Here is a 72,089-nt window from a genome sequence, read left to right on the forward strand (position 1 = left end):
CCGATACAGTCATCAATGTACCGGAGGAAGAGGTGCGGTTTGGGGCCTGTGTAGGTACGGAAGAGGGACTGTTCCACGTAACCTACAAAGAGGCAGGCATAGCTGGGGCCCATGTGGGTGCCCATGGCCACCCCCTTAGTCTGTAGGAAGTGGGAGGAGTCAAAAGAGAAGTTGTTGAGGGTGAGGACGAGTTCAGCTAGGCGGATGAGAGCGTCGGTGGAGGGGGACTGGTCGGGCCTGCGGGACAGGAAGAAGCAGAGGGCTTTGATGCCATCTGCATGCGGAATGCAGGTGTACAGGGACTGGACGTCCATGGTGAATATGAGGTGTTGGGGGCCAGGGAATTGGAAGTCCTGGAGGAGGTGGAGGGCGTGGGTGGTGTCACGGACGTAGGTGGGGAGTTCCTGGACCAAAGGGGAGAAAATGGAGTCCAGATAGGTGGAGATGAGTTCGGTGGGGCAGGAACATGCTGAGACGATGGGTCGACCAGGGCAGGCAGGTTTGTGGATTTTGGGAAGGAGATAGAAACGGGCCGTGCGGGGTTGGGGAACAATGAGGTTGGAGGATGTGGGTGGGAGGTCCCCTGAGGTGATGAGGTCGTGAATGGTGTTGGAGATGATGGTTTGGTCATGTGGGTGTGGGGTCATGATCGAGGGGGCGGTAGGAGGTGGTGTCGGAGAGTTGGCGTCTGGCCTCGGCGATGTAGAGGTCAGTGCGCCATACTACCACTGCGCCACCCTTGTCTGCGGGTTTGATGGTGAGGTTGGGGTTGGAGCGGAGGGAGCGGAGGGCTGCCCGTTCTGCGGGGGAGAGGTTGGAGTGGGTGAGAGGGGTGGAGAGGTTGAGGCAGTTAACGTCTCGATGGCAGTTGGAGATGAAGAGGTCGAGGGAGGGTAGGAGGCCTGGGGGTGGTGTCCAGGAGGAGGACTTGTGTTGGAAGCGGGTGAAGGGGTCAGTGGAAGGAGGGTTAGGTTCCCGGTTGAAGAAGTAGGCATGGAGGCGAAGACGGCGGAAAAACTGCTCTACGTCCAACCGTGACTGGTATCATTGGTCTGTGCTACCTCACGTTCACACTCTCTCTAATTCTGCACCACCCTTCAGCACAGCTCATGTAATACCATTCTCACCAAAGCATTCAATGTCTGTCTTCACTTGCTCTCGCCTACTTGAGGGCCCAAGGCTATTAATCCTCTATGTTCTCTGTGCCTCTTGCTCTCACCCAGGAGACCTCACCTCCCTTCCCAAACATACATGAGCACTAACAAATGCACCAGCTCATTTCATCTCACTCAATCACTCCCTTTGTTTCATTCCAGGAAAAACAGCCCACCGTAGGGCAGAAAGAGCCAACACAGGTAGTGAGGTGTCTAACGTTTGACTTCTCACAACCTATGAGGGCAGTGTCCTGACCATGATCATCCTGAGCAGCCAACTGATTGCATCCAAGCCCCTCGAGTGATATCAGACAATGCCCTGGAGTTACCTCGATCTGCTGCCTGGAACTGCCTCCCTTGACTACAGACCATTCCCCTCAGAACCTGAAGAACGACCATGTGGTTGGAGGCAATGCAACGCGTTCTGTGCTTCTGCAGCTGGCACATGCTGCAGGTGTGAGATCAACATATCACGGTGCTGAACGGCAACACACCCACTCCTTTGATTGATGACTGTTGACAAACATGACAAGCTGTCTGGCTTTGTCTCGATGCCAAAAGGTTAATCAACATACTAGTGTTATGAGTCTGAGAGATGTGGCGGAGGGGGCAACCCATAAAAAGACAAAGCAAATGAAGACAAGGCAGAGGAGCTGTTAGCATTCATGCAGGGACAAAATGAGAGTGGAGAGCTCAAGCAAGGTGTCCTGATGTGTAACGTGACCCAATACACGAATGGGTGCCTGTCCCTGCATATAAAAGTGCCCTGGCAGTAGCACTGCAATGAGGGGGGCTGCTGCAATCCAAAATGCAGCAATGAAGTACAGAAGAGTACTGAAAGCAGATCTGAGATGTGCCATGATGTGCTGAGGCTGGAACATGCCACATGTCAAAACTGTGGACATGGGGTGCTACTGATGGGTGTGGCTGCAGATGCTGGTGACTACTGCCCAAGCTGGAGGTCCAGAGGAGCATTGAGCAATGTGCAAGCATCACACACCCACTCAGAATTTCATTTCGCTAATTCTGAGCGTCTAGTTTCTGTCTGGCAGGTACAAAAATGGAATAAGTATTAATGAGGGCGGTACTCAGAAATAATGCATGCCGTTCAGTGCTCCCTCGCGAGAATTTCAGCTCAATGTCTACAATTTCACTGGAAAATGCAACATTTTGGTTTTGACACCCTGAAGCACCTTGAGCCGCTATCAATATGAAGGGTACGTACCTAATGAAGAATGTCAAAATTTACAGTCGCAATAACGATTTAATATTGGAACACACCTCATGCAAACAAAGCTCAATTTTATATAAATGGAAAATTGGAGGTGATTTGGGGTGGATAGAAGGACACCGGAGGTTTAACCCTGGACGTTCATCTCCAAATCCTAGAATTATATCCAGCTTGGACTGAAAGAAAATAAAAATCTCTCCGCTTGCAAGGATTCCCCAATATACTGTCACAGTCTTAATACATTTCCAAGTGAAGTGCATCACATTATTCCGAAATGGAGTTGACTAAACAATCTGACTGAGATAAGCTGAACGACAATTAGTCTGGAAAATACCACAATGGCAAAGTTAATGCTCTTCAAGATACTGGCTAGATTAAAAAGTCTCAGTTACGAGATAGACTGGTATGCTGGATTTGTGTTTCTTGTAGCAGAGGAAGCTGAGGTGGGGGTTGGGATCTGATTGAGGCAGAAAAAATTATGACAGGCCCTGGCAGAATACATTGTGAGAATCCTTTCCCCATGGCACATGTGTCTAAGACCAGATGGCACAAGTTTAAGGTGAGGATTAAATGCTTTGGAGGAAGTCTGAGGAAAAGCTTTTTCATCAGCAAAGTGGACATATGGAGCACGCTGCCTGAGAGGGTAGTTGAGGCAGGTATTCTCAACATTTAAAAAGCATCTGGAATGAGCATTTAAAATGCTAGGTCAAAGTAGGCTATGGACCAAGTGTAGATAAATGAGATTAGTGTAGTTTGGTGTTTGTTGGGAGGCATAGACATGGTGTTTCTATGCTGTATGACTCTACGAGATTGAGGGTCACATAAAAACTTATTCTGCATCTGGCTGTTTATTCCTTGACATTAACTGGATGATGTTCATATTGTGTACTTTATACACGTCTTTCTCCAGCACTAACATTTGTCACCGTGAAGAGCATTACAATCAGAGTGTCAAGATGTCTCCATGATCCTGTACAGATCTGACCAAATGGAATCAAAAGTATATGGTCGGCACAACATCGTGGGCTGAAGGGCCTGTTCTGTGCTGTACTGTTCTACGTTCTATGTTCTATATCAGTTTCAATTTTATGATTTAAAACAAAAGTCGCTAAAACTTTCAACTACTTTATCACTTGCACTGAAATGAAATTAGAACATACTGAAACCTTATGTCAACAATACTAGGAGTGATTTTAATCAGTTGACAATCTTCACATTTACTTAACTGATCAAAATCCAAAATGTAGGATGCAGTTTAATGCACCTTAGGACAATCTAAACATACTACATTCAAGTGTAAATCATACATACGTATCAAAGACGTTCAGCAGCCAGTTCAGACACATGTTGACACAGAGTGACACATGGACCTAGTCTTTGTGATTTTGTTCCAAACCATCATAAATGGACGTTAAACAGTTGATTACTTCAGTTACATTTAGAAGTTGCTCGTTTTGTGTCAATTTGTGTCGATCAAAGACGTGTTGTGCTGTGTGCAACTCCAACAGATCCACTACAAAGGAGGAAGAAAACTAACTTCGATTACAGTTTCAACTTATTGAGCTATCAAATAAAATTAATTCCTTTATTGGGCCGACAAATAAATACAATGATTAAGAAAAGTGCTCTGGAATGATGGAAACAGGCCATTTCCTTCTCAAATGCAATATGTCAAATCTAACTAGGGAACCGTCAGTGATAATGTATGGTTTAGAAGGGGTGGACGCTAGGAAGTTGTTTCCGTTAGGCGGGGAGACTAGGACCCGTGGGCACAGCCTTAAAATTAGAGGGGGTAAATTTAAAACTGAAATGAGATGACACGTCTTCAGCCAGAGAGTGGTGGGCTTGTGAATACATTGCCGCAGAGTGCAGTGGAGGCCGGGACGTTGGATGCCTTCCAGGCAGAGATCAACAAATTCTTGATCTCCAAAGGAGTCAAGGGCTACAGGGAGAGTTGAGGGAAGTGGTGTTGAAATGCCCATCAGCCATGATTTAAATGGCGGAGTGGACTTGATTGGCCGAATGGCCTTACTTCTACTCCTATCTTATGATGCTGGTCATACTCTGTCGTTTGATTCAGTAATTTCTGCAGAACAATGGTGGAGGAACAGCAGCTTTATAAGTTATGAAGCCCTCCTTTATATTTATGAAGCAGGACTCAGAACAGTTTAAACTAAAACATCAGTCTCTTTCAACCGACGTGCATTCTCATTGCACCCAAATCCAAAGTACAATCGAATTGGCTCTTTAATCGTTTCAAATAGTGGATCTTACAACCCCTATTTAACTTCTGGTAATCAGCATTCTTTTAAATCACACTCGGTCGCAGCTATTAAGTGTGTTAATCACATATTCTTGTAAATTTTAAAAAGGTCTCTGTCTGCCTGACTGTCTCTGTCTGCATCTGCCTCTGCCTGCATCTGTCTCTGCCTGCATCTGTCTCTGCCTGCATCTGTCTCTGCCTGCATCTGTCTCTAACTGCATCTGTCTCTAACTGCATCTGTCTCTAACTGCATCTGTCTCTAACTGCATCTGTCTCTGCCTGACTGTCTCTGCCTGATTCTGTCTCTGCCTGATTCTGTCTCTGCCTGCATCTGTCTCTGCCTGCATCTGTCTCTGCCTGCATCTGTCTCTGCCTGCATCTGACTCTGCCTGCATCTGACTCTGCCTGCATCTGCCTCTGCCTCCATCTGCCTCTGCCTCCATCTGTCTCTGCCTGCATCTGTCTCTGCCTGCATCTGTCTCTGTCTTCCTGTATCTGTCTGACAGTCTGCCTGTGTCTGACTGCCTGTCTCTGTCTATCTGCCTGTCTCTGTCTATCTGCCTGTCTCTGTCTATCTGCCTGTCTCTGTCTATCTGCCTGTCTCTGTGTGTCTGTCTGCCTGCCTCCGTCTGCTTCTGTCTGCCTGCCTGTCTCTGTCTGACTGTCTCTGCCGGTTTGTCTGTCTCTGCCTGCCTGACTGTCTCTGTCTGTTTGTCTGCCTGCTTGTGTCTGACTGACTCTGCTGGCCTCTGTCTGTCTCCACCTGCTTGCCTCCGTCTGTTTCTGTCTGCCTGCCTGTCTCTGCCTACCTTTGCCGGTCTGCCTGTCTCTGCCTGCCTGTCTGCCTGTCTGCCTGTCTCTGCCTGCCTGTCTGCCTGTCTGCCTGTCTCTGCCTGCCTGTCTGTCTGCCTGCCTGTGCCTGACTGTCTCTGCCCGTCTGGCTGACTGTCCGCCTGCTTGTGCCTGACTGTCTCTGCCAGCCTCTGTCTGTCTCTGCCTGCCAGTCTCCCTGTCTCTGCCTGCCTGTGGGAGGGTGCGAGAGAGCGGGAGGGTGCGAGAGAGCGGGAGGGTGCGAGAGAGCGGGAGGGTGCGAGAGAGCGGGAGGGTGCGAGAGAGCGGGAGGGTGCGAGAGAGCGGGAGGGTGCGAGAGAGCGGGAGGGTGCGAGAGAGCGGGAGGGTGCGAGAGAGCGGGAGGGTGCGAGAGAGCGGGAGGGTGCGAGAGAGCGGGAGGGTGCGAGAGAGGGGGAGGGTGCGAGAGAGGGGGAGGGTGCGAGAGAGGGGGAGGGTTCGAGAGAGGGGGAGGGTGCGAGAGAGGGGGAGGGTGCGAGAGAGCGGGAGGGTGCGAGAGAGCGGGAGGGTGCGAGAGAGCGGGAGGGTGCGAGAGAGCGGGAGGGTGCGAGAGAGCGGGAGGGTGCGAGAGAGCGGGAGGGTGCGAGAGAGCGGGAGGGTGCGAGAGAGCGGGAGGGTGCGAGAGAGCGGGAGGGTGCGAGAGAGCGGGAGGGTGCGAGAGAGCGGGAGGGTGCGAGAGAGCGGGAGGGTGCGAGAGAGCGGGAGGGTGCGAGAGAGGGGGAGGGTGCGAGAGAGGGGGAGGGTGCGAGAGAGGGGGAGGGTGCGAGAGAGGGGGAGGGTGCGAGAGAGGGGGAGGGTGCGAGAGAGGAGGAGGAGGGTGGCGGGGGAAAGAAGGAGGAGGGTGGGGGGGGAAGGAGGAGGTGGCTGGGGGGAAAGGAGGACGGGGCTGGGGGGGAATGGAGGAGGGGGTGGGGGGGAAAGGGGGTGGGGGGAAAAGGGGTGGGGGGAAAGGGGGCGGGGGGAAAGGGGGCGGGGGGAAAGGGGGCGGGGGGAAAGGGGGCGGGGGAAAGGGGGCGGGGGGAAAGGGGGCGGGGGGAAAGGGGGCGGGGGGAAAGGGGGCGGGGGGAAAGGGGGCGGGGGAAAGGGGGCGGGGGAAAGGGGGCGGGGGAAAGGGGGCGGGGGAAAGGGGGCGGGGGAAAGGGGGCGGGGGAAAGGGGGCGGGGGAAAGGGGGCGGGGGAAAGGGGGCGGGGGAAAGGGGAAAGGGGCGGGGGCGAAAGGGGCGGGGGCGAAAGGGGCGGGGGCGAAAGGGGCGGGGGCGAAAGGGGCGGGGGGGAAAGGGGCGGGGGGGAACGGGGCGGGGGGGAACGGGGCGGGGGGGAACGGGGCGGGGGGGAACGGGGCGGGGGGGAACGGGGCGGGGGGGAACGGGGCGGGGGGGAACGGGGCGGGGGGGAACGGGGCGGGGGGGAACGGGGCGGGGGGGAACGGGCGGGGGGGAACGGGCGGGGGGGAACGGGCGGGGGGGAACGGGCGGGGGGGAACGGGCGGGGGGGAACGGGCGGGGGGGAACGGGCGGGGGGGAACGGGCGGGGGGAAAGGGGCGGGGGAGCAAAGGAGCAGGGGGTCGGGGAGGAAAGGAGCAGGGGGTGGGGGAGGAAAGGAGCAGGGGGTGGGGGAGGAAAGGAGCAGGGGGTGGGGGAGGAAAGGAGCAGGGGGTGGGGGAGGAAAGGAGCAGGGGGTGGGGGAGGAAAGGAGCAGGGGGTGGGGGGTAAAGAAGGAGGAGGGTGGGAGAAGAGGAGGAGGAGGGTGGGAGAAGAGGAGGAGGGTGGAGGGAAAAGGAGGAGGAGGGAGGTGGGAGGAGGAGGAGGAGGGTGGAGGGGGTGTACTTTTAAACTCCAATTTTCCTTCGGTATTATTGGAGAGGTGAGCCTTTTTGCAAGCACGGAAAGTCTCCACCAGTTTATGCTAAAACTTGAGGAACTCTAAGTTTCACAAATATGTTCCTATTAAACACTCATTCCTATTGAAGCAGTATTAAGCTAAATTTGTTCAACTAGACAGCAGAAATGGTCAATATTTTAAAAGCAAGTAAGTACTTTGAAGAGGAGTCACTCTTCGAACTAAATTCCATCTTGGTGTGTGAGAGTCCATAGGTTCCTCACGCTCACCGAACCATTCAAACTGTCATGCAATTACTGAAACACACAGACAAAAAACATGAATGTTCACAGTCACCAAGATTTTGACAGTGATTTGGAATTTGTATTCAATACCTGCTGGGGGAAATCTGTTCCAATCTGGATCGTACTCACTTATCGCCATCCCACCTACCTTCCCCAGCACCTCCTCCCTCTCCACGCTATTTGTTTCTGAGCTCCCTTCCACCCTCCATTTTGGAGGAAGGGTCCTAACCCAAACCCTCAACTTTCTTGAGCTTCTGATGCTGCCTGCCCTGTTGTGTTCCTCCAGCTCTACAATGTGTTATCTCAGACACGAACATTGGCAGTTCTGACTATCTGAATAGCTCATTCTCACCTTGTAACAAGTGATTTATATTCATTTTCTTTTCAGATTACACATGTACATGTATATACATAAATATACATGTGACACTTTTATGCCTGAACCACTAACCTAGAGGATATTTTAAAATATTCTCTTCAAATCTGCATGCAAGAGTAATCATCAAGGTCATAATTTTCATTTTAGGAATCACTTCAACATTCAAAGTACTCAGTCAGTGTCCCATTTCCTTGACCAGTCAATTTGTTGCGAATATTTCTTGCAAGAGGAAACTCTAACAGCAATTATATTTTATCATCAAGTTCTTCATTGCATCACCAATATTTCCTTGTCTGTTTGAAACGTAAGATAATGAAATAATCATGGACAGATTGGCCAACAATGTAATTTCACGTGTGTTATGGCAACTGAAAATCACCACCATTGAAGAGTGTTCTTTCAAATGTTGTTATCATACAAGAGCACTTTTGGAGATGCAGTGATGAATTTAATATATGCTTAATTAATTCCAAAGTATAACTTTACAATTAAAAAGAAGCGAAGAATCTCTTTACATCGTCATGCTTGTCAGATTGCTACCAGTCAATGGAAATCGTTCAGAACAATTATTTATTTCCAGATCAAAAGGAAGGGTGCACATTTCATTTTTACATCTCATCCAAGAGAGAAAAAAAAACACCTTTACCAATGCATTGTCAAACAACAAGACTCACTAAAAATGTCATTTGGCACATTGAATTTCCTCCACCATTCGGTGAAATCATGGTTGGTCTCATTGCATTTATTATTATACAACATTTCCACCAAAGCCTCCTTATACCTCATACATTCCAATCCAAGTAACATCCTGGTAAATCTCTGTTTCTGTGTCATGCCTGGTCTTTCTAATATTTTTGAGTCATCTACTAATTTAGCCACAGCACATTCACCTCTTTCCTCCAAGTCATTAATAAACAAGCTCAAGAGCTGTGGTTCCTTCAGCGCTACCTCATTTCTTACTGACAAGCCAACCCTGACATCTCTGTCCATTCGCCTGTTCTTTCTAGAGGGCATGTATCATTGGATATTTAGTTGCCAAAACGTATCCCCTAACAACCACCTCTCTGTGACACCCAGAACAATGTATCTGTCAATTTCAATCGGCACCACAAACTCATTCACTTTGTTTCATACACTCCCTGCAATTAAATACAAGACCTTCAGTCTGGCATTTCCAGGGTGGACACTCTTCTTGTTTGCTGCACCTGAAAGGAGACTCCTGACCATTTCCATACTTTTTGTCCTATTACTTGCTCTGGAAACTTTGCTGAGCACTTACCAGCTTCTAACTTTTTCCATCATTTTCCATGCAACTGAACTCACCCACTCCACACTTTTTACTTTAATGCCCTACCCCGAGACCTAGCTATGTCTTTTGCCAGGACACTTGTCCCAAAATGATTCTGGTCGAGTCTGTACCACCGGAACAACTTCCTCCTTCCCCAAAGCGATGCCAATGTCCCATGAATTCAAACACATTTCTGCCATGCCACCATTTGAACAATGCATTTACATCTTTAATTTTGTTCACACCGTGCCAAATTGCTCAGATAAGAATCCAGAGATTATAACCTTTCGGGTTCTGCTTTCTCACCTCAGTGCTCATAATCCCTCAGCAGAACCTCTTTCCTCTTTCTTCCATATCAATGGTACATGTGTGTACCACGATAGCTGGATTTCTACTCCTCCCACTTCAAGTTCCTTTGTTGCTGAGATGGAATACCCTGAACCTGGGCACCAGGCAGGCAACACTACTTTCGAGACTCTCGATCCTAGTCACAACGAACAGTGTTCATTCCCCTAACTATACTGCCTCTGATTATAACTACATAGAACATAGAAAAGCACAGCATAGTGCAGGCCCTTCAGCCCACGATGTTGTGCCGTGGAATATTCCTAATCCAAAAATAAAATAACCTAACCTACATTCCCCTCAATTCACTGCTGTCCACGTGCATGTCCAGGAGTTGCTTAAATGTCACTACCGACTCCGCTTCCACGACTACCACTGGTAAACTATTCCATGCGCTCACAACTCTCTGGGTGAAGAACCTCCCTCTGACGTCTCCTCTATACCTTCCTCCGACCACCTTCAAACTATGACCCCTCGAGGCAGGCAAACCTGGCCTGGGGAAAAGTCTCTGCCTATCGACTCTATCCATGCCTCTCATTATCTTGTGATCAGGTCACCTCTCTTCCTCCTTCTCTCCAGAGAGCAAAGTCCAAGCTCAGTCAACCTCTCCTCGTAAGACAAGCCCTCCAGTCCAGGCAGCTCCTGGAAAGCCTCCTTTGCATCCTCTCCAAAGCCTCCACATCTTTCCTATAACAGGACGACCAGAACTGGACACAATAATCCAAGTGTGGTCTCACCAGGGTTTTGTACAGCTGCAGCATAACCTCGCGGCTCTTAAACTCGATCCCCCTGTTAATGAAAGCCAAAACACCATATGCCTTCTTAACAACCTGATCCACTTGTGTGGCAACTTTGAGGGAGCTATGCACTTGAACACCAAGATCCCACTGTTTCTCCACAGCGCCGAGAATCCTGCCTTTAATCCTATATTCAGCATTTAAGTTCAACCTTCCAAAATGCATCACTTCGCATTTATCCAGGTTGAACTCCATCTGCCATTTGTCAGCCCACCTCTGCATACTGTCAATGTCTCGCTGAAGCCTGCAATCGCCCTCAATACTATCAACGGCACCTCCAACCTTTGTGTCATCAGCAAACATACTAACCCACCCCTCAACCTCCTCGTCCAAGTCATTCATACAAACTACAATCAGCAGAGGCCCAAGAACAGAGCCTTGCGGGACACCACTCAGCACTGACCTCCAGGCAGAAGACTTACCATCTACAACCACTCTCTGCCTCCTGTCAGCCAACCAATTCTGAATCCAGACAGCCAAATCACCCTGTATCCCATACCTCCTGGCTTTATTAATGAGCCTGCCATGGGGAACCTGATCAAATACCTCGCTGAAGTCCATGTACACCACATCCACTGCTCGACCCTCGTCAACCTGTCTCGTGACTTCCTCAAAGAATGCAATAAGATTTGTAAGGCATGACCTGCCCCTCACAAAGCCATGCTGACTCCCTTTAATCATGCTAGGCTTTTCCAAATAGTCATCAATCCTATCCCTCAGAAATCTCTCCAAAATCTTGTTGACCACAGACCTAAGACTGACGACTGACTGGTCTGTAATTTTCAGGGATTTCCCTATTCCCTTTCTTGCAAAAAGGAACAACATTTGCCTCCTTCCAATCTTCCGATACGACTCCCATGGAGAATGAGCAAGCAAAGATCTTCGCCAGCGGCTTAGCAACCTCCTTTCTCGCTTCCCGGAGCAACCTAGGATAAATCTGATCTGGTCCTGGGGACTTATCAATCTTAATGTCGGCCAAAATTCCAGCACATCAACTTCCTCAATCTTGATCTGTTCAAGCCTGTTTTCCTGCTCCTCAAAGTTCTCATTCACAACTTTCCTTCGTGAAAACCAAGGCAAAAAACTCATTTAGGGCTTCCACTATCTGCTCAGACTCCACGCACAAGTTCCCTACGCTATCCCTGATCGGCCCTACCTTCTCCCTGATCATTCTCTTATTCCTCACCTATGAGTAAAATGCCTTCGGGTTCTCCCTAATCCTTCCTGCCAAGCCTTTTTCCTGCCCCCTTCTGGCCCTCCTCAGCCACTTTGGAGCTCCTTCCGAGCAAGCCTGTAATCCTCTAAAGCTGTGCTGGACCCTTGCTTCCTCCACCTTACGAACGCTGCCTTTTGCTTTTTGACAAGAAGCACCTCTGTACCCGTCATCCAAGGTTCTTTAATCTTACCCCTTCTTACCTGTCTCAGAGGAACAAATTTATACATCACTCGCAACAACTGCTCCTTAAACCGCCTCCACATGTCTGCTGTGCCCTTTCTGTGTAACAATTGGTCCCAATCTCTACTTCCCAACTCCTGTCTGATAGCGTCATAGTTTCCTTTTCCCCCGTTAAATATCTTCCCCTGGTAACTGCTCCTTTCCCTTTCCATGGCTATGGTAAATGTCAGGCTGTTGTGGTCACTGTCGCCAAAGTGTTCTCCCACCACGAGATCTGACACCTGTCCTGGCTCATTGCCGAGCACCAAATCCAAAATGGCCTCTCCCATCGTCGGCCTGTCCACATACTGAGTCAGGAAACCCTCCTGAACACACCTGACAAAAACGGCTCCATCCAAACCATCTGCACGAAGGAGGTTCCAATCTACATTGGGAAAGTTGAAGTCACTCATAACAACAACCCTGCTACGTTTGCACTTTTCAACAATAGGCCGGCCAGTGAGGTCTTCGATCTCCCTACTGTGATTTGGGGGTCTGTAGAACACCCCCAGTGAGGTGGCTGCTCCCTTGCTGTTCCTAACTTCCACCCATACTGACTCAGTCGATAACCCTTCCTCGGCAACCTCAGTCCATACCACCTCAATAGACGAGTCCTCCTCAAAAGTTCTTTCAGCCACCGTTATACTGTCATAGAACATAGATCATTACAGCACAGCACAGGTCCTTTGGCCCTCGATGTTGTGACGACCTGTCATACCGATCTGAAACCCATCTAACCTACACTATTCCATGTACGTCCATATGCTTATCCAATGATGACTTAAATGTACCTGAAGTTGGCAAATCTATTACCGTTGCATGCAAAGCATTCCATTCCCTTACTACTATTATAGTATATACTATTAGGCGCCCTATTATAGGAAAGATGTGGATGCTTTGGAGAGGGTTCAGAGGAGGTTTACCAGGATGCTGCCTGGACTGGAGGGCTTATCTTATGAAGAGAGGTTGACTGAGCTCGGTCTCTTTTCATTGGAGAAAAGGAGGAGGAGAGGGGACCTAATTGAGGTATACAAGATAATGAGAGGCATAGATAGAGTTGATAGCCAGAGACTATTTCCCAGAGCAGAAATGGCTAGCACGAGGGGTCATAGTTTTAAGCTGGTTGGTGGAAAGTATAGAGGGGATGTCAGAGGCAGGTTCTTTACGCAGAGAGTTGTGAGAGCATGGAATGCGTTGCCAGCAGCAGTTGTGGAAGCAAGGTCATTGGGGTCATTTAAGAGACTGCTGGACATGTATATGGTCACAGAAATTTGAGGGTGCATACATGAGGATCAATGGTCGGCACAACATTGTGGGCTGAAGGGCCTGTTCTGTGCTGTACTGTTCTATGTTCTATGTTCTACTCTCTGAGTAAAGAAACTACCTCTGACATCTGTCCTATATCTTTCACCCCTCAATTTAAAGCTGTGCCCCCTCGTGCTCGCCGTCACCATCCTAGGAAAAACACTCTCATATCCACCCTATCTAACCCTCTGATTATTTTATATGTTTCAATTGTCACCTCTCAACCTTCTTCTCTCTAACGAAAACATCCTCAGGTCCCTCAGCCTTTCCTCCATACCAGGCAACATCCTAGTAAATCTCATCTGCACCCTTTCCAAAGCTTCCACATCCTTCTTATAATGCAGCGACCAGAACTGTACACAATACTCCAAGTGCGGCCGCACCAGAGTTTTGTACAGCTTCACCATAAGCTCTTGGTTCCGGAACTCGATCCCTCTGTCAATAAAAGGTAAAACACTGTATTCCTTCTTAACAGCCCTGTCAACCTGGGTGGCAACTTTCAAGGATCTGTGTACATGGACACCAAGATCTCTCTGCTCATCTACAATACAAAGAATCTTACCATTAGCCCAGAACTTTGCCTTTCGGTTACTCCTACCAAAGTGCATCACCTCACACTTGTCTGCATCAAACACCATTTGCCACCTCTCAGCCCAGCTCTGCAGCTTATCTATGTCTCTCTGCAACCTACAGCATCCTTCGTCACTATCCACAACTCCACCGACCTTAGTGTCGTCTGCAAATTTACTAACCCATCCTTCTGTGCCCTCATCCAGGTCATTTAAAAAAATGACAAACAGCGGTGGACCCAACACCGCCCCTTGCGGTACACCACGAGTAACTGGTCTCCAGGATGAACATTTCCCACCAACTGCAGCCCTCTGTCTTCTTTCAGCAAGCCAATTTCCGATCCAAACTGCTATATCTCCCAAAATCCCATTCCTCTGCATTTTGTAAAATAGCCTACTGTGGGGAACCTTATCAAACGCCTTGCTGAAATCCATATACACGACATCAACCGGTTTACTCTGATCTGTTTTTCACCAACAAAGCCACACCTCCCCCTCTTTTACCACCTCCCCTTACCTTAATGAAAGATCTAAACCCTGGAACCTGCAACATCCATTCCTGACCCTGCTCCATCCATGTCTCTGAAATGGCCACAACATCGAAGTCGCTGACTTGGGAGCAGGTCAGGACTGCAGAGTCATGCTGCTGTGAGCGGGTCAGGGCTGGAGGGGCAGGTCGCTGTGAGCGGGTCAGGACTGCAGGGGCATGTCGCTGGGAGCGGGTCAGGACTGCAAGGGCATGTCGCTGGGAGCGGGTCAGGACTGCAGGGGCATGTCGCTGGGAGCGGGTCAGGACTGCAGGGGCATGTCGCTGGGAGCGGGTCAGGACAGAGGGGGCAAGTCGCTGCAAGCGGGTCAGGACAGAGGGGGCAAATCGCTGTGAGCGGGTCATGGCTGCAGGGCAAGTCGCTGTTAGTGGGTCAGGGCTGCAGGTGAAATTTGTTCAGGTGAATTCAAATATGAAATTATACGAAAGACTGCAAGGAATTTAAAGCATCAAGAGGAAAGGGATTTGGAATAGAGCATTAGTTCGTGGGGATGGAGCAGCGCTTGGAATATTGCCTTCAGTTTTGGTCGCTTCATTATAGGGAGGATGTGGAAGCTTTAGAGGGGGTGTAGCGGAGATTTAGCAGGATGCTGCATGGAATGGACGGCAGGTCTTATGATGAAACATTGAGGGGGCGAGGACTTTTTCCATTGGAGCAAAGAAGAATGATAGGTGGCTTGGTAGAGGTATGCAAGATGATGAGAGGCATAGCTGGAGTGGATAGTCAGAGATTTTTTCCTAGAGCAGAAATGACTATTACGAGGGGGAGAAATTTTAAGGTGACTGGAGGAAGGAATAAGGGAGATGTCAGACCTAAGTTCTTTACACAGAGAGTGGTGGGTGTGTGGAATGCACTGCTGGCAGTGGGAGTGGAGTCAGATACATTTAGAGACTCTTAAGCGACTCTTGGATAGGCACATGAAGGATAGTAAAATGAAGGGTATGCAGGGTAGTTTGATCTGAGTGGGATAATAGGTCGGCACAACATTGCGGGCTGAAGGGCCTGTACTGTTCTTTGTTCTACGTTCAGCCAAAGGTTCTTTTCTTTTGAGGAGAGGGCAATTGATTGTAGTTTTTAAAGACAGAACTGGAGGACAGAGAAAGATATCAAGGAAGGTTGCACGTTAGTGACAGTATCAACAAGTCCACAGCAGATGCACTCTGAGTAACTACACTGCTTTCAAGGCGAGAGGATCAATGATATCAGTTAAGCCCCCCTTGTTTTTGTATTGTGTACTTCTGATGTATGCGCAAATGGACAACCTCACTCTCCTGCTAAGCTGCAGAATGAATAATGCTGCAATATTTGTCAACCCCCAAATGGGCATTGATACATTCGTAAATCTCACATCAATAAACTTACATCTCAAGGTTCTCACCTTCTAGGACTGTTTGTAGTGGTAAATAACCCAAGCGAGGATGTTTGGCAAAGTACTTCTTTGATCTGAAGTTATTTTTCAGCACCTTGGTGAAATCACACACATCGTCACCTGATGTGGTCTAAAAATGTAATATAAATCAAATTTAGTAAAGAATTAATAATGAAACAATCTACTCAACTCACTCTATAATCCACGCTATCCCTGCTAAATGTCTTTGAGGATGTAAAATTAAAGAGTCCAGGCGGAATATGAGTTGCTGTTCCTGCAACCTACGGGTGGCATCATTGTGGCACTGCAGGAGGCCCATGATGGACATGTCATCTAAAGAATGGGAGGGGGAGTGGAAATGGTTTGCGACTGGGAGGTGCATTGTGGCACTGCAGGAGGGAACCTGGGAACCCTGCAGCCTAATGGTATCAATGTGGACTTCACCAGTTTCAAAATCTCCCCTTCCCCCACCGCATCCCTAAACCAGCCCAGTTCGTCCCCTCCCCCCACAGCACCACACAACCAGCCCAGCTCTTCCCCTCCACCCACTGCATCCCAAAACCAGTCCAACCTATCTCTGCCTCCCTAACCTGTTCTTCCTCTCACCCATCCCTTCCTCCCACCCCAAGCCGCACCCCCATCTACCTACTAACCTCATCCCACCTCCTTTGCCTGTCCGTCTTCCCTGGACTGACCTATCCCCTCACTACCTCTCCACCTATCTTCTTTTCTCTCCATCTTCGGTCCGCCTCCCCCTCTCTCCCTATTTATTCCAGAACCCTCACCCCATCCCCCTCTCTGATGAAGGGTCAAGGCCCGAAACGTCAGCTTTTGTGCTCCTGAGATGCTGCTTGGCCTGCTGTGCTCATCCAGCCTCACATTTTATTATCTTGGATTCTCCAGCATCTGCAGTTCCCATTATCCTTGAAGATGGCAGGACAGGTTAACACGATGATTAAGAATGCAGACTCAGAACTTGCCTTTATCAGTCATGGCACAGATGGTTTCAGCTGGAAGGTTACGTTGGAATTGCATAGAACTTTGGTTAAGCCAAAGTTGGAATACTGTATGCAGTTCTCATCACCACACTGTTGGAAGGATGTGATTGAATTGGAGACGGTGCAGAGATTATTCACTCCGATATTGCCTGGGGCGGAGCACTTCAGCTATGAAGACTGGCCGGATAAGCTCAGTTTGTTGTCTTTAGAGCAGAGAAGGCTGAGGAGGGACGTGACTGAGGTGCAGAAGATTAGGAGGGGCAAGGTTAGCAAGCAGCTGTATCCTTAGTTGAAGGGTCAATAACAAGGAGACACAATTATGAGGTGAAGGGCAGGAGATGTAGAGGGGATTTGAGGAAAAATATTTTTACCCAGAGGGTGGTGGTAATCTGGAATGCACTACCCAGAAGGGTCATTGAGACAAGAGAGCTCACAACTTGTAAAAAAGTACTGGGATGAGCACATGAAATTAAAGGTTATTCTCCAAGTGCTGCAAAGTGGGATTAGTGCAGTTAAGTTTGCATAGACTTGATTGGCTGAAGGGCCTTCTGTATGCCATATTCCCAAATTCAAATCATGTATCTATCTCCAAAAATCAGTGTCCTAATACTTGGGAAACTGCTAATAGCGATCTTCTAATCTATTTATCATAACTTGCTGCTTCTGTCCTTCAGCCATCTTTTTTAACCAAATTTGATAGTGACCTATATATTCCATGAATCTCAATTTTATAAATCAATCAGTCTTTTATGTGGACCTTCCCCTCATCCTTATCTAGGAAAGATTGCACTGCTTCATGAAGGCAGGCTAAAGTAATTCAGCATTACAGCCATACTCTGGTAGTATAATGACAGCATCAGTGACAGTACAATAAGTGCCTTATATCAATTGTTTCAAAACTGGGTTCTACAGTAGACAGGTAATTGGAGATCTACAAACCAAATCATCTGTCATAACTTTAGATTAAATATATTGGAAAAAAGCATACTAACTAACGCGAGCTTCAATGGTGATAAATTAAATGTAACTAATTGGAACAGTAATATTCCTCATCCAACCTTGCTAAGCAATGCCTTTCTGCACTGATAGGCTGGAAAGCTGCAGTCAAGAACAGATATTCACTATTTATCATCAAGTCGAAACAATTCTGGAATGCTTTTATCTGTCATGAATGTTTAATTACTGCAGTTTGAAACTCTCAACTATATGTAAATCATGAATATGTGATGTGAAAAATATACAAAAGGATCCAGCCCTTTTCTTGATTTATCAGGCTAACAATAGAAGAGCATTTGGATCAAGTGGATATACATTATGAGTGCCCGTATCAAACACCAGTCCAGCGACTGACAGATATCACAGTTAGAAGCAAATACACACATCGGGGCAGCACAGTGGCTCAGCGGGTTAGCACTGCAGCCTCACAGCACCAAGTACCCGGGTTCGATTCCAGCCTCAAGTAACTGTCTGTGTGGAGTTTGCACATTCTCCCCGTGTCTGCGTGGGTTTCCTCCGGGTGCTCCGGTTTCCTTCCACAGTCCAAAGATGCGCTGACTCGGTGGATTGGGCATGCTAAATTTCCCATGGTGTTCAGGGTGGTGTGTCGGTGATAGGGGGATGGGTCTGGGTGGGATGCTGCAAGGGCCGGTGTGGACTTCTTAGGCTGAAGCGCCTGTTTCCACACTGTAGGGAATCTAATCTCATCTCCATAATAAGCGTCAGGAAGGAGCTTTTTAAAAAGATGATTGGAACACTTCTTTACATGTAGCCCTTTGTATTATGAATATGCAATTAATAATAGATAGGTTAGTGATTGCTATTAATAGGTAGGCATTCAATCAAAAAGGTTTGAGAACGATTGCCTACCTTAAAAGGTTAAACACTGGAAGGAGCTCACATTTAGAAGGTAGAAGGAACTCTGCAAAACCCATCAGATACTTGGAGAATCACCAAGCAATACAAAATATACACTGCTCCTCAAACGGATTCAAAGAGGAAATTGGTTAATATGTTAGAGCATGTACGGTCATAGCAACAAGGAGCAGGAATAGCAAGGACAGTATTTGCTGCCCATCCATAGTTCCTCCAAATTGTTTGATATTTCAGAGTGCAGTTAAGTGTCAACCACATTATTGTGGATCTGGAGTCATATGGAGGTGAGATCAAATAAGAATGGCAGAGCTGCTTTCTTAAAGAACATCAGTGAATGAGTCAAGTTTTTATAACGGTGAATAGTTTAACAGTGACAGTGTAACCATCACTGAGACCAGCTTTGTTTATGATTATATCAATTTCAGCATGTGTTGGATAACTGGCCCCCTCAAGCCTGCTTCACCATTCAAGAAGGCCGTGGCTGACTTGACTGCAATGTCAGCTCCACATTCCCACCTACCCCCAAAATTATATTGAACTGAATTCAAATTCCATCAGCTGTTACAGTGGAATTTAAGCCTATACTCTACAGCATTGTCCCAGGCCTCCGGATTACTAATCCTGTGACATTAATAGTGCTTCACTGACTACCCCAGCATGTCAATCCCCGTTCTGAGCAAACTTCTTGGCTGAGGCGCCACATTTTCTGGAGTACAGAATTACAAAGTTCACCTCTCTGTGAGTGAAGAGGTTCCTCATCTATCGCTGTTGTTACATTTTATTCTGAGATTGATCTCAGGTTCTACAGCCTGATCTCTTAATTCAAATTACAATAACTTGGCTTTTCAAATGCCCTGTCACATTATCCTTGCCAAGAGATTGAATGTTAATGTTATATATACAGCAGAACAAATGTCCATGTTGATTTTTCTTCATTAAAGTGCCGTCAACAATCTTATAGTCACCAATCTTATACAAGTGCATTTTGTCATGGGAGAGGTTGAATGAGCAAAATCGGACCTTCATTTCTTCCCCACCCCAGCCTCAAAAAGTTTTGTCTTCATTTCAAATTTTTCACATCCAATGGATAATTCTGTACCTTTCTGGTCCCTTCAAGAAGCGCATCCTACCCAAATTGTCCCGAGTGTCTCATCTTAAAAATGAGAATATTTTTTGATATCCTCACTCTCGAACCAATCCATTATATACTTAACATAGGATTCAGGTCAAGTTTGTTTTCCCCCCCACTGCTGTTTAACTTCCTGGCCAATGTCCCACGATTTCTCAAGAAACTATTAGTCTCTCTCTGTATCAGAACATTCTTCAAAAAACTAATACTTTCTCCAAATCTTGATATAACAACTGGCCAGTTTCGGTGCGAGATGAGTTCCACAGCGCAAACTCATACTTGAACCTTTTAGCCATATAAATCATTTGACAAGCAGATTCTAGGGAGTCAATCTGCAGGATCAAGTGACATCTGAAATGCTGTACATTTACTGCAAACAGTCAAGTTCAGTTTTTCTGGCTTCCACAAATCTTTGACAGCATGGCCGTGGGTGTGAATCACCGAGGTCTGGCCAAAATCAGTAAAATCCCTCTCCTTTTCTCATCTGAACACTGCCCCAGAGCAATATCATGTGAATGCACTGCACTTTCCACAGACATGGTGGCAATGCCCAGGTCTATCTCACCACCCCCTCATTCATTTCTTCCACTGTCTCTACAGAACCGGACAGTTTCCATCTATTAAATCTGGTACAGAACGAAGCCATTATCTTTGGTCCTTGAAAGGACGTCTGCTTGCTAGCTACTGGTTTTCGTTGTACCCTTTGTTATTTTGACCCAGAGTTTAAATTCCGGCCACATAGGCCTGATGTCACAAAGTCTACTTATTTTCACATCCACAACATTTGGCCCCAGGTAAGTCCGTTAGTTTTGAAACCCGACCGCATTGATTAACTCTGAACATGACCATTCTGATGAATATCAAGTTGGCCTCCCAAGTTCTCCTTTTCTTTAACATGGCATCATTTAAAAGTCCATTGACTCTGTCTTAACACGCACCAAGTTCCATTCACCCATCTTTCTCTGCACACTCTGATCTACAATGGCTCACAGTTAAGCAGTGCCTTGGTTTTCACATTGCTGTCCTGGCTTTCAAATCCCTCCCTGACCTGGCAACACGCATGCACATCCCCTGACAATGTCCAGCTCATAGCCCCTCGAGGCACATTTACGCCTTTAATTCCAGCCTCTCAACACAATTTGTGCTGTTCCATCATCGACAGCTTTACATTCAACTTCTTGGAGCCTAAGCTTTATAGAATTACCTTGCTGAACCTCTGCATCGTTCTTTCCTCCTTCAAAACAGTCCTTAAAATCTACCTCTGATGTGGTTTTAATCATCTACCTTCGGATCTCTTTCAGTACTCAGTATCAAATTTTACTCTATAAAGCTCCTATGACATGCTTTGGGATGTTTTATAAAGTCATGTCATAGAAGCTGTTGTGGCAATTGCTCAGAATATGGTTATATTCTGGGCTGAAATTCTCCATGACACTCATCATTAAAGTATTTTTCTGTTATAAAATGGGTAAATAGTACAGTGACTTCAGGCCAAGGGATGATGTGGTTAAACGCCAAAGTTGCACTCCGTGCTATTAGCATCATGAAGACAGTGTCTCCCTTTCATTTGAAGAAATCTTCTGTATTTTCTCAAATACTTTCTTCATTGTACTTTTGTTGTTGATGGTTTCCAATGAACATAAACCATTACTTGCCTTTTCAATTTCAACTTTCCTCACGTTCTCTTAATTTCTTTTGCTATACCTGATTTGAAACAAACCATTCCTCTTTTAATTCACTGTCCTCCTCAGTCCTTCATGTGGTTGTTTCCCAATCGTTAAGAAGACATCCTGTTGCTTTCCTCATTCACTCTAGTCTAAGATGCCTGGCTGCCCTTATCAGATTGCATTTTCAGCAACTTTATAGACAAACGTCCTTTGAGTGGAAGGTTGTAAGGTCATGCCGAACTGATGTCTCAACAACTGCAAAACCAAGCTAATTGTAATCAATGACATCTGACAACAGGCAAGCAAGGAAGCTCACAACAAAACACAGCACGAGATTACAAATTCTGCAATGTGTGAATGTACTCACAACAGAGCGCTTTCTGGAGTCGGCGGATCTTCATTGCTGGCCGATAGGCAGAAAAACGCACGGTGTTTAAATCACCTGCATTCAAAAAAATCTTTAGATACATTTTTCCTAACTGTTAGTACAAACCATTTCAATTGGAACACATTCTCAACTACTCTGCAATGAATACAGGGGGATAAATATCTGCTGAAGAATACAAGGCACAGTAAAAGGAAATGATAACTACTAGGTTCAATTTATTTCCACATATTTTCAAGGATGGGAACATCACTGACAGGACCAGCATTTGTTACCCATTCCTCATGTAGGTGGTCAAAAGCTACATGAAATTCATGTCATAACTGGCAAACAGCATCTGGTGAATACAGTGGAACTCACGGAAGTCTCACTGTCAGCTTTATAGTAGGAGAGAAAAGATTCAGATAATCATGCTTGGTGTAAAGTCTGCAATCTCGCCGCCTGGTTTTTCAGGGCCACAAAGGGTTTTGAGATCTGAAATGGTATATATGACTCATGAGCACACATCAAATGCAAGTTACCATGGATGCTATTCTGACAATTCTATGTTGCATGCAGCAAATACCTGATGAAAGGATGTCGAGGAGGCAAGATATTGCCAATACTGTGATATCAGAGCTCAATGCTTCAAGTCCCTCAATGACACATTGCTGAACGTATGATCACCAGGAACATGAATAACCCCTCTGCCAGAGTTATTTAAAGACACTGTCAGCTACTTGCAGATTAATTACTGATGGATTCATAGAGCATACAAACATACAACAGTACAGCACAGGACTGGCCCTTCAGCACACAGTGTTGTGCTGAGCTTTTACCCTCAACCTAACGTCGAGCTAACCTCCACCCTTACCTTATACTATCATCCATATGCCTGTCTAATAGCTGCTTAAATGCTCCTAATGAAGCTGACTCCACTCCCCTCTCTGGCAATGCATTCCACGCTTCTGCCACTCTCTGAGTAAAGAACCTACTTCTCACGTTTACCCTATATCTACCTCCACTTACTTTTAAACTATGCCTCCTCATAAGAGCTACCTTCACCCTCGGAAAAAGTCTCTGGCTATCCACTCTCTATCGATGTTCATACCAGTCATTGCCAAAATGTATGTGTGTTGATATTTTTTAGACTTCTTTAAAGTTGCCAAGGTCCACATCTAAGTTCTGAAGGACTCTGTGAAAACTTCAAGGCTGCTACGCAAATCATTCACAGACATGGATGCAGTAATAGACATCTGCAAAAAACCATGTAGGTCAATGCTTCACATCCTGGCCAATGTCATAATGCTTTCAAGTTGCAAGTCTGCTTTGCCAGCCACTTTTGGCCATCAAAAAATTAAGGGGTAGCTACTGAGCTAAAGAGCCAAGCCACTAACAACTGGGCTTCTGACTCTTACACACAACATAGAACATAGAAAAGTATAGCACAGTACAGGCCCTTCGGCCCACCATGTTGTGCCGTGGAATAATCCCAATCCAAAAATAACCTAACCTAATTTACATTCACCTCAATTCACTGCTGTTCATGTGCATGTCCAGCAGTTGCTTAAATGTCACTAATGGCTCTGCTTCCACCATTACCACTGGCAAAGTATTCCATGCACTCACAACTCTCTGGGTGAAGAACCTCCCTCTGACATCTCCTCTATACCTTCTTCCTAACACCTTAAAACTATGCCTCGCGGCAGTCAATCCTGCCCTGGGGAAAAGTCTCTGGCTATCGACTCTATCCATTCCTCTCATTACCTTGTACACCTTGAGCAGGTCACCTCTCTTCCTCCTTCTCTCCAGAGAGCAAAGTCCAAGCTCAGTCAACCTTCTCAACCTGGTAAACCTCCTTTGCACCCTCTCCAAAGCCTCCACATCTTTCCTATAATAGGGCAACCGGAACTGGACACAATATTCCAGTGTGGTCTCACCAGGGTTTTGTAGAGCTGCAGCATAACCTCGCGGCACTTAAACTCGATCCCCCTGTTAATGAAAGCCAAAACACCATCTGATTTCTTAACACCCTTATCCACTTGTGTGGCAACTTTGAGGGAGCTATGCACTTGAACACCAAGATTCCGCTGTTCCTATACACTGCCGAGCATCTGCCTTTAATCCTAGATTCAGCATCTAAATTCGACCTTCCAAAATGCATCACCTCGCATTTATCCAGGTTGAACTCCATCTGCCATTTCTCAGCCCACCTCTGCATACTGTCAATGTCTCGCTGAAGCCTGCAATAGCCCTCAATACTATCAACGGCACCTCCAACCTTTGTGTCAGCAGCAAACATACTAACCCACCCCTCAACCTCCTCGTCCAAGTCATTCATAAAAACTACAAAGAGCAGAGGCCCAAGAACAGAGCCCAGCGGGTCACCACTGAGCACTGACCTCCAGGCAGAATGTTTACCATCTACAACCACTCTCTGCCTCCTGTCAGCCAACCAATTCTGAATCCAGACAGCCAAGTCACCCTGATTTCCATACCTCCTGACTTTATGAAAATGCCTGCCGTGGGGAACCTGATCGAATGCTTTGCTGATGTCCATGTACACCACATCCACTGCTCGCCCCTCGTCAACCTGTCTCATGGCCTCCTCAAAGAACTCAATCAGATTTGTAAGGCATGACCCGCCCATCACAAAGCCATGCTGACTCCCTTTTATCACGCTCTGTGCATGTGCAACAGCACATCCACATGAAATTTGACAGGGCAGGTCCTCGTCTTCCTGAAACAAATTTTCTGCTGTCTGGATAACGCTGGGGAGGCTTCCAGCGCTTGGCAGGGGCAGCAATTGACAGAGTTGCATGATTGGGACTACAGTAGGTGAAAATAAAGGCATCACCTACTCACTAACACTCAGTTGGGTTTCTACCAGGGCCACCCAGCTCCTGGCCTCATTGATGCCCTGGTTCAAAAATGGACAAAAAAGAGGTGAGGGAGTGAGGGCGACAGTGATTGTTCTTGACATCAAGGCCACATTTGACCAAATGTGGCATCCAGGGAACTGAGCAAAACTGGTTTTAACGGGAATGGGGGGAAAGCTCCCTGCTCGTAGGAGTCAGATTGAGCGCAAAGAAGATGGATATGTTTGTCTGGAGTTAGAATCTTGGTGGCACACTGCATGGAAATAAGCCTTTCTGCCCAACACATTATGCATCCAGAGATTATGACATTGAAGGCTCTGCTTCATGGTGCCAAATTCCTCATTACAACTATTCACAAACTCCTTTTTTGTCCTGCCTACAATGTCTGGATTCTCCACCTCCCACCGCAAGGTCTTTTCCCGTCTGAGCAAATAAGACCCTAAGATATATGAGCAGAATTAGGCCAGTCTGCACACTGAGTCTGCTCTGTCATTCAAGCACGGCTGACATACTTCTGAACCCCATTCTCCTGCCTTCTCCCCGTAACCCTTGATGCACTTACTAGTCCACAAACCTATTTATCTCTGTCTTAAATACACTCAATGACTTAGCCTTCGCAGTCTTCTGTGGCAATGGCTTCCACAGTTACAGACTCTCACTCTTTGCTGCACAGAATAGTGTCAATCCCACTGATTATACTACGTTGCGTTTATCAAGCCCCTTTGAAAGTGTGTTTTTTACCACAGTGCGATAGTCAATTTGCACATCCACCCGAAAGCTCATGCATTCTAGTTCCGCTATCAGCCTCATTCAGTCACAGAAGAACATGGAAACTAGAAGCAGGAATAAGCCAATCAGCCCTTCAAGCCAAGTCCACCATTCAATAAGATCATGGCCGATCTTACATCTCGATATCATATTCCCACTTTCCTGTATACTTATTGAATCTTTTAACATCTAAAAATCTATCACAAAATCAAAGAATCCCTACAATGCAAAATGTTTTCAGCTGATTAAGTCGACACTGACCCTTCGAAGTGCATCGTGTCCAAGACTGGCCCCTCCATCCTTGCTCCATAACTATGCATTTACCATGCCTTATCCACTTGGCCTGCATATTTTTGGACTGTGGGAAGAAACCGGAGCACCTGGTGGAAGCCCACACTGACACAGGGAGAATGTACAAACTCCACATGGATAGTTACCCAAGGGTGGAATCAAAACAGGTCACTGGCACTGTGAGGCAGCAGTGGTGAGCCACCGAGCCACCTTGTCTTGTTCTTGAATACATTCAGTGATGGCCCCCATGGTCTTCTGTGGTTGAAAATTTCACAGATTCACTCTGCTTGAATGACGAGATGTTGTCCTCATCCTAGTCCTAACTGATCTACCCCAAATTCTGAGACTGTGACCCCTGGTCCCAGCACCACAAACAGGGAAAATAGCTTCCCTGCATTGAGTTCATCTGGCTCAGTTCCAACTTTCTATATTTCAATCAGATCCCCCCCTCATCTTTTTTAACTCTCATGAACACAGGCCCAGTTGAATCCATAACTCACCACAGGACAGTCCTACTTTCCCCAGTATTCGCGTAATGAACCTCCACCATCGACCTCTCCTGCGCCTGAAGACTGACCAAATCAGACAAACACAAACTTAAGGGCTGTGACTGCCTCTTGGTGCAGAGAATCCAGGTAACTTGCTCCCCTCCTGATGTGTCCCAGCATCCCTAGATCAGCCTCCAGCTCATAAACACAAGCTACTCAAACATTAAGTGCTTACAGCAAACATGCTTGCACCAGACCATACTGGAACACAGGAGCTCTTACATGTTGTAGCCGAGTTCTAATTAATGACTTTGCTATTTTTATTTAATTATATATATTTACTTATGTTTTCATAAAGCTTATTAACTTTACCATCAGTTGCATCATGTTAAACCTTGGGAATAGAATAAGCCACAGTCACCACTTCTTCTCTAGCACTGGGAGAATCAATTACTGAAGGCTGAGAAGTTAGAAAAGGCAATCGTAATTTTTTTTCTTGATTCAATCTCGTCGAGGGCGTCACTGGCGAGGCAGCATTTATTGCCCAGCCCTGATTACCCAGAGGGCAGTTAAAAGTCAACCACATTGCTGTGGGTCTGGAGTCACATGCAGACCAGGCCAGGTAAGGATGACAGTTTCCTTCCCTAAAAGGCATTCGGGAACCTGATGAGCTTTTCCAACAAGCAACAACAGATTCATGGTCATCATCAGATTGTGAATTCCGGATATTTATTGAATTCAAATTCCACCATCTGCCACAGCGGGATTTGAATCCAGGTCCCCAGAACATGATTTGTCTCTCTGGATGAACAGTCCAGTGACAATACCATGAGGCCATCGCCTCCCCTAAGATGGATAATTTATACATCCCTAACACAAAAGGCTGAGTTAACTCCGTTGAGACTTGGGTTAATCAAGCCCAAACGCTCTTCAAAGGTGAATTTGTTAAAACTCCACTTAAAATTGGGAACTTCTGAACTTAAACTGCACAATTCAGTTATTGCTAATAAATTACAAATAAAATTAGGTTTGTCCAAAGGGTTAAGACTTTCTTACCCACAAACCACCTGTATTCAGTTCAGTGGATCTACATTCTGGCCAACACTTAGCATTCAATCAATATCACAAAGTAAGTGGTCATTTTTACAGTTCTGTTTGTGAAAGCCTTCTGCGCATATATTTGTTGCTGTGTTTCCGACATTACAAACATACTTCAAAAACTTACTTCATTGGTTATACAGTGCTTTTAGTTGTTTAGTGCCTGTCGAAGCTGAAATATGAACCAAAGTTCTTTGTTCTTGTTTTTCATTTAATGTCACAGATGTTGTCTGTCACTCCTAATTATACATTATTTCAAGTATTTTTAGCCTACATGAATGCACCTAAATAGATCTAAACACATAGGTATATTTGCCTAGAATCCAGAATTTACTTTGGTACCTTTTGGAGTCGCAATGATCTGACAGTGGCACAGAACCAGAGTCCTATTATCAATCTACTTACCTAATGAGTGAAAATGTTCAGTCATTTTTGGATGGTCCCAACAGGTACTCTGAGTCTGGTGGCTAGAGAGAGGATGCACAGAACATAGAAGCTTCCACTATAACACTCTGAAAACATTTCTTATCAGAAGTATTATCTATTAATATATGAGATTCAATGGCAAGCCATTCAGAACTGAAATCAGGAAGCACTTTTATCTTAATACAAACAACAGTCAAGATCTCAAATACTCTCTCATAAAAGAATGTGGGTGCTGGATCAATAAGAATGAGTGTGACTGAAATTATTTTTGATAGCTAAGGCTATGAAAGGATACAGAAGAAAGGGAGGTAAACAGACTGACGACAAAAAATGCCGGAGACCACAGTAGGTCAGGCAGCAGCCATGGAGAGAAAGCAAGCTAATGTTTTCAGTCGACATGCCTTTTCAGCAGGTAAACAGAGTTGAAGCTCAGACTAGCTGTGGTTTAACTGAATGGTTTATGCACAGAACAGCAAAACCGATCTGCTTCTGCACCCATTTAGAATGGTTCCTTCTGTTTTATGTACTGTTTTTCGAACCAAACTTCACAATTTTCTGCATTACATTTAATCTACAACATCAACTGGTGCCTCTCCTCACCTTGACCTCCAACTTGCAGCCTCTCTCCACTCCCAAACCTCTGGGTTGTGCCCTCTCCTGCTTCTCAATCTCCAAGTAAGAGCCTCTTTTCCTTCCCTCCGTGACCTCAGGGTTGCAGTCTCTGCCTCCTCACCTCCTGCTGCTATTCAACAATAAATAAAACACAGAACACAGAACATTGGGAGAGCATTTTGGTGATAGTGACCATAACTGCCTCACATTTTACATAGCTATGGAGAAGGAGAGGATTAGGCAGAATGGGAGGATATTTAATTGGGGAAGAGGAAACTATGATGCGATTAGACATGAGCTAGGAAGCATGGACTGGGAGCAGTTGTTCCATGGTAAGGGAACTATAGACATGTGGAGATGGTTTAAGGAACAGTTGTTGGGAGTGATGAGTAAATATGTCCCTCTGAGACAGGCAAGAAGGGGTAAGATTAAGGAACCTTGGATGACGAGAGCGGTGGAGCTTCTAGTGAAAAGGAAGAAGGTAGCTTACATAAGGTGGAGGAAGCTAGGGTCAAGTTCAGCTAGAGAGGATTACATGCAGGCAAGGAAGGAGCTCAAAAATGGTCTGAGGAGAGCCAGGAGGGGGCACGAGAAAGGCTTGGCAGAAGGAATCCGGGAAAACACAAAGGCATTTTACACTTACGTGAGGAATAAGAGAATGGTCAAAGAAAGAGTAGGGCCGATCAGGGATAGCATAGGGAACTTGTGTGTGGAGCCTGAGGAGGTAGGGGAAGCCCTAAATGAGTTTTTTGCTTCTGTCTTTACGAAAGAAACCAACTTTGTAGTGAATGAAACCTTTGAAGAGCAGGTGTGCATGCTGGAATGGATAGAGATAGAGGAAGCTGATGTGCTGAAAATTTTGTCAAACATTAAGATTGACAAGTCGCCAGGCCCGGATCAGATTTGTCCTCGGCTGCTTTGGGAAGCGAGAAATGCAATTGCTTTGCCACTTGCGAAGATCTTTGCATCCTCGCTCTCCACTGGAGTCGTACCTGAGGACTGGAGAGAGGCAAATGTAATTCCTCTCTTCAAGTAAGGAAATAGGGAAATCCCCGGCAATTATAGACCGGTAAGTCTCACGTCTGTCGTCTGCAAGGTGTTAGAAAGGATTCTGAGGGATAAGATTTATGACCATCTGGAAGAGCATGGCTTGATCAAATACAGTCAACACGGCTTTGTGAGGGGTAGGTCATGCCTTACAAACCTTATCGAGTTTTTTGAGGATGTGACTAGAAAGGTTGATGAGGGTCGAGCTGTGGATGTGGTGTATATGAACTTCAGTAAGGCATTTGATAAGGTTCCCCATGGAAGGCTCATTCAGAAGGTCAGGAGGAATGGGATACAGGGGAACTTAGCTGCTTGGATACAGAATTGGCTGGCCAACAGAAGACAGCGAGTGGTAGTAGAAGGAAAATATTCTGCCTGGAAGTCAGTGGTGAGTGGGGTTCCACAGGGCTCTGTCCTTGGGCCTCTACTGTTTGTAATTTTTATTAATGACTTGGACGAGGGAATTGAAGGATGGGTCAGCAAGTTTGCAGACGACACAAACGTCGGAGGTGTCGTTGACAGTGTAGAGGGCTGTTGTAGGCTGCAGCGGGACATTGACAGGATGCAGAGATGGGCTGAGAGGTGGCAGATGGAGTTCAACCTGGATAAATGCGAGGTGATGCATTTTGGAAGGTCGAATTTGAAAGCTGAGTACAGGATTAAGGATAGGATTCTTGGCAGCGTGGAGGAACAGAGGGATCTTGGTGTGCAGATACATAGATCCCTTAAAATGGCCACCCAAGTGGACAGGGTTGTTAAGAAAGCATATGGTGTTTTGGCTTTCATTAACAGGGGGATTGAGTTTAAGAGTCGTGAGATCTTGTTGCAGCTCTATAAAACTTTGGTTAGACCGCACTTGGAATACTGCGTCCAGTACTGGGCGCCCTATTATAGGAAAGATGTGGATGCTTTGGAGAGGGTTCAGAGGAGGTTTACCAGGATGCTGCCTGGACTGGAGGGCTTATCTTATGAAGAGAGGTTGACTGAGCTCGGTCTCTTTTCATTGGAGAAAAGGAGGAGGAGAGGTGACCTAATTGAGGTATACAAGATAATGAGAGGCATGGATAGAGTTGATAGCCAGAGACTATTTCCCAGGGCAGAAATGGCTAGCACGAGGGGTCATAGTTTTAAGCTGGTTGGTGGAAAGTATAGAGGGGATGTCAGAGGCAGGTTCTTTACGCAGAGAGTTGTGAGAGCATGGAATGCGTTGCCAGCAGCAGTTGTGGAAGCAAGGTCATTGGGGTCATTTAAGAGACTGCTGGACATGCATATGGTCACAGAAATTTGAGGGTGCATACATGAGGATCAATGGTCGGCACAACATTGTGGGCTGAAGGGCCTGTTCTGTGCTGTACTGTTCTATGTTCTATGTTCTATGTTCTATTACAGCACAGTACAGGCCCTTGGGCCCTCGATGTTGTGTCGACCTGTCATACCGATCTCAAGCCCATCTAACCAACACTATTCCATGTACGTCCATATGCTTATCCAACGACGACTTGAATGTACCTAAAGTTGGCAAATCTACTACCATTGCAGGCAAAGCGTTCCATTCCCTTACTACTCTCCGAGTCGAGAAACTACCTCTGACATCTGTCCTGTATCTTTCACCCCTCAATTTAAAGCTATGCCCCGTCGCGCTCGCCGTCACCATCCAGAAAAAAGGCTCTCCCGATCCACCCTATCTAACCCTCTGATTATTTTATATGTTTCAATTAAGTCACCTCTCAGCCTTCTTCTCTCTAATGAAAACAGCCTCAAGTCCCTCAGCCTTTCCTCGTAAGACCTCGTAATGTGGCAGGGGGATGGGAGCCAAATGCACAGGTTAGTGGGCAGTAACAAGATAATAACTACAGCCTGTAAGGAACTAGATAATGAAGTCAGTGTGACCAAGAGGAAGAGTAGACACAGAGCAGATGATGAACGCTGACGGACAGGTGGTCTGAGGTGCATTTGTTTCAATGCAAGAAGTGTGTAGTGAGCTATCAACGCAAGGTAGCTCAACTGTGGGGTCCTTACAAAAGTTATCTCAAAACTGAACGAGTTGAACTGCTGGGACAGGACAGATTTAGCAAATATCATGTGTGGCACAGCACAATTTTTGACAAAACAAATCTGAATTCTCAGACAAAGATGCATGAAAACTGATGTTATCATAAATCAGGAACTATATTCAGAATTCTCATAAAGCTCAATGATAAACTATGAAGAACTACTGTAATATTTATATTTTATTATCTACAATCTGATTTAACTATTTCACAAACAATGAAAACGCATATTTTTTCACATTTTTCATTTCAGTGGTTCAGCCAGTTATTTTCTAACCACCATCTTTATCAGGCCGGAAAGCCATAACTAGTGGAGTGCCACAGGGATCAGTCCAAGGACGAGAATTATTTACTCTCTATATTCATAACTTAGAGGAGGGGACAAGGCATAAATTCATCCAAATTTGCTGATGCTACAAAAATAGAGTAAGGGAATGTTGTCATGAGGACAGAAAGAATCTGCAAGGGGATAGACAGGTCGAGCAAGTCGGAAAAAAGTTGGTAGAGAGAGTTTAATGTAGGAAAGTACACTTTGGTAGGAAGAATCAAAAGATAGACTCTTACTTAAATAGAGGGAGACTCTAAAAAAAAATGCAGGGTAGGGGACTTGGATGCTCTCGTCCATGAAACACATACTAGCGTGCAGGTGAATGATTGTTTTGTTGCTGTCACATGTACTGAGATACTGTGAAAAGTGTTGATTTGCATGCTGTGTAGGCAAATCACACCGTACAAAGTGCAGAATAGTGTTACAGCCACAGAGAAGAGGCTGAGAGAGAGAGATCAGAATTAACACTTGAGAGGTCCGTTCAAAAGTCACAACAGGAAAGAGGCTGTTCTTAAATCTATTTGTACGCTTTTTCAATCTGATATCCTCTGCCCGACAGAAGAGAGTATAATCAGAGTGAGGGGGTATTTTGATTATGTTGGTTGCTTTCTCAAGGCAGTGGGAAGTGTAGATGGAGTCAATGGATGGAAGGCTAGTTTGCGTGACGGATTGGGCTGTGCTCATGATTCTCTTTCGCTTCTTGCAGTCTTGGGAACAGCAACTGCCATACCACACAGTGATGCATCCAGATAGGATGCATCTCCAAAAACAGGTAGGGTCCTCATGGACATGCTGAATTTTCTTAGCCTCCTTGACCATCATGTCGACATGGGTTGACCAGGACAGATTGTTGGTGAGCAACATTCCCAGGAACTTCATACTATCAACCATCTCCACCTCAGCACCATTGCTGCAGACAGAAGCTTCCTGAAATCAATGACCAGCTCCTCCATTTTGCTTATGCTGATGGACAGATTGTTATCTTTCCATCATGCCAGCAAGCACTCAATTGCTTTTCCTGTAATCTGACTTATTGTTGTTTGAGGTCCGACCTACAATGGAAGCGTCATCAGCAAACTTGTAAATGGAGTTGGGGCCACACAGTCATGATTGCATAAGGAGTATAGAGTAGGGGCAGCTTTGCTGGGCACCGGTGTTGAGGTTTACGGTGGAGCAAGTGTTGTCACCTATCCTTACTGATTGTGGTCTCTGGGTCAGGAAGTCGAGAATCCTGTTACAGAGAGGGATGCTGAGGCCGAGGTCTCAGAGTTCAGAGAGGAGTTTGTTTGGAATTACAGTGTGGAAGGTGGTGGTCTCATCAATAAGTAACAGCCTGATGTAGGTATCCTTGTTATCCAGACATTCCAGGGATGACTGTCAGGCCAGGGAGACGGTATCAGCTGGAGACCTGTTGCAGTGGTAGGTGAATTGCAAAGGATCAAAGCACTTTGGTAGGTTGGAGTTGATGTGAGCCATGACGATGGTGATGCAACTAATTTAGAAGGCAAATGGAATTTTGGCCTTTATTGTAAGGAGGTTTCAGTTTAAAAATGGGCAAGTTTTTTTGCAACTGATCAGGCTATTGAGGAGGTCACACTTGGAGAAATACAAGAAAGGATACACAGCCATAGGAAGCAGTTCAAAAGAGACTCACTGGGCCGATTCATCGGATCATGATTTATCAAGAATGGTTGCACAGAAGGTCTTTATTCATTCAAGTTTAGAAGAATGAGGGGTGATCTTACTGAAACACAAAATTTTTTGACAGGCTAGATGTGAAGACAATGTTTCCATTATTGTGGAAATCTCAAACTCAGCAACATAGTTACAGAAGAAGGGAACATTTATTGAAACCTGAGATGCAAAGGAATTTCTTCTTTCAGCAGGTAGCGATTGTTTAGAATACAAGAGAATTGTGAAAGGTAGATCACTGGAAGTATTTAAAGAAGGTGGTAGATAAGATTTTTGAAATAGAGAAGTTGAGCGCTCTGAGAAGCTGGTATGGAAGAGGAGTTGAGTCCCGGGCAGGTCAGCCATGTCTTATCGGATGGTGAGGTAGGGTCAAGAGGTAGAACATCCAGATCCTGGTGCTTTTTATGTTTTTGTCTGCTTGCTAGAACCGATAAGGAGTTTTATTGCGCTATATGGCCAAGCGTGCTGCTGACACAGAACAAGACTGAAATAATTTGCTCAATAAAACATTTCATGCGGCTTTATGGGATAAAGAAAACTTTCATCTACTACTTTGCTGACATCAATCAAAATCTGCTCAATTGAAAGAAATACATGCAGTTCATACAACTTTATGTCATTCTTCCCTTCAATGCATCAAGTATATCTTTGTTGCAATTCATTAAAGTATGCCTTTCTCAGGGACTTAAATTATGAAACAATACATAATACTGAAGTGTACAGCAGTGAGCACAATGGTCCAATTCCAAATTCTTTGGGATGGATCGGGAAAAATATCTGCCACCTGCAGCTTCATCCTGAATATATTCAAATTGTTCCAGTCCTGAGCCATTTCAGACTGTAGTTCGGATGCTCACATGTCTCACTATTTGGATTTTGTTTTGCGATTACATTCTAAAGTGCAGACTACAGACAAGAACATTGTATTTTTGAAAACGTAATATTATAAAATTGGATAACTTCATAAACTATGATAATAAAATATTAATTGCTTGCTTCAATTGAAACGGTTCTTTATCTTGCTCATATATTTGAAGCCAAATTATCTGGACATGCTTTCTTCAACAGATTGGCTAGTTTAGAAAATGTTTTCACTGTTACCTGTATAAATTTCAACCTCATATTTAGGTCATCAAGCTGGTGAGAAATCTTTGGAGAGAAAGAGACATCAAGCGGAGATAATTGACTGGCCAGATCATTTAATATTTTGACTTCTTGTTTGACTGGGGCAATTTCTTCTTTAAAAACCTAATGGAGAGGAAGCGTATAAAATCTGAGAAACATCCTGAAATTAATGATTAAATGTTAATAAGAAATTAAGTTAAAACTAAAATCCTAATATTAAATATAATATACAAAAGCATCTGCTGGAAATGACATTTAATTCATAAAGATCTCGAGTTAAAAGTAACAGTGACGATGAAACTATCATAAATTATTGTAACAGAAAACTGAATTCACTAATCTATTCTTTAGGGAAGGGAATCTGCATCCCTTCACAATTCTGGTATCTGACTTCAAATTCACAGGAACATGGCTGACTCTCTACTGACTTCCAAAATGACCTACCAAGCCATTCCTGGATGGGAAATGAATGTTAGCCTTGCCAGCAGTGCCCTCATCCTGTGAAAGAATGCTTTTAAAAAAGTGGATTTAATAAATGTAAAAGTAAGGAACAAAACAGGACAAATCAACTCAACAAGGCTTTGAAGGATAATACTACTTAGTCCTGTTCTTCTTTCTTACGTTACGTTCTCTCGCATGAAGGGTCGAGGCCCGAAATGTCAGCTTTTGTGCTCCTGAGATGCTGCTTGGCCTGCTGTGTTCATCCAGCTCCACACATTGTTATCTCGCATTCTCTAGCATCTGCAGTTACCATTATCTCTCGCAAGCAAAGGTTGATGTCTTTCAAAGCCCAATCTCAGATTTTGCAGGCAGTCCTTACCCTGAAAAAATACCAAATATGTATAAAGAAGAAAACTGGAGGTGAAACCATTCAAACAATTTTCATTGGCACAACAAATGTTCAAACTGTAAAAGCAGGTTAAGCACCTGTATATGAGGAAACTGTACTCAAACTTTAAACAGACACTTACAGCCAACAAATGCGAGAAACATCCATTTCTTTCTGCATTACCAATTTTGCTGTTGGGAAAATAGGCCTAGACTTAGCAATGTAAATTCAAACAAGATAGCACCCTCTCAGATCTCAACACTCACAGTCGTAGAGTTCTGTTTTCACAGGTTGGAGTATAATAGCATCAAGTACAAAACACCAAATCTTCTTTGGTACCTTTTCCTTCCATAAAACTGCTTTTAATAGATGCGCACAGAATTCATTTTATACACATTTAAATGTTTCTAAGTTCAAGAGGCCAGTTCCAGCACTTGGACTTGCATCTTCTTCATCATCACAACAGAACAAAATAAAGACCCACTCTTTCTAAGTCACGTTTTCAATTGTTAGTGACAAGGTGAAGTGCGAGAACTGCTCACTCGATGTTAAAATCTCTTAACTATGTACCTATATATTTCAATCCTGTGAAATATGTGGAATGAATTCGAGAAAAGGATTAATTTTGTTGCTCTGGGAGAGAGCTGGTACAGATAAAATAGGTTGAATGGCCTTCTCCCATGCTAAAAATGTCCATAACTGTTCTTGGCGCTGCTAAATTAAAGTGGGCATCCTTTCATTATGACTGTGAGGCGCAGCATGTTATGATAGATGGCATAATGGAGAAATCCTTTGTTATTAATAAACTTTTCAGCACGAGGCATCCTTCTGAAGTCAAATGTTCGACATATACCTGTTGCACTGACTTGGTTTCAAACACTTATAATGTGGAGGTGCTGGTGTTGGACGAGGATGGACAAAGTCAGAAGCCACATAGCATCAGGTTATAATCTGACAGGTTTATTTGAAATCATACAAGCTTTTGAAGTGCAGTCCCTTCATCACGTGTGGTCAGAGAGGAAAACACACAGGCACACAATTTATAAGCAGACAGATCAAAAGATCATACAACTGGTGTGAGTGGAGTGTCAGATAATAAGTCTTCATCCAGGATGTTTGTTTATTTGCAGCTATTTTGTTGAAGAAACACACAGCTTGGAGTTACAGTCAGTGTGGTGTGTTATAAATAGTATCAGAGATAATGGGAACTGCAGATGCTGGAGAATTCCAAGATAATAAAATGTGAGGCTGGATGAACACAGCAGGCCAAGCAGCATCTCAGGAGCACAAAAGCTGACGTTTCGGGCCTAGACCCTTCATCAGAGAGGGGGATGGGGAGAGGGAACTGGAATAAATAGGGAGAGAGGGGGAGGCGGACCGAAGATGGAGAGTAAAGAAGATAGGTGGAGAGAGTATAGGTGGGGAGGTAGGGAGGGGATAGGTCAGTCCAGGGAAGACGGACAGGTCAAGGAGGTGGGATGAGGTTAGTAGGTAGATGGGGGTGCGGCTTGGGGTGGGAGGAAGGGATGGGTGAGAGGAAGAACCGGTTGGGGAGGCAGAGACAGGTTGGACTGGTTTTGGGATGCAGTGGGTGGGGTGGGGGGGTGGAGAGCTGGGCTGGTTGTGTGGTGCAGTGGGGGGAGGGGACGAACTGGGCTGGTTTAGGGATGCAGTAGGGGAAGGGGAGATTTTGAAACTGGTGAAGTTCACATTGATACCATTGGGCTGCAGGGTTCCCAAGCGGAATATGAGTTGCTGTTCCTGCCCCCTTCGGGTGGCATCATTGTGGCACTGCAGGAGGCCCATGATGGACATGCCGTCTAAGGAATGGGAGGGGGAGTTAAAGGAGTTAAAATGGTTGGTGACTGGAAGGTGCTGTTGTTGATTGTGAACCGAGCGGAGGTGTTCTGCAAAGCAAACATGAGATTTTTGTCTTCTACCTTGCACTCACTGGAGCACTGCAGCAAGCCTGAGACAGAGATTTTGACCAGGGATCATGATGGGGTGCTCAAGTGATCGGCAATTGGAAACCTGGGGCCATTTTTATGTACAGAATATAGGTGTTCAGCCAAGTGGTTGGTCAGTCTGTGTTTCGTCTCCCCGATGCAGAGCGAGACAATATTGTGAGCAGTGAATACAGTAGACAAGATTGAGTGAAGTGTGGGTAAATCGCTGCTTCCCCTGGAAGCCTTGGATAGTGAAGCCGGAGGAAGTAAATGGACAGATGTTATGCCTTCTGTGGTGGCATGGAAAGCGCTGTCGGGTTATGGGGAGGTGTTGCGAATGGATAAGGAGTGGACCGAGGTGTCCTGATGGAATGGTCCCTGCAGAAGGCTGACAAGGGAGGGGAAGGGAATATATGCCTGGTGGTGGGATCTTGTTGGAAATCGTGGCTGATGTTCTTCTAGATGTGGATATTGATGGGTTGGTCATTGAGGACCAGGGTACCTCATCAGGGGTGAGGCCAAAGTGTACGAGATGGGTTGGACATGGCCGAGAGCTCTGTCAACCACGAACGCAAGGAATGCTCAGTTGAGGAAGAATGCAGACATTTCGGAATCCCTCCAGCAGAAAACGATATCATGAGAACAAGTGAATCTGTCTGGACAGTCCTGTTTGAAGATTTTAGGAAGTAAGACTCTGTTGTTTGTCATAAAGGATATGGTTAAGTGATCATATTCAAACTGAAGAGACCAAGAATGTGAGCCTGCAGAATGGGTGGTGAACCATGCCTCCAGGAATTCCTCTGCGTGTCTACACTTGGCTTGGGCTACTATGGTTACCTTGTCCCAGTTCCGTATGAGTGGCGTGATCCTCCACCCATAATGCAACCAACAAACAGATACAGTTGGACCGCACATACAAACCCATACAGATCAAAACCCGAAATGACAGTACTCATGGTAACTGACCGGACAGTATAAATTCCAGACAGAGTAAAGTAACATTGTTTCGTTGGAGGCTCTGCTGGTGATGTCACCAATCATGGTGACGAAACGTCTCAATGAAAACAAGCCAGCTCGGCGAGCAAGTCAACAACCTCAATTTGAGCTACCTTGTTCAAGTGTTTCATTTTTGATCTTGAATGTTAAATCTCGCTCCAACACAGGGACGGAGGATTACTGTTAACAGCTGCATTATAACTAATTCAAATCGAATCATTGTTTTGACCAGTCCAGAGATGTGCAGGTTCGGTGGATTGGGAATGCTGAATTACCCACAGTGCCCACACACGTGTAGGTTAGGTATATTAGCCATGGGAAATGCAGGCTGACAGGGCTAGAGTAGGGAATGGGGATGGGTCTGGGTGGGATGCTCTTTGTAGGGTTGCTGTGGACTTCTCGAACTGAATGGCCTGTTTCCACACCGGGGATTCTATAAAACTAGGTTTTACTGAATTAGTGAGAAAGTGAGTTTATCAATTGCTAAATGCAAGAAGTCATAAGGCACCACAAATACACACAAGTTAGAAACAAGAAATTAGCTCAAAAAACGTAAAAGTTAAGAGGGATACGGATAGTTCAGCCTTTGGATTGTTTGTGAGGAATAGAAAGTGGGATGTTGTGGCCACTACATTGGCCGATCCCCGGAATGCTTATGTGAATTCAGTAGTTAATTTTGAGATCCTTGTTGAAATTCTTTTGACCTTGTTTCCTTTTTGACATTGCCCTGGTTTGCAGAGCTCAGAGCAAGAGATTGTCTTTTCTTCTTAGCTGCAGCAGAGGCCTATGAAATGGCTGTCCTAGAACTGTGACCTCCACAACTCCGTAGACCACACGAGCATAGTCGCCCAGGAATACACACACACTGACATTAAAGAACTATTGGGATAACAATACTCAGCATGGGACTGGAAAAGACAGCATGTAGAAACAGAAAACAGCTGTAAATAGTGTCAAGAGGTGAAATAAAGTTATAAATCAAAATTAATGACTCTTTGCTTGCGTGCTCATTGTATTCAGAACAAAATCAACAAATTCATAGCACACATACAGGTTGACGGGCATGATTTGAGAGCTATTACAAAGACATGGTTATAAGGCGATCAACACTGGAGGTAAATGTGCAGGGCTACGTGACATTCCAAAAAGACAGGCAAGAGGGAAACTGACTGTAAGCGATGAAATTACTGTGAGAACAAGAAACGATCTTCAATCGGAAGACATAGAATCCAATTTTATTTATTTGCTAATGGGAGGAGGACATCACTAGCTCGGCAGTGTTTATTGTCCATCCCGAATTGCCCAGGGGACAGTTCAGAGTCAATCATCTAGCTGTGGGTCTGCAGTCACATGTAGGCCAGACCATGTAAGGATGGCAGTTTCCTTTCCGAAAGGACATCAGTGAAGCAGGTGGGTTTTTCTGACATTTGACAATGGATTCATGGTCATCATTAGATTCTTCATTCATGATTTTCTTTTGTATTCAATTCAAATTCCACCACCTGCTGTGCTGGGATTTGAACACAGGTCCCCAGAATGTTATCTAAGTCTCTGAATTAACAGTCCAGCAATAATACCACTCGGCTATTTCCTCCCCAACCTTGGAACAAGAAAACCTGTAGTTGACTCCCACATGGGGGAAAACACTGAACCAGGAGCTTCTTCAACGGGGTGATCGCCTCTCCTTACATTTTAAGATAGCTATGAATAATCAGGACCTTGGGGGAAGCTACGAAATTGGGGGAAGGAAAATTACATCAGTATTAGGTAGGAGCTGAGCAGTATTAATTGGGAGGAGCTTTGATTGAACAAGTCGGCATTTGATACGCGGGAGATATTTAAAGACCTACTGATCAGCGTTCAGAACTGGCCTATTCCAGGGAAGGAGGAATGACAAGGATGGCAATCTAAGGACATATGGACAGAAGAAATAAAGGAGTAGGTCATCTGTCTCTTCCAGCTCGCTCCGCCATTCAATAAGGTCATCACTGATCTTTTTGCGGACTCAGTTCCACTTACCCTCCCATTCACCATAACACTCAATTCCTTTCCTGTTCAAAGATCTATCTGTCTTGGCCTTTAAAACATTCAACCAGGGAACCTTGACTGTTTCACTGAGCAGAGAATTCCACAGATTCACAACCCTTTGGATGAAGAAGCTCATCCTCAACTCAGTCTGAAATCTGTTCACCCTTATTTTGAGGCTGTGCCGCCTAGTTGTAATTTCACCCATCAGTGGAAACAACTTCCGTGTTTCTTTCCTATCTATTTCTTTCATCATTTTAAAAGGTGCTATTAGAACACCCCTCATTCTTCGAAGTCTCAGAGAGTGCAATCCAAGTCTCCTCAATCTCTCCCCATACAGCAACATTTTCAATTGTGGAATCAATCTTGTGAAGCTCCTTTGCACCCCCTCCACTGCCAGCACATCCTTTCTCAAGTGAGGAGACTAAAACTGTACAAACTATTCGACATCAAGCCTCACCAGCACCCTATACAACTGGAGCATCCCCTCCCGATTTTTAAACTCAATTCCTTTGCTGTTCAAAGATCTGTCCGTCTTGGCCTTTAAAACATGCAGCCGGGGAATAGCAGCATGCTACAATTTTTCACCATTTAACTAATACTCCATTTTGCCCTAATTGCTACCAAAATGGATAGTCTCACTTTTACCATCGTTGCACTCCATCTGCCATTGTCCATTCACTTACACTTTCTGCGTCCTTCTGCAGATGTTCATTATCCTCTTCACACAACACTAAAATGAGTGGTAGAGTAATCTGTGAACTGTAACTGAACATAGAAGAACACAACGCAGAACAGGCCCTTCGGCCCTCCATGTTGCGCCGACCTGTGAACTAATCGAAGCCCATTCCCCTGCACTATCCTATTGTCAACCATATGCTGATCCAAGGGCTGTTTAAATGCCCCTCATGTGGCTGAGTTAACTTCATTAGCAGGCAGGGCATTCCACGCCCTTACCACTCTCTGAGTAAAGAACCTGCCTCTGACATCTGTCTTAAATCCATCACCCCTCAAAGTGTAGCTGCACCCCCTTGTACAAGCTGAAGTCATCATCCTCGGAAAAAAACTCTCACTGTGCACCCTATCTAATCCACTGACCATCTTGCATGTCTCTATTAAATCCCCTCTGAGCCTCCTTCTCTCCAATGAGAACAGACCCAAGTTCCTCAGCCTTTCTTCATAAGACCTTCGCTCCAGACCAGGCAACATTCTGGTAAATCTCCTCTGCACCTGTTCCAATGATTCCACATCCTTCCTGTAATGGAGCGACCACGCAATATTCAAACTGAGGCCGCACTAGCGTTTTGTAGAGTTGCAGCATGACATCACGTCTCCGCAACTCAATCCCTCTACCAATGAAACCTAAAACACCATCAGACTTCTGAACAGCACTATCAACCTGGGTGGCAATTTTCAGGAATCTATGTACACGGACACCACGATCCCTCTGCTCATCTACACTGCCAAGAATCTTTCCGTTGACCCGGTGTTCTGCCTTCCTATTATTCCTCCCAAAGTGAATCACCTCATATTTATCCATATTAATCTCCATTTGCCAAATTTCGGGACAATTCTGCAGTTTATCCAAGTCTCCCTGCAACCTGCAACATTCTTCCACACTGTCCACCACTCCACCGACTTTAGTGTCATCTGCAAACTCACGAACCCATCAACCAATTCCTGCGTCCAAGTCACTTATACAAATGACAAACAGCAGTGGTCACAAAACAGATCCTTGAGGCACACCACGCGTAACTGGACTCCAGGCTGAATATTCTCCATCAACCACCACTTGTTGCCTTCTTACCGAAAGCCAGTTTCTAATCCAACTGGCTAAATCTCCCTCAATCCCGTGCCTCTGTATTTTCTCCGAGAGCCTACCATGGGGAAACTTATCAAAGGCTTTACTCAAGTCCATGTACACCACGCCAACTGCCCGACCCTCATCGACATGCTTGGTCACCTTCTCAAAAAACTCAATGACGTTTGTGAGACACGACCTGTCCTTGACGAATCCATGCTGACTATCTCCAATCAAGTTGTTGATTGTTGGATGATTATAAATCCTATCTCTTATAATCCTTTCCAAAATTTTTCCTGCAACACACCTAAGGCTCACAGGTCTATAATTGCCTGGGTCATTCCTACTGCCCCTCTTGAACAAGGGCACAACATTTGCAATCCTCCACTCCTCTGGTACTAAACCTGTAGACAATGAGGACTCCAAGATCAAGGCCAAAGGCTCCACCACCTCCTCCCTAGCATCCTAGACAATCCTCGGAAAAATCCTATCAGGCCCAGGGGCTTTACCTACCTTCACACGTTGTCGAATTGATGACACTTCCTCCTTACTAACCTTAACCCTTTCAATTCTAGTAGCCTCTAACTCAGTCACCTCCTCTACAATATTCTCCTGTCCCTCAGTGAAAACAGATGAGAAACATTCATTTAGCACCTCTCCAATCTCCACAGCGTCCACACACAACTTCCCACTTCTGTCTTTGACTGGCCCTATGCCTACCCAAGTCATCCTCTTATTCCTCACATACCTATCGAAAGCTTTCGGGTTCTCCTTTATTTACCTGCCAGTGTCTGCTCGTGTACCCTCCTTGCTCTTCTTAACTCTCTCTTTAAATCCTTCCTAGCTAATCTGTAGCTCTCCATCACCTCATGTGAACCATCTGGTCTCATAGTCACATCAGCCTCCCTCTTCTGCTTAACAAGAGATACAAGTTTTTTAGTAAACCACGGTTCCCTTAGCTGATCGCTTCCTCCCTGCCTGACAGGGACGTACCTATCAAGGACACGCAATATCTGTTCCTTAAACCAGCTCCACAATTCAATTGTCCCCATTGTCCTGCATTTTGCACACCCATTCTATGCCTCCTTAGTCTTGCCTAATCGCACTACAAGGGAGGAATGGAGAAGCCGATAGTGAAGGGGACTATCAGAGGTTACAGGAGAACATAGATAGACTGGAGAGTTGGGCAGATAAATGGCAGATGGAGTTCAATCCGGGAAAATGCGAGGTGATGCATTTTGGAAGATCAAATTCAAGGACGAACTATACAGTAAATGGAAAAGTCTTGGGGAAAATTGATGAACAGAGAGATCTGGTGTTCAGGTCCATTGTTCCCTGAAGGTGACAACGCAGGTCAATAGGGTGGTCTCGAAGGCATATGGCATGCTTTCCTTCATTGGATGGGGTATCGAGTACAAGACTTGCCAAGGTCATGTCGCAGTTGTATCGGACTTTGGTTTGGCCACATTTGGACTACTGTGCACAGTTCCAGTCGCCACATTACCAAAAGGATGTGGATGCTTTGGAGCGGGTGCAGAGGAAGTTCACCAGGATGCTGCCTTGTATGGAGGGTGCTAGCCATGAAGAGAGGTTGAGTAGATTAGGATTATTTTCATGAGAAAGATGGAGATTGGGGGGGGACCTGATTGAGGTCAACAAAATCATGAGGGTATAGACAGGGTGAACAGCAAAAAGCTTTTTACCCCCAGAGTGGAGGACTCAATTACGAGGGGTCATGAGTTCAAAGTGAGAGGAGCAAAGTTTAAGGGACATACGCATGGAAAGTTCTTTACACAGAGGTTGGTGGGCACCTGGAACGTGTTGCCAGCGGAGGTGGGAGACGCAGACACGTTAGCGTCTTTTAAGATATATTTGGACAGGTACGTGGATGGGCAGGGAGCAAATGGACACAGACCGTGAGAAAATAGGTGACAGGTGAGACAGAGGATCTTGATCGGCACAGGCTTGGAGGGCTGAAGGACCTGTTCCTGTGCTGTAATTTTCTTAGTTGTTTTGACTGACTAGAGGGAGCGAGGGAGGGAGGAATGGATGGCTGGTGGGAGGGAGCGAGGGTGGGAGGGAGCGAGGGAGGGAGGGAGCGAGGACTGACTGGAAGAAGGAATGGATGACTGGAGGGAGCAAGAGGAAGGGGGGGCAAAGGGGCAGGAGGAGGAGGGGGGGCAAAGGGGCAGGAGGAGGAGGGGGGGCAAAGGGGCAGGAGGAGGAGGGGGGGCAAAGGGGCAGGAGGAGGAGGGGGGCAAAGGGGCAGGAGGAGGAGGGGGGCAAAGGGGCAGGAGGAGGGGGGGCAAAGGGGCAGGAGGAGGGGGGGGCAAAGGGGCAGGAGGAGGAGGGGGGCGGGGGGGCAAAGGGACAGGAGGAGGAGGGGGGCGGGGGCGCAAAGGGGCAGGAGGAGGGGGGGCAAAGGGGCAGGAGGAGGGGGGGCAAAGGGGCAGGAGGAGGGGGGGCAAAGGGGCAGGAGGAGGGGGGGGCAAAGGGGCAGGAGGAGGGGGGGCAAAGGGGCAGGAGGAGGAGGGGGGCGGGGGGGCAAAGGGGCAGGAGGAGGAGGGGGGCGGGGGGGCAAAGGGACAGGAGGAGGAGGGGGGCGGGGGCGCAAAGGGGCAGGAGGAGGGGGGCAAAGGGGCAGGAGGAGGGGGGGCAAAGGGGCAGGAGGAGGGGGGCAAAGGGGCAGGAGGAGGGGGGCAAAGGGGCAGGAGGAGGGGGGCAAAGGGGCAGGAGGAGGGGGGGCAAAGGGGCAGGAGGAGGGGGGGCAAAGGGGCAGGAGGAGGGGGGGCAAAGGGGCAGGAGGAGGGGGGGAACGGAGGAAGGGAGATGAACACAGCAGACAGGCTGACATCAGCTTCCCTGGCCTCTGATGCTGCATGTCCTGCTGTTTCATGCTCATGAACACGTCGTTACCTCCCATTCTCTTTTGTTTGTGTTTTATCACTCTTCCTCCCTCACTCTGATTCTCTCCCACTCTCTCACCTCTGCTGGCCCTAATTTCACTCCCTTGTCATGCTCCTTTATTTCCATCTTTCTGTCCCTTTTCTCTCTCCCGCCACAAACTCTCTCTCTCTCTCACTCTGGCTTTATTCACAGGGGGAGAGAGTACAAGAGCAAAGGAAACCAAAGCACGCAGCGCCTTCGGCTGAGAGAGAAATGAAGCACTGCCGGAGATTTTCCAAACCCTGACACGGGGGTTGCCTCTCTCTCTCTCTCGACAGTCTCTGTGACTGCCCCATCAAACCCCACACCCATTCCCTTACCATGGTGTCTCTCCACAAACCCACCTCCGGGTAGAAATGCAAACACAAGTTGCTGAAAATGCTCAGCATCTGTCAAGAAAAAGTCCCGAGGTAACGTTTTGGGTGCGATGACCCTTTCCCTCAGAGCTCCGGCCAGAAATGCTCCAGCCTCTGAGACAGGGTCCCCTTGTCGTCGGAGAGCTGCGGGTCGATCTCGGCTGGTCGCTTGGCGGAGGGCATAAGAGCTCCCCTCAGCCCCTGGAAGGGGTCTGTTCAGCCCCTAACCTTATACTGACCCTGGTTCTGTCCTTCCCTCATCCCCGGGAGCCCCTCCTGCCTTCCCACCTTGTCGTCGGAGTGCTATTCGGCTACGGAGGGTTGTGCGATAAAGATCCTACTTCCCACAGCGGCGGGGCGAGGGGACATCCCCTCGCTCCGAAAACACCTCCTCCCATCTCATCTTGTGGCAGTGGCTGTTCGGCTGCAGAAAGCAGCTCTGCCCGTGACCCCAAACCTCCCTACAACACCCCTCTCCTAAACCAACCCCCACCACGACCCTTTTGCAGTAGCTGTAAGCCATTCAGTCACTGGGCTGTACGATAGTGACTCTCCCCATGTCCTCTCACTTCCAAGACGGCTATCCTCGAAACCCCACCCCATTCCATCCCCCGCCTTCCCTTTACCTTGTAGTACGAGAGCAGTAGGCTGTTCGGCTACGGAAACCCGCGCAGGGCTGTATAATAGACACCCTCCCAATGTCCCCCCCAGCCTTCCCTCACCCGGGGAGGGCTATTCTCACCCCCAAAACATACATTCCCAAACCCTCGCTTTGTGATAGGAGCGGCGCAGGATGTGAAACAGGGACCGTGCTCATGTCCCCAGTCCTCCCTTCACCCCAAACCCCGCTCTCACCTTGCAGTAGGAGATAGTTTTCGGCTACTCAGCCCCGGAAGGCGTCGCGGACCCGCGGCCGGGTGCTCGGGGAGCGCAGGCTCGGTGCCAGGCAGCTGTTCAGGCAGGTAGCTGTGCCCAGGAGCCGGGCGAAGAGGCCTTCTCCCACCTCGGATCCCCGCTCCCGGCAAAGGCGGCGCAGGGCTGAGCCACTGAGCAGCGAGCGCTCCGGCAGCCCGGATGCCTGCTCCCAGCCCGGTGGTTATGCTGGAGGCCGCTGGAGAACAGGAGGTTGTAGGGGTCCGGGAGCGTGGTGCGATGATCCCCGCTGCCGAACCGCTGGGTCCTCAGCCCACGCCTGGGAAAAGGGATCCAGACAGCGGACTCATCGCCGAGGCAGAGTCGGGGGTGGGAAAAGACTTGAGTAGGACCAAGAGAGGAAGGGGATTGACTGAAAGGGAGAAAGAGACAGACTGTGTGTGTGTGTGTGTGTGTGTGTGAGAGAGAGAGGGCGGGGGGGGGGGGATTAGAAATGCAGTCTGATTGCGGATGGCTTGGGTTCAAACAGAGATCTTTAAACTTTGTTCGAAAGAAACTCACAACGCTCCCTGCTGAGCGGGTGGAGAGGCTCGGATAGAGAGTAAGAGAGATGGAGGAAAAGGCGGGGGGAGGGGCGGTGCAGAGGGGGTGGGGGGTCGACGGTCACAGGGAGCGACGGAGAGAGAGAAAGGCAGAAGCACACACAGAGGGAGGCAGAGACAGAGAGGGGCACACACACACACAAAGACCAAAGAGACAGTGAAAGAGGAGAGAGACAGAGAAGTGCACAGCGAGATAGCAGAGACAAGACGATAGAGAGAGAGAGAGACAGACAGACAGAGAGTGAGGCGCACACACACAGAGAGATGGAGAGACAGAGATTGTGTGTGTGGCGGGGGGTGTGTGTGGCGGGGGGTGTGTGTGGCGGGGGGCGGGGGGTGTGTGTGGCGGGGGGCGGGGGGCGGGGGGTGTGTGTGGCGGGGGGCGGGGGGCGGGGGGTGTGTGTGGCGGGGGGCGGGGGGCGGGGGGTGTGTGTGGCGGGGGGTGTGTGTGGCGGGTGGCGGGGGGCGGGGGGGGGCGGGGGGGGTGTGTGTGGCGGGGGGCGGGGGGTGGCGGGGGGCGGGGGGGGTGTGTGTGGCGGGTGGCGGGGGGCGGGGGGGGTGTGTGTGGCGGGTGGCGGGGGGCGGGGGGTGTGTGGGGGTGGGTGTGGGGCGGGGGGCTGGGGGTGGGTGTGGGGCGGGGGGCTGGGGGTGGGTCTGGAGCAAATGAGAGAGGGGGAGGGGGAGACAAAGAGACAGAGTCGCAGAGTTGTCCAGCAGGGAAACAGACCCTTCCGGCCGACCAGATATCGTAACTGACTAGTTCCATTTGCCAGCATGTTGCCCATATCCCTCCAGACCCTTCCTATTCATGTGTCCATGCACGTGACTTTTAAACACTGTGAGTATAATAGCCTCTGGCAGTTCATTCCATACACAAACTACACTGGGGAGGACACATTGGCTCCAAATCCATCTCCCATCCTCTGAGAGAAAGAACAGGAAATGACATCACCAACCCAAGGAAACCGAAACACTTGAATAGAAAGCGGGACCGAACTCCAGCGCTTCACCGGAGGCTCACTGATGATTTTACCTGGAATGGTGACGAATTATCTGAAAACTAACCTTCCAGCTCATTGAGCAATCTTACATCCGGAACCTGAACCCTGAGCTACAAATCTTCTCAAAACTCGATAATGCTTTGCCACTTGATTAACAGATGCATCCTATTTTTTTTTAAAAAATAAAGTTTTCTTGTTGGATGTATGACTGACTGATCAATGTTTGTTGTTCTTCCTGAACTGAGCCTTGGGAACTCTGCAGCCCAATGCTATCAATGTGGATTTCACAAGCTTCAAAATCTCCACTCCCACCACTGCATCCCAAAACCAGCCCATCTCGTCCCCACCTCCCTAATCTGTTCTTCCTCCTACCCATCCGCTCCTCCCAGCTCAAGCCAAGCCCCCATTCCCTACCTACGAAGCTCCTCCCGCCCCCTTGACCTGTTCGTCCTCCCCAGAGTGACCTATCCCCTCCCTCCCTCCCCACCTACACTCACCTCTAATGGCTTCATGTCCAGCCCCTTAAGACCACAAGATACAAGTCGAAGTTGGGCCATTCGGCCCATCAAGCCCACTCCGCCATTTAAATCATGGATGATGGGCATTTCAACACCACTTCCCTGCACTTTCCCCGCAGCCCTTGATTCCTTTTGAGATCAAGAATTTGTCGATCTCTGCCTTGAAGGCATCCAACAACCCGGCCTCCATGCACTCTGCGGCAATGAATTCCACAAGCCCACCACTCTCTGGCTGAAGAAATGTTGTCTCATTTCAGTTTTAAATTTACCCCCTCTAATTTTAAGGCTGTGCCCACGGGTCCTCGTCTCCCTTCCTAACGGAAACAACTTCCGAGCGTCCACCCCTTCTAAACCATTCATTATCTTGTAAGTTTCTATTAGATCTCCCCTCGACCTTCTAAACTCTAATGAGTACGATCCCAGGATCCTCAGCCGTTCATCATACGCTAAACCTACCATTCCAGGGATCATCCGTGTGAATCTACGCTGGACACGCTCCAGGGCTAGAATGTCCTTCCTGAAGCATGGGGCCCAAAATTGGACACAGTATTCTAAATGGGGCCTAACAAGAGCCTTATAAAGCCTCAGAGGCACATTGCTGCTTTTATATTCCAACCCTCTTGAGATAAACGACATTACATGCGCTTTCTTAATTACTGACTCTACGGACTATTAACGTTGTCCTACTATTAACAAACGGAGAGAGGAACAGACCAAGAAATTTATGGCCAGTCAGAATAATCTCAGCACTGGAGAAGCTATAAAGAGGCATTCTTAGGGGTAGAATGTACTTGCATGAATTAATCAGGGATAGTCAGTATGGATCTGACAGGATGTTTGCTTTGAGTGGGGTTGTGCAGGGCTTGCCACAAGGGCCCTTGAAATTTGTCAAGTATATTCATTATTTGGACTTAAACACAGGATGCATGACCGTGTCGCAAGCAAATGACTAATTTAATGATGAGGATATCGACAGAATGGTCATGTAAATAACAGCCATGGGATCAAAGGCAAAGTGGTACACTGGATCTAAAATTGGTTGACAGGCAGGATGAATAAACTTCAGGAGGAGATCAACTGACTGGTCAGCTGGGCACAGCAATTGGAACTCAACCAGGACAAATGTGAGCTAACGAACTCTGGAGGGCTAACAAGGCCTAATGGGTGGTGACCAAAACGCCACACATGACTCCAGCTGTGGCCGAAACAAACTTTTAAACAGCTCCAAAGTGACCTCTCCATTCTTAGAATCTACGCCACGACTGATAAAGGGAGATGTCCCATATGTCTTTGTAACAACCCTTACTAGCCTGTCCTGACCCCTTCAGGAATTTATGAACAAGCACCCCAGCATCCCTTTTCTCCTCTAAGCTTCCCAGTGTCCTGCTATGCATTAGATTTAGATTAAGGTTTTATTATCACATGTATTCAATACACGGTACAAGAGTACAATGTCACCTCAGACGGTGTCATCTCAGGGACAAAGTACCTCGGTACGAAATTTTAGTTGCAGAAGTAGAAAAGGTATCCATCCTTCTTTACTCAGAGTCGTAGGGGAGTGGAATGCAATGCCGGAGAGGGTAGTGAAGTCAGCCTCATTAGGGGCATTTAATTGGCTATTAGACAAGCAAATGGATGACAATTTCAGGTAGGAGTGGAGGTTAGACAGACCTTAGGATGAGGGTAAAAGTTCGATACAACATCGTGGGCCGAAGGGCCTGTACTGCGCTGTACCGTTCCACGTTCTATGTTAGAAAAATAAATGAATAAGTTAAAAAGTTCAGCACTACAGTCTTCTTAGTATAACAGTAGAAAAATAAAAACAAAAGTTTAAAAAGTCAAACATTACAGTCCTTTCTTAAGCCACGAATTTGCAGACACTCTGAACGAGGCTTCCCCCGTGACGGTTTGTATTCCCCTGCGTTGGGCTAGGGCCCGCCCATCCTTGCCAGTGGACTTCACTGCTGACTGCCATTGCTGACGTCCATCGGGCACGACAGGCTTTGCCACGTTAAGTACTCTCATCTTATTCCTTCTTCAGGCTACATCAATTAGCCACTGACCTGCCCATCTGACCGATGCCAATATTGGAGCAGACTAGGGGACATGGTGAAGGTGTTTAAGATTTTGAAGGACATGGAAAGGTTAACTGGAAGTTGCTTTTTCCATTCGTAGACATGTCAATAAACAGGGGGCACAGATTGAAGTTCACAGGTAGAAAGCTAAGAGGGGAGTTGAGGAGAACCTATTTTCCCAGTGTGGTGGGAGTCCTGAGCTCACTGACTGAAACTGTGACTGATTCAGAAATTGTCTGAATATTTAAGCAGTATTTAGATATTCACTTCTGTTGCCGTAGGCCCCAGGGCTATGGGCCAAACAATCAAAACGGAAATCAATGCCATGTGAGTTCAATGTGGACAGAACTTTGTTGAGCAGTGCAGGAACTACGGACCGCACGGCCTCCTCCTGTGCACCAAACATCCATGAGTCTATAATTACACAGCTTTTCTTTGAGGCATTTCTCCACTTGACTGATTCTTTGGAAATGCAAGGTTGACAAAATAAATCCTTTTATTAGAAGCTTCCACCTCACTGAGAAAGCTTCAGGCCAATTTGATAATCTGCTCTCAAAAATCTGCTCATATTTTGATAGTTATGACAAATTCTACTATCAGGGCTGACACAATCCACAACATTCTAAATCAATCAACAATATTCCAGAAAGATGATCATTTGCCGTTCCTACCAATTTTAACTGATGCTTTAGAAAATAGAGAAATAAATCTAGATCTGGCAAAAACTAATCAGTTCTTCCTTGGACCATACTCATATGTATCAGTTTTCAATGAAATATGCCCATTAGTTTGTGAGATACATTGCTGACCAACAGAACAACAAATGGGCAAAAACATTACCTCACATTAAGTGTTATCACTGCTGCAACTGAGCACTTGAGTCATACCACACTTCTGAATACTTTTCCCAGTATTCTAATGATGAAAACATGATTGGTAACAAAAACAGCTGCTGAGGTTAGTGTCTTTGAGAAACAATAGCATCATACATATGTAGCGCATCATTTATCTTGCAGGAATGCACTGTGCACATTCTGCACAGACCAAGTTATGATTTAACACTCATCGTGGCAGTGACTAAATACAGAAATATACTAATACAGCAAACCTTTTGTTAAACAGCACCTGTGGTCCCAGGAATGTGCTGAATAATCAAAAATTCCAGTTGATCAATAGGTCCACACACAAAAAAAACACACACTCAATAATACGAACATAATGCACAGGATATACACATCACTGTTCTCCTTCATTTACAGCATAAATAACTTCAGTAATGATGCAACTTTGCGTGAACTAAAACTTACTGGCAGAGAGCCTTCTCACTTGCACCCTCACCAGACATCACAGAGATTATGAGAATACAGTAAACATCTGGTATATAATTTTTGTCAGTTTATTGAGTGTGCTAGTTTGTTAAACAAAGTTTACCTCCAGTTAAACCTACAGTTTACATGTGTATCAGCAATGATAGATTTAGTACTGACACTTGTATTTTTCCTCCAGTTGACGCTTGGATGGACACATGAAGCCAATTTTCAAAGAAAGCACTCTGATTCTTCGACTCCAACCCCTGGAAAAGGAAATTGCAGAATGTCACTGACTCACTTTACTGATTTGAATACAGCATAAGATACATAGAACATCGAACAGTACAGGCCCTTCAGCCCACGATGTTGTGCTGAACTTTTACCCGAAACCTCAGGTCTATCAAACCTCCACCCCTATCTTATATTACCATCCATATGCCTGTCTAATAGTCACTTAAATGCCCCTAATGAGGACGATTCCGCGACCCACTCGAGCTAAAACAAAGATCTCTTTGAATTGTCATTTGTCAGACATGTATTGAATCAAAAAACAAATTTCTCACTTCCATAGATTTCTATAGCACCTTAATATGATTTGTGAAAATGAATACTTCACCCTTTCATTTTATAAATACAACTTTAAACAAAATGCTACTATATAGAACTTCTATGTTGGTATTTGCGCATATGCCATTTCAGTTTGTGTGATCTGTTTCGATGCAACGAGTGATAAATACTTCGATTAAAATGGTTGAGAGCAGTGTATGTGAGATTTAATACCATGCTTTATCGGCAGACAGTCCATGAGCGGGTAGTTATTCACGAGACTCAACTGACATCAAGTCTCAGGGGAGCTTGTGACCTCTGGGTTAGGTACCGTTTGACCATTGCCGACTGGTCAGTGGTTGAGAGGAAAGAGAACGACTGGCTGCTATCCATTTTCAACAAGTGATCACGATAATCTACCTGCGTTTCAATGTCCCATCAACATTCAAGAATTGTTGCTCGAAGAGGCTACTGTGTAACAAACAGGAGCAGAATCAAGATCAACCATGTTCTTTTCCCGATCTGAACAAGCTGCCAACACCAGAAATATGGGACCGTCTGAATCAATCTTATACAATTAACTTTTACAGTAGACAACAGGTGCAGAAGTAGGCCATTTAGCCCTTCGAGCCAGCACCACCATTCATTATAATCATGGCTGATCATCCACAATCAGTATCCTGTTCTTGCCTTATCCCCATAACCCTTGATTCCATTATCTTTAAGAGCTCTATCCATCTCTTTCTTGAAACGATCCAGAGACTTGTGCCTCTATTGCCTTCTGGGGCTGAGCATTCCATACATCCACCGCTCTCTGGGTGAAGAAGTTTTTTTCTCAACTCTGTTCTAAATGGCCTACCCCTTTTTTTAAACTGTGTCCTCTGGTTCTGGACTCACCCGTCAGCGGAAACATGGTTCCTGCCTCCAGAGTGTCCAATCCTTTAATAATCTTATACGTCTCAATCAGACCCCCTCTCATCCTTCTAAGCCAGGGCCCTGTACAGCTGCAGAAGGACCTCTTTGCTCCTATACTCAATTCCTCTTGTTATGAATGCCAGCATGTCATGAGCTTTCTTCACTGCCTGCTGTACCTGTGTGCTTGTTTTCATTGACTTCTGTACAAGAACACCTAGATCTCGTTGTACTTCCCCTTTACCTAACTTGACTCCATTTTGATAGTTATCTGCCTTCCTGTTCTTTCCACCAAGGTGGATAACCACACATTTGTCCACATTAAACTGCATCTGCCATGCATCCGTCCACTCACCTAGCCTGTCCAAGCCACCCTGTATTCTCATAACATCCTCCTCACATTTCACACTGCCGCCCAGCTTTGTGTCATTGACAAATTTGCTAATATTACTTTTAGTGCCTTCATCTATATCATTAATGTATATTGTAAACAGCTGCAGTCCCAGCACCGAACCTTGTGGTACCCCACTGGTCACCGCCTGCCATTCCAAAAGGAACCCGTTTATCACTACTCTCTGCTTCCTGTCAGACAGCCAATTTTCAATCCAACTCAGTATTTTGCCCCCAATAACATGTGCCCTAATTTTGCTCACTAATCTCCTCTGTGGAAATTTATCAAAGGCTTTCTGAAAGTCCTGGCTCACTCCATCCACTGGTTCTCGCTTGTCCATCTTCATAGTTACATCCTCAAAAAATTCCAGAAGATTAGTCAAGCACAATTTCCCCTTCGTAAATCCATGCTGGCTCTGACCTATCCTGTTACGGCTATCCAAATGAGTTGTAATTTCATCTTTTATAATTCACTCCAGCATCGTTCCCACCACTGACGTCAGGCTAACCGGTCGATAATTTCCTGTTTTGTCTCTCCCTCCTTTCTTGAAAAGTGGGACAACATTAGCCACCCTCCAACCTGCAGGAACTGATCCTGAATCTGTAGAACATGGGAAAATGATTACCAATCCGTTCACGATTTCTAGAGCCACATCCTTAACTCCCCTGGGATGCAGACCATCAGGTAACGGGGACTTAGCAGCCTTCAGACCCAACACCATTTCCTGATGAATATAAATACCCTTCAGTTCATCCAATACCCTACGTCCTTCAGCCACCATTACATCTGGGAGATTGCTTGTGTCTTCCCTAGTGAAGACAGATCCAAAGTACCTATTCAACTCTTCTGCTATTTCCTTGATCCCCATAATAAATTCACTCTTTTCTGTCTTCAAGGGCCCAATTCTAGTCTTAACCATTTTTTTTTCACATACCTTTTACTATCCTCCTTGATAATGGGAACTGCAGATGCTGGAGAATCCAAGATAACAAAGTGTGGAGCTGGATGAACACAGCAGGCCAAGCAGCATCTCAGGAGCACAAAAGCTGATGTTTCGGGCCTAGACCCTTCATCCAGGCCTGAAACATCAGCTTTTGTGCTCCTGAGGTGCTGCTTGGCCTGCTGTGTTCATCCAGCTCCACACTTTGTTATCCTTACTATCCTCCTTAATATTTTTGGTCAGTTTTCCTTTGTACCTCATTTTTTTCTCTGCGTATTGCCTTTTTAGTCATCTTCTGTTGCTCTTGAAAACCTTCCCAGTCCTCCGGCTTCCCACTCATCTTTGCTATGTTATACTTCTTCTCTTTTAACTTTATAGAGTCCTTAACTTCCCTTATCAGCCACGGCCGTCCCTGCCTCCCCTTAGGATCTTTCTTGCTCTTTGGAATGAACTGATCCTACACCTTGTGCATTATATCCAGAAATACCTGCCATTGTTGTTCCACTGCCATCCCTGCTACGGTATTGACCCATTGAACTTTGGACAGCTCCTCCCTCATCGCTCCATAGTTCCCTTTGTTCAACTACAATACTGACACTTCCGATTCTCCCTTCTCCGTCTCAAATTGCTGATTAAAACTTATCATATTATCGTCACTACCTCTAATGGCTTCTTTACTTCTAGGTCCCTGATCAAATCCGGTTCGTTGCACAACACCAGATCCAGAATTGCCTCCTCCCTGGTAGGTTCCATACTGACTCTGCATCTCCTGATTCTATGTCTCCACTCGCAAGGGGCTGAAGACTTTATATTTCTTTACATTCATAATTTCATATTCATTTTACTATTTACTATTTCTTTATTATTTCATTTTCTTTACTTCTGACTATTTTAAATATGACATGTTTTCTTATGCTACATCAGTGACGACATTTCAAAAGTAGTTTAGCTGCCTATAAAGTACTTTTTATGCCTGAGACCATAAAATATGCTACATAAATGCAGTTCTTTCTTTTATTAACTGCTGTAGTTGTGTGCTTCTTTGCCAATGGAGGATTGGCTACAATTACGCAGAGGAGAATAAGTGAAATACGTTTCCCATGACAAAATTCCAAACCAAAGTTACGAAATTAGAATAATAAAATATTGCCTGTTTGCAACTGAACTGTAGATGAGCAAAGGTCACTTAGTCAGTAAAGTACAAATTAACTATGTTCCCGACATGGAGAATACAAATGAAAACTACAGTAATGCTCACAGGAACTTGGACAATGTTCTACTTTATGCTCATAGCAATGCCATATCATCAACACAGGTTTTAATAGATAATAAGTCACTCTGGGATATTTATTCATTTGTTTTATATCCTCAAGATCATCTTCGCAAATCCTGTGAACAGGGACCACTGAACAGCTGACTTAGAATTTCTTTCCACCTATAATATCCATGTTTTAACCTTCTCCCCTCGAAGTTTGTCTGCAGGAAGATGAGTTTACAGGGGCCTTACAGTTTTAATTTGTACAGATATGTGTCCAATCTTTGTAATTATCTGTCTGTAGTGAGAATCTATGCATTTGTAATAAATAGGCATTCTTGTTAAGAACAGAAACCTGGGCCGTGGTCTTCATCAGTTTGGATCTAAAAGGCAGGTAAATTAGGGAAAGTTACATACTTTTCAAAATCTGACACATTGGGATTACTCTGCAAACAGCAGGCTCGAATTGCAGCATGGTACCCTTCTGAATGTAACGCCTGAAATCACGAAAGTAATAAATTCCTTGAAAACGAACACGGATTCGATACATGAAGGTTACACAAATCCACGAGCTACAACATGGGGAGAAATACAGTGGATGCTATTTTTAATGAACAGTGTGACAACATCAACAGTTCTGTCTGAGAGTGAAATCTGAGAAATTAAAAGTGAAAACTGCCGGGTTAGAAAGATCCAGTTACGTGCTTACCTGATGGAAATGCATGGATTGTGATATTAATATATATAGAACATAGAACATAGAACATAGAACAGTACAGCACAGAACAGGCCCTTCAGCCCACAATGTTGTGCCGACCATTGATCCTCATGTATGCACCCTCAAATTTCTGTGACCATATACATGTCCAGCAGTCTCTTAAATGACCCCAATGACCTTGCTTCCACAACTGCTGCTGGCAACGCATTCCATGCTCTCACAACTCTCTGCGTAAAGAACCTGCCTCTGACATCCCCTCTATACTTTCCACCAACCAGCTTAAAACTATGACCCCTCGTGCTAGCCATTTCTGCCCTGGGAAATAGTCTCTGGCTATCAACTCTATCTATGCCTCTCATTATCTTGTATACCTCAATTCGGTCCCCTCTCCTCCTCCTTTTCTCCAATGAAAAGAGACCGAGCTCAGTCAACCTCTCTTCATAAGATAAGCCCTCCAGTCCAGGCAGCATCCTGGTAAACCTCCTCTGAACCCTCTCCAAAGCATCCACATCTGTCCTATAATAGGGCGACCAGAACTGGACGCAGTATTCCAAGTGCGGTCTAACCAAAGTTTTATAGAGCTGCAACAAGATCTCACGACTCTTAAACTCAATCCCCCTGTTAATGAAAGCCAAAACACCATATGCTTTCTGAACAACCCTGTCCACTTGGGTGGCCATTTTAAGGGATCTCTGCATCTGCACACCAAGATCCCTCTGTTCCTCCACGCTGCCAAGAATCCTATCCTTAATCCTGCACTCAGCTTTCAAATTCGACCTTCCAAAATGCATCACCTCGCATTTATCCAGGTTGAACTCCATCTGCCACCTCTCAGCCCATCTCTGCATCCTGTCAATGTCCCGCTGCAGCCTACAACAGCCCTCTACACTGTCAACGACACCTCCGACCTTTGTGTTGTCTGCAAACCTGCTGACCCATCATTCAATCCCCTCATCCAAGTCATTAATAAAAATTACAAACAGTAGAGGCCCAAGGACAGAGCCCTGTGGAACCCCACTCACCACTGACTTCCAGGCAGAATATTTTCCTTCTACTACCACTCGCTGTCTTCTGTTGGCCAGCCAATTCTGTATCCAAGCAGCTAAGTTGCCCTGTATCCCATTCTTCCTGACCTTCTGAATGAGCCTACCATGGGGAACCTGATCAAATGCCTTACTGAAGTCCATATACACCACATCCACAGCTCGACCCTCATCAACCTTTCTAGTCACATCCTCAAAAAACTCGATAAGGTTTGTAAGGCATGACCTACCCCTCACAAAGCCGTGTTGACTGTATTTGATCAAGCCATGCTCTTCCAGATGGTCATAAATCTTATCCCTCAGAATCCTTTCTAACACCTTGCAGACGACAGACGAGAGACTTACCGGTCTATAATTGCCGGGGATTTCCCTATTTCCTTTCTTGAAGAGAGGAATTACATTTGCCTCTCTCCAGTCCTCAGGTACGACTCCAGTGGAGAGCGAGGATGCAAAGATCTTCGCAAGTGGCGAAGCAATTGCATTTCTCGCTTCCCAAAGCAGCCGAGGACAAATCTGGTCCGGGCCTGGCGACTTGTCAATCTTAATGTTTGACAAAATTTTCAGCACATCAGCTTCCTCTATCTCTATCCATTCCAGCATGCACACCTGCTCTTCAAAGGTTTCATTCACTACAAAGTTCGTTTCTTTCGTAAAGACAGAAGCAAAAAAACTCATTTAGGGCTTCCCCTACCTCCTCAGACTCCACACACACAAGTTCCCTATGCTATCCCTGATCGGCCCTACTCTTTCTTTCATCATTCTCTTATTCCTCACGTAAGTGTAAAATGCCTTTGTGTTTTCCCGGATTCCTTCTGCCAAGCCTTTCTCGTGCCCCCTCCTGGCTCTCCTCAGACCATTTTTGAGCTCCTTCCTTGCCTGCATGTAATCCTCTCGAGCTGAACTTGACCCTAGCTTCCTCCACCTCATGTAAGCTACCTTCTTCCTTTTCACAAGAAGCTCCACCGCTCTCATCATCTAAGGTTCCTTTATCTTACCCCTTCTTGCCTGTCTCAGAGGGACATATTTACTCATCACTCCCAACAACTGTTCCTTAAACAGTCTCCACATGTCTATAGTTCCCTTACCATGGAACAACTGCTCCCAGTCCATGCTTCCTAACTCATGTCTAATCGCATCATAGTTTCCTCTTCCCCAATTAAATATCCTCCCATTTTGCATAATCCTCTCCTTCTCCATAGCTATGTAGAATGTGAGGCAGTTATGGTCACTATCACCAAAATGCTCTCCCACCACAAGATCTGATACCTGCCCCGGCTCGTTTCTGAGCACCAAGTCCAGAATGGCCTCTCCCCTCGTCGGCCTCTCAACGTACTGCGTTAGGAAACCCTCCTGAACACACCTTACAAAAACAGCTCCATTCAAATCTTCTGCTCGAAGGAGGTTCCAAACAATATTAGGAAAGTTAAAGTCAGCCATTACAACAACCCTACTGCGTCCACACTTTCCCAAAATCTGTCGACCTATGCTTTCTTCAATCTCCCTGCTGCTATTGGGGGGCCTGTAGTAAACCCCTAACGAGGTGACTATTCCCTTGCTATTCCTAATTTCCACCCATACTGTCTCAGTAGGCAGATCTTCCTCGACAATGGAAGCTTCTGTAGCTGTGATACCCTCTCTGATTAGTAGTGCTACACCCCCTCCTCTTTCTCCCCCCTCCCTATTCTTTTTAAATGTTCTAAACCCTGGAAGATCCAGCAACCATTCCTGCCCATGAGAAACCCATGTCTCTGTTATGTCCACAACATCATAGCACCAGGTACTGATCCATGCTCTCAGTTCATCACTTTTATTCCTGATACTCCTTGCATTAAAGCAAACACACTTTAACCGATCCCTTGGTTCCTTCCCAGGAAAATCCTTCCCACTAGCTGGTCTACCTCTTGCTACTGCCTCACCTGCATCAACGCTCACCTCTGGTATACAGCTCAGGTTCCCACCCCCCTGCCATACTAGTTTAAACCCTCTCGAACTACTCGAGCAAACCTTCCACCCAGGACATTGGTCCCCTTCCAGTTCAGATGCAACCCGTCCTTCTTGTACAGGTCCCACCTTCCTCAGAAGGCATCCCAATTATCTACATATCTGAAGCCCTCCCTCCTACACCAGCTGCGTAGCCACGTGTTCAGCTGCGCTATATGATTGTTAATTGAGAGTACTGATGAATTTTGCTTATTGTTTCTGTGATCATCTCAACAATCCATTTGTCAACACAATAAAGTAGATATTGTTATTGTAAAACACCCCTGTAAATCCAAAGAAAATTTCAAGAGGGGCCAAATAAGTAGTGTTGGGGAACCAAGAAATGGCAGAGGAACTGAACAAGTATTTTGCATCAGTCTTCAGGTTGGAAGGCACCAGTAGTAGAACTTTAAGGGAGTCTGAAGCAGAAGTGAGTGCGGTGGCCATCACTAAGGAGAAGGTACAGGGGAAGCTGAAGGGTCTGTGTGGAATTTGTACATTCTCCCCATGTCCGCACGGGTCTCCGCCAGGTGCTCTGATTTCCATCCACAGTCCAAAGATGTGCAGGCAAGGTGGATCAGCCATGGCAAATGTGAGCTTGCCGGGACACAGTACAGGGCTGGGTCTTGGTGGGATGTTCTTGACGGAGATGGTGCAGACCCAATGGCCTCTTTCCGCTCTGTAGGAATTCTATAATTCCGTGAAGATGGTAAATTACATGGACCAGATGGACTGCCCCCCAGAGTTCTGAAGGAGATAAGTAAGAACACCATGCAGGTATTGATGATCTTTCAGGAATTACTGGAGTCAGGGTGGGTCCCAAAGGAGTACAAAATGGCAAATATAACACCCCTGTTTAAAATGGAGGGAGGCAAAAGACAAGAAATTAAAAGACGAGAAAAACCTGTTAGCCTGACGCTGGTCATTAGGTCAGATTTTAGAATCCATTATTAAGGATGAGATCGGAGAGTACTTGGAAGGACATGGTAATACTTGGAACTACATGTTAAATTGGGCTGAGAAAACACAACTTTGTCAAGGGAAGGTCTCTGTTAGATTCTTTGAGAATGTAACCAGTGAGTAAAAACAAAAGAGAGCCATTGAACTTTATCTGTTTGGATTTTCAGAAAGCCTTTGACAAGGTGCCACACAGGACGCTTCAAAATAAAAAAAATGAGCTTATGGTGTTAGGCAGTAGGTACTGGCATGGATAGAGGATCGGCTAACTGGCAGAATGCAGAGAGTGGCAATAAAAGGGTCTTTTGCAGGATGGCAGCCAGCAACTACAGGAGTTCCACAGTCATCAGAGTTCAGACAACAGCCATTCACGTTATACATCAGCAATCTGGACAAAGGAACTAATGGTATTGTAGTCCACAGGGGGTTGTTGCTAAGTTTGCAGATGACATTTCGATAGGTGGAGAGGCAAGTAGTGTTGAGGAAGTGGGGAGGTCACAGAGAGTCTGTAGAGAAGTGGCAGTACAGGCATAGGCTATTTTCTAAATGGGGAAAGGCTTCAGAAATCTGAAGCACAAAGATGCCCCAATTCAGGATTCTTTTAACATGCAGGTTCAGTTGGCAGTTGGGAAGGCAAATGCAATGTCAGCATTCATTTCAAGACGGCAAAAATACAAGAGCAGAGATGTATTGCTGAGGCTGTGTAAGGCTCTGGTCATATTGCATTTGGAATATTAAGAGCAGTTTTTGGCCATCTGTCTAAGGAAGGATGTGCTGGCCTTTGTCAGGGTCTAGAGGAGGTTCTCAAACATAATCCTGGCGATGAAGGGACTGTCATGTGAGGAATGGCTGAGAACTCTGGGTCTGTACTCGATGGAGTTTAGAAGGATGAAGGGGGCACACTGAAGGTAATTCAGGCCTGGATAGAGTGGACATGGAGATGATGTTTCCACGAGTAGGAGAGACCAGGACCTGGGGGCACAGCCTCAGAGTCAAAGGGACTACCCTTCAGGATGGAGATGAGGAGGAATTTGTTCAGTCAGAAAGTTGTGAATCTGTGGAACTCGTTGATGCAGAAACCTGTGGAGGCCAAGTCAGAGTTGATTTCAGGCATAGATAGATACGTTCCTACTTAGTATGGACATAGGAGAATGGGATTGAGAATGATAGATCCCACTCAATATGCTGAATGGTCTAATTCTGTTCTTAAATCTTCAGGTCTAAAACACTGGAATGAATCAGTTCAGTGTCATTTTTATTGCACTGCAAGGACAGTATCTCTCCAAAAGACCAAACAGATTTTCTCACGCTGTTGTGGCAAACCTATTCAATAACTGGCAACAATGCTCCTATTGTGCCTCTCTCAGCCGATGCTAGTTAGTTCTCCTACTCATCGTAACTGGACCATCCTGGTATTACTGGCACTAGTGCCATGTTTAAAGGCCATTTTAAGTGCCAGCTTGGACTGAAGGAAAATAAAATTCTCTCCGCTTGCAAGGATTCCCCAATATACTGTCACAGTCTTAATACATTTCCAAGTGAAGTGCATAACATTATTCCGGAATGGAGTTTACTAAACAATCTGACTGAGATAAGCTGAAGGACAATTAGCCTGGAAAATACCACAATGGCACAGTTAATGCTCTTCAAGATACTGGCTAGGTTAAAAAGTCTCAGTTATGAGATAATCATCTCCACTCATCTCCACCTATCTGGACTCCATTTTCTCCCCTTTGGTCCAGGAACTCCCCACCTATGTCCGTGACACCACCCACGCCCTCCACCTCCTCCAGGACTTCCAATTCCCTGGCCCCCAACACCTCATATTCACCATGGACGTCCATTCTCTGTACACCTGCATTCCGCATGGAGATGGCCTCAAGGCCCTCCGCTTCTTCCTGTCCCGCAGGCCCGACCAGGCCCCCTCCACCGACACTCTCATCCGCCTAGCGGAACTCGTCCTCACACTCAACAACTTCTCTTTTGACTCCTCCCACTTCCTACAGACTAAGGGGGTGGCCATGGGCACCCGCATGGGCCCCAGCTATGCCTGCCTCTTTGTAGGTTACGTGGAACAGTCCATCTTCCGCACCTACACAGGCCCCAAACCCCACCTCTTCCTCCGGTACATTGATGACTGTATCGGCGCTGCCTCTTGCTCCCCAGAGGAGCTCGAACAGTTCATCCACTTCACCAACACCTTCCACCCCAACCTTCAGTTCACCTGGGCCATCTCCAGCACATCCCTCACCTTCCTGGACCTCTCAGTCTCCATCTCAGGCAACCAGCTTGTAACTGATGTCCATTTCAAGCCCACCGACTCCCACAGCTACCTAGAATACACCTCCTCCCACCCACCCTCCTGCAAAAATTCCATCCCCTATTCCCAATTCCTCCGCCTCCGCCGCATCTGCTCCCACGATAAGACATTCCACTCCCGCACATCCCAGATGTCCAAGTTCTTTAAGGACCGCAACTTTCCCCCCACGGTGATTGAGAACGCCCTTGACCGCGTCTCCCGCATTTCCCGCGACACATCCCTCACACCCCGCCCCCGCCACAACCGCCCCAAGAGGATCCCCCTCGTTCTCACACACCACCCTACCAACCTCCGGATACAACGCATTATCCTCCGACACTTCCGCCATTTACAATCCGACCCCACCACCCAAGACATTTTTCCATCCCCTCCCCTGTCTGCTTTCCGGAGAGACCACTCTCTCCGTGACTCCCTTGTTCGCTCCACACTGCCCTCCAACCCCACCACACCCGGCACCTTCCCCTGCAACCGCAGGAAATGCTACACTTGTCCCCACACCTCCTCCCTCACCCCCATCCCAGGCCCCAAGATGACATTCCACATTAAGCAGAGGTTCACCTGCACATCTGCCAATGTGGTATACTGCATCCACTGTACCCGGTGCGGCTTCCTCTACATTGGGGAAACCAAGCGGAGGCTTGGGGACCGCTTTGCAGAACACCTCCGCTCAGTTCGCAACAAACAACTGCACCTCCCAGTCGCAAACCATTTCCACTCCCCCTCCCATTCTCTTGATGACATGTCCATCATGGGCCTCCTGCACTGCCACAATGATGCCACCCGAAGGTTGCAGGAACAGCAACTCATATTCTGCCTGGGAACCCTGCAGCCATATGGTATCAATGTGGACTTCACCAGTTTCAAAATCTCCCCTTCCCCCACTGCATCCCTAAACCAGCCCAGTTCATCCCCTCCCCCCACTGCACCACACAACCAGCCCAGCTCTTCCCCCCCACCCACTGCATCCCAAAACCAGTCCAACCTGTCTCTGCCTCCCTAACCGGTTCTTCCTCTCACCCATCCCTTCCTCCCACCCCAAGCCGCACCCCCAGCTACCTACTAACCTCATCCCACCTCCTTGACCTGTCCGTCTTCCCTGGACTGACCTATCCCCTCCCTACCTCCCCACCTACACCCTCTCCACCTATCTTCTTTACTCTCCATCTTCGGTCCGCCTCCCCCTCTCTCCCTATTTATTCCAGTTCCCTCCCCCCATCCCCCTCTCTGATGAAGGGTCTAGGCCCGAAACGTCAGCTTTTGTGCTCCTGAGATGCTGCTTGGCCTGCTGTGTTCATCCAGCCTCACATTTTATTATCTTGGAATCTCCAGCATCTGCAGTTCCCATTATCTCAGTTATGAGATAGACTGGTATGCTGGGTTTGTTTTCCTTGGAGCAGAGGAGGCGGAGGTGTGGGTGGGGATCTGATTGAGGCATAGAAAATTATGACAGGCACTGGCAGAATACATGGTGAGAATCCATTCCCCATGGCACATGTGTCTGAGACCAGATGGCACAAGTTTAAGGTGAGGATTAAATGCTTTGGAGGAAGTCTGAGGAAAAGCTTTTTCATCTAAAAAGTGGTAGACATATGGAGCACACTGCTTGAGAGGGTTTTTGATGCAGGTATTCTCAACATTTAAAAAGCATCTGGGATGAGCATTTAAAATGCTAGGTCAAAGTAGGCTCTGGACCAAGTGTTGACAAATGAGATTAGTGCAGCTTGGTGCTTGTTGGTAGGCATAGATATGGTGTTTCTATGCTGTATGACTCTATGAGATTGAGGGTCATATGAAAATTTATTCTACATCTGGCCGTTTATTCCTTGACATTAACTGGATGATGTTCATTTTGTGTATTTTATACACGTCATTCTCCAGCACTAACATTTGTCACCGTGTAGAGCATTACAATCAGAATGTCAAGATGTCTACATGATCCTGGGCAGATCTGACCAAATGGAATCAAAAGTATATCAGTTTAAATTTTATGATTTAAAACAAAAGTCGCTAAAACTGTCAACTACTTTATCTGTTGAACTGAAATGAAACTAGAACATACTGAAACCTTATGTCAACAATACTCGGATTGATTTTAATCAGTCCACAATCTTCACATTTACTTAACTGATCCTGTACATATCAAAATCCAATATGTCGCATGCAGTTTAGTGCACCTTAGGACAATCTAAACTTATTACATTAAAGTGTAAATCATACATAGGGATCAAAGACGTTCAGCAGCTAGTTCAGACACATTTCGACACAGAGTGGCACGTTGACCAAGTCCTTGTGATTTTGTTCCAAACCATCATAAATGGTCATTAAACAGTTGATTACTTCAGTCACATTTAGAAGTTGCTCATTTTGTGTCAATTTGTGTTGATCCAAGACGCGTTGTGCTGTGTGCAACTCCAACAGATACACGACAAAGGAGGAAGAAAACTAACTTCGATTACAGTTTTAACTTATTGGAGCTATTAAATAAAATTAATTCCTGTATTTGGCCCAGAAATAAATACAAGGATTCACAAAAGTACTCTGGAATGATGGAAACAGGCCATTTCCTTCTCAAATGCAACATGTCAAATCCAACGAGGGAACCGTCAGTGATGCTGGTCATATTCTGTTGTTTGGTTCAGTAATTCCTGCAGAACAATGGTGGAGGAACAGTAGCTTTGTAAGTCATGAAGCCCTCCTTTATATTTATGAAGCAGGACTCAAAACAATTTAACCTGAAACATCCATCTTTTTCAAGCGATGTTCATTCTCAGTACATCCAAATCCAAAGTACAATCTAATTGGCTCTTTCTCCGTTTCAAATAGTGGATCTTACAACCCTTATTTCACTTCTGGTCATCAGCATTCTTTTAAATCACACTATGCCACAGCTATTAAGTGTGTTAATTATATGTTCTTGTTAATTTTAAAAAGATGCTCTGTTACCTCGGTTTTGAACGAGATTTCTCTTGTAATTTTGCTATTTTGTCATACATATGGTATGTTCTACAGCGTCTACCAAAAATAATTAGTAGTTAAGCAAGTATCAATTCAACGTTACTTCACATGATGCCAACAAAATCTGGCAAACTTTGTCAAAACATCGAATGCCAGTCAAACCACTCTAAATATAACAGAACCTCCATAAATAAAATCTAATGGCAATATGAGGAATGAAGCTCCCAGAGATATGCATTCATGTGACTGAAATCATTTATTTTCTCGGCTTCTAACCCTTCCACAGGCAGCAAGATCCTGGCCCATGAACCTTCACTGCTTTAAAAAAATTCCTCCTAACATCCCCCTACATCTTTTCCCCAAAACATCAATGCATTCCATTCTCCTTGTAACATCATCCATCAGCCATAGGAACACAGACTTTCCACGTTTATCTTACCCCAACCAATCATAATCCTTTATGTCTCCATTCACTACTTATTAATCCCTTGTACTCCAATGAAAATAGCATTAGTTAAATTTGTTGATAAAATGTCACATTCTTAAAACAAGTTGGGTAAATTTCATCATTATTACTCAACACTACCAAAATTATTACTCTTTAAGTTTAGTCACCAGATTTGGGTGTATCATTCCAGTCCTATTTCAAGGTTCAGGATAACTTCTTTGTTTTAGCACTGCATGAGCTACATTATAAAGCCCCATCCCACAGATACGAAGGTGGGAAGAAACACATAAAATCTGGAGGGCACTGTGTGTACATGTGTGGAAGTTCTGGGGAACTGTCAAGCAGCCTGCCTATCCTTTGACCTCCTGAGACTAATTGATGGCAATTTAAGGGATCCCCTCTATTGCGTAAGGAGATAGATGTCAATCAGAAAGGCAGTCAGGTTGAGATGCACAATCCAGCCTAGAAAAAGTGAGTTGGTAGGGGAACATCATTCACAGGTCCCTTGGCCCGATCCTAGGCACTTCACGCTCTTAAATGCTCATCCACCCTTTTAACAACCCCTAACAACCCTCAACCACTCCGTACCCCTCGTCGGGGACCCGCCATCCAGCCAACAGCAACTTCAGACTCTTCTGGGCTCTAAGTGGCCAGGAGTTCTACAAGGTAGAACTTCTATCCAAGAGGGCGCCTGATGTCCTGCCTCCAGCCATTTAATGTTGCAGGGCAGCTGTGAAGAGCATGGGCAGGGTCCCATTTGGCATTTCAACTGGGAGAGACCTGAGCAGGAGCTGGGGCAACAGCACCATGTTGAGTACTATTTATCGGACCAAAAATTCCATATCCTAAGCATTCTCTCCAATGTTCTGCCAATTCAACAGTCAGTGCCCAAGGTTAGTGGAAAACCAGAAATAAGGAAAGAGTTCAAAGCCGAGAAATAGAAAAGAAACAGACAACAAAAGCGTATTTAAAGAAATGAAAAGAAAGAAAGAAGTCAAAGTGAACGCAGATCCCTTCAAGGATGGAGGCTGCAAAAATAATAATGGGGAATCAGGAAATGGCAAATGAGACAAATAAATACTTCATATGAGACTCCATAGCAAAAGAAACAAATACAATCTCAAAATTACTTACTTAACAAGGTACAAAAAGCAGACAGGAAATATCACCAGAGAAAAGGTGCTCGGGAAACTAATGGGGCTAAAGGTCAATAGGTATCCTGGACCTGATGTACCCTGCACTAGGATATTAAAAGATGTAGCTACAGAGATACTGGATGCACTAGCAGTAATCTTCCAAATATCCCGGGAATCTGGAACATTTCAAGCAGTAGATTGGAATACTGCCAATGTAACAACTTCATATGAAAAGGAAGGATGACAAAAAATAGGCAACCTCTCATTAGGAAAATATTGCAGTCTGTTATAAAAGATGCAACAGCAGGTCATGTGGTCTGGCAATACTATGGCTTTAAGAGGTGTATTTTGTCCTGGTTTGTGTTCTTCTCTAAAGGCCCGAGAGGCCTTGGGGTTTTATTTTTTGAAGTTGTAACAACAAAAGCAGCATGAATGGGTAACTTCCGAAGAAGGGGCTCGACCCAAAACATCAGCTTTCCTGCTCCTCTGATGCTGCTTGGCTTGTTGTGTTCATGCAGCTCGACACCTTGTTATCTCAGATTCTCCAGCATCGGCAGTTCTTACTATCTCAGTATGAATGGGTCATGTCAGGCTCCCACAGAACCAAGGTTTTAGTTTAGATTTCGACAGTTGTTGAGGTTTGAAGTTGGCCGTGGAAGCTGTTATCTCTCTCCATATCTCCCCATCTCTCTCTGTGTTACAGCTAAAAGCAGGGGTTCTCTTTCTGTGACCAGAATCATGTGAGACAATCTGTTTTACTGTCTTTGCCTTTGCCAAGGTGTGTTTATGGGATATTATTATATTGGAACAGTTGTTGTTTGGTAGTTAAGTAATATATTATTCAATTAAGTTTTCCAGTAGAGTTAAACTAATCTCAATTCTTCTTTCTTTTGTCTGCATTTTAACTAGGGGGAAAGTGGTTTTGCTTAAATCTGAGTGGTGTGCCGAATCGATTTACATCTAGAACACAGCACCCTAGACTTGTCTTTAAATAAAAGTTGGAGTCTAGGTTATCTCCTTGATACATATTTGTTGGGGACTTGGTCTAGTCCATAACTGTGGAAGTAGATAATATAATCAAGCAAAGTCAGCATGGCTTCATGGTGGGGAAATTGTGCCTGACAATTTTTAAAAAATTCTTTGAGTAAGTAACAGACAGGATGGATAAAACAGAACCAGTAGAAGTATTGTGTTTGGATTTTAAAATGGCACTTGAAAAAATATCGCCCTAAGTTTACCTAATATAAGAAAAAAAACACATAATTTTGGGATAGTATATTAGCATGTTTTCAGAATTGGTCAAAGAATAGAAAATAGGCAGTTGGGCTGAAGGGAGAGATAATGGGAACTGCAGATGCTGGAGAATCCAAGATAACAAAGTGTGAAGCTGGATGAACACAACAGGCCAAGTAGCAGTGACAATGGGAACTGCAGATGCTGGAGAATCCAAGATAATAAACTCTGATGAAGGGTCTAGGCCCGAAACGTCAGCTTTTGTGCTCCTGAGACGCTGCTGGGCCTGCTGTGTTCATCCAGCCTCACATTTTATTGTCTAGGCCAAGTAGCATCTTAGGAGCACAAAAGCTGAAGTTTTGGGCCGACACTGTTCATCAGGGATGGGGAGAAGGTTCTGAAATAAATAGGGAGAGAGGGGGAGGCGGACCGAAGATGGATAGAGGAGAAGATAGGTGGAGAGGAGAGTGTAGGTGGGGAGGTGGAGAGGGGATAGGTCAGTCCAGGGAGGACAGACAGATCAAGGAGGCTGGATGAGGTTACTAAGTGGTAAATGGAGGTGTGGCTTGAGGTGGGAGGAGGGGTTAGGTGAGAGGAAGAACAGGTTAGGTAGGCGGGGATGAGCTGGGCTGGTTTTGGGATGCAGTGGGGGGAGGGGATGAGCTGGGCTGGTTTTGGGGTGCAGTGGGGGAGGGGGAGATTTTAAAACTCACGCAGCCCACATTCATACCATTGGGCTGTAGGGTTCCCAAGCGGAATATGAGTGGCTGTTCCTGCAACCTTCGGGTGGCATCATTATGGCACTGCAGGATGCCCATGATGGACATGTCGTCTAAGGAATGGGAGGGGGAGTTAAAATGGTTCGCAACTGGGGGGTGCACGTGTTTATAGAACAGAGAACATTACAGCACAGTACAGGCCGTTCGGCTCTTGATGCTGTGCCGACCTGTCATACTGATCTGAAGCCCATCTAACCTACACTATTCCATGTATGTCCATATGCTTATCCAATGACGACTTAAATGTACCTAAAGTTGGTGAATCTACTACTGTTGCAGGCAAAGCGTTCCATTCCCTGACTACTCTCTGAGTAAAGAAACCACCACTGACATCTGTCCGGTATCTTTCACCCCTCAATTTAAAGCTATGCCCCCTCGTGCTCGCCGTCACCATCCTAGGATAAAGGCTCTAACTCTCTGATTATTTTATATGTTTCAATGAAGTCACCTCTCAAACTTTTTCTCTCTAACGAAATTGCGAACCGAGTGGAGGTGTTCTGCAAAGCGCTTCCCAAGCCTCCGCTTGGTTTCCCCAATGTAGAGTAAGCTACACCGGGTACAGTGGATACAGTATACTACATTGGCAGATGTGCAGGTGAGCATCTGCTTAATATGGAAAGTCATCTTGGGGCCTTGGATGGGGGTGAGGGAGGAGGTGTGGGAGCAAGTGTAGCACTTCCTGCGTTTGCACGGGAACGTGCTGGGTGTGGTGGGATTGGAGGGGAGTGTGGAGTGGACAAGGGAGTCACTCCGGAAGGCAGACAAGGGTGGGGATGGAAAAATGTCTTGGGTGCTGGGGTCGGATCGTAGATGGCGGAAGTGTTAGTTGGGCTGAAGGGAGGTGTAACTAGTGGAGTACCACAGGGATCAGTGCTGGATCCATACTTATTGCCAATAAAATATTACTGACTTATATACTTGAAGCAAACATACTATTGCCAGGTTTGCAGATGACATAAAAATAAGTGGGAAGGCTATTCAGTTCCAAGAACGACCAGGAGGCTGAAATGTTCAAAAGCAGAAGCTTGATTATGAAACAAAAAAACTCAACAGGTCTGGCAGCATCAGTGAAGAGAAAACAAAGCCAATGCTTTGAGTCCAACAATCCAAAGTTAGAACATAGAACAGACAACAGTAGAGCACAGAACAGGCCCTTCAGCCCACGATGTTGTGCCGGCCATTGATCCTCATGTATGCACCCTCAAATTTCTGTGACCATATGCATGTCCAGCAGTCTCTTACATGTCCCCAATGACCTTGCTTCCACAACTGCTGCTGGCAACGCATTCCATGCTCTCACAACTCTGTGTGTAAAGAACCCTCCTCTGACATCCCCTCTTTACTTTCCTCCAACCAACTTAAAACTATGACCCCTCGTGTTAGCCATTTCTGCCCTGGGAAATAGTCTCTGGCTATCAACTCTATCTATGCCTCTCATTATCTTGTATACCTCAATTAGGTCCCCTCTCCTCCTCCTTTTCTCCAATGAACAAAGTCCGAGCTCAGTCAAACTCTCTTCATCAGATAAGCCCTCCAGTCCAAGCAGCATCCTGGTAAGCCTCCCCTGAACCCACTCCAAAGCATCCACATCTTTCCTACAATAGGGTGACCAGAACTGGATGCAGTATTCCAAGTGCGGTCTAACCAAAGTTTTATAGAGCTGCAACAAGATCTCACAACTCTTAAACTCAATCCCCCTGCTAATCAAAGCCAAAACACCATATGCTTTCTTAACAACCCTGTCCACTTGGGTGGCCATTTTCAGGGATCTATGTATCTGCACACCAAGATCCCTCTGTTCCTCCACACTGCCAAGAATCCTATCCTTAATCCTGTACTCAGCTTTCAAATTCGACCTCCAAAATGCATCACCTCGCATTTATCCAGGTTGAACTCCATCTGCCACCTCTCAGCCAATCTCTGCATCCTGTCAATGTCCCGCTGCAGCCTACAACAGCCCTCTATACTGTCAACGACACCTCCGACCTTCGTGTCGTCTGCAAACTTGCTGACCCATCCTTCAATCCCCTCATCCAAGTCCTGTATCCAGACAGGTACGTTCCCCTGTATCCCATTCCTCCTGACCTTCTGAATGAGCCTACCATGGGGAACCTTATCAAATGCCTTGCTGAAGTCCATATACACCAGATCCACAGCTCAACCCTCATCAACTTTTCTAGTCACATCCTCAAAGAACTCGATAAAGTTTGTGAGGCATGACCTGCCCCTCACAAAGCCGTGTTGACTGCATTTAATCAAGACATGCTCTTCCAGATGCTCTTAAATCCTATCCCTCAGAATCCTTTCTAACACCTTGCAGACGACAGACGTGAGACTTACTGGTCTGTAATTGCCGGGGATTTCCCTATTTCCTTTCTTGAAGAGAGGAATTACATTTGCCTCTCTCCAGTCCTCAAGAACGACTCCAGTGGAGAGCGAGGATGCAAAGATCTTCGCGAGTGGCGAAGGAATTGCATTTCTCGTTTCCCAAAGCAACCGGGGACAAATCTGGTCCAGGCCTGGCGGCTTGTCAATCTTCATGTTTGACAAAATTTTCAGCGCATCAGCTTCCTCTATCTCTCTCCATTCCAGCAAGCACACCTGCTCTTCAAAGGTTTCATTCACTACAAAGTTCGTTTCTTTCGTAAAGACAGAAGCAAAAAACTCATTTAGAGCTTCCCCTACCTCCTCAGACTCCACACACACA

General features: G+C 46.1%; 1 long non-coding RNA gene across 2 annotated transcripts; it reads right to left on the reverse strand.

Annotated features, from left to right (window-relative positions):
- Positions 1-15,711: 15,711 nt before the first annotated feature.
- Positions 15,712-47,157, reverse strand: LOC132207823 (uncharacterized). 2 transcript variants are annotated; one of them, XR_009443875.1, is made up of 5 exons: positions 46,246-47,157; positions 35,113-35,312; positions 34,468-34,614; positions 28,237-28,378; positions 15,712-15,786 (listed from the first exon to the last, which is right to left on the reverse strand). It is a non-coding gene; the product is annotated as an uncharacterized LOC132207823 (long non-coding RNA). The 2 variants fall into 2 exon arrangements; XR_009443874.1 differs by lacking the exon at positions 15,712-15,786 and adding an exon at positions 27,044-27,677.
- Between the last annotated feature and the right edge of the window lie 24,932 nt (positions 47,158-72,089).

Source organism: Stegostoma tigrinum, unplaced genomic scaffold (assembly GCF_030684315.1).
Source record: "Stegostoma tigrinum isolate sSteTig4 unplaced genomic scaffold, sSteTig4.hap1 scaffold_170, whole genome shotgun sequence".
In the NCBI taxonomy this organism is placed as follows: Eukaryota; Metazoa; Chordata; class Chondrichthyes; order Orectolobiformes; family Stegostomatidae; genus Stegostoma; species Stegostoma tigrinum.